Raw genomic sequence first — 70,824 nt, forward strand, 5'->3', positions numbered from 1 at the left:
TCTCCGATAGTATCCTGCCATTCCTAGGAATCCTCGGATTTCCTTGACAGTCTTGGGTGCTTCCCAATCTAAAACTGCTGCTACCTTGCTCGGGTTAACAGCTATTCCATCTTTGCTAATAACATGACCAAGAAATTCCACTTGATCTAGCCAAAATTCACACTTGCTGAACTTGGCATAGAGTTGATGTTCTCTTAGTGTTTGCAGCACTAACCTCAGATGTTCAGCATGTTCAGTTTTATCTTTGGAGTATATCAAGATATCATCGATGAATACGATGACAAACTTGTCTAGATATGGCATGAAGATCTTATTCATAAGATTCATGAAGATTGATGGGGCATTGGTTAATCCAAAAGGCACTACAAGGTATTCATGATGTCCATACCTTGAAACAAATGCTGTTTTCGGAACGTCTTCCTTCTTGATCTTTATCTGATGATAACCGGACCTTAGATCAATTTTGGAAAAGACTCCCGCGCCTCTAACTTGATCAAATAGATCTTGTATTCTAGGAAGTGGGTACTTGTTCTTGATAGTAACATTGTTCAGATTCCTGTAGTCTCCGCACATCCTTCTGCCTCCATCTCTTTTATCCACGAAGATCACAGGTGATCCCCATGGTGAAATACTCTCCTGTATGAATCCTTTCTGTTCCAAGTCATCCAATTGCTCCTTGAGCTCTTTCAACTCCTTAGGCCCCATCTTATATGGTGCTTTAGCAATTGGAGCTGTTCCTGGAATTAGGTCGATAGTAAATTCTATCTCCCTATCTGGTGGCATTCCAGGTAATTCTTTAGGAAACACATCTTGGAATTCATTTACTACAGGTATATCCTCCAACTTCACTTCCTTCATGCTATTCAGCTGTAGCTCGACTTCGATCTGTGCATGCTTATCTCGTTGGTAGATCATTCTACTTCCATCGGGGCTTTTCAAAGACACAGTCTTATTCACACAGTCGATCAATGCTTCGTTAGCTTCTAACCAGTTCATACCAAGAATGACATCAATGTCCTTCATCGGTAAAATGAACAGGTCTGCGTCAAACGCGCATTTATTGATCATAATGACTTGTTTTTGTTTGGTATGGGTTACTACTATCGTTCCCCCCCGCGGAAAGTATGGTTATGGGTGTATCTAACTTAGTGCAACTAATCCCATGTTTGATGATGAATTGTTGAGAAATGAATGATGTAGTTGCACCAGTATCAAAAAGTACTTTGCCAGGATGAGTAAGTATCTGGAGCGTACCTATCACTGCCTGATCGGAGTTAACCACCTCCTCCAGGCTGGTGCAGTTTAACTTGTCGAAGGGTTTCTTGTTCTTCCAGTTCCCTCCGACGTTTCCTCCTCGGCTTCCTCCTCCTCCTGACTGACCTCCTCCATTCTTATTCCTAGGGCAATCCTTCATCATATGCCCCTCCTCACGACAACCAAAACAGATGATCCTCGGCTTCCTGCAATCCCTGGAAAGGTGGCCTGATTTTCCACAGCTTCGGCATAATACCAGGTTTGCAGGCGGGGATCCTTGATTCCTCCTCTGGTTGTTGTTGTTGTTGTAGTTGTTGTTGTTGTTGTTGTACCTTGGTTTGAAACTCAAGCCAGTATTAGGCTTGTTGCTGACATACCTCTTAGGCTCAAATTTAGCCTTCTTCCTTTTCTCATCTTGCAGCTGCTTGAAGTCATCTTCAAGAGTGATGGCTGCATCCACCAACTCTTGGAACTCGGTCGCTCTCATCATTCTGAGCTGAACCTTGAACTGGGGATTTAATCCCCGCATGAACCTCTTCTTCTTTTTGTCCTCGGTGTTGACCTCCTCAACAGCATACCGGGACAGCTTTGAAAACTCCCTGACATAAGTCAGGATGGCCTTATCCTTCTGCTCGAGACTTTCAAATTCTCGGCGCTTCAACTCCACAATGCTTTCAGGGACATTGGATTCCCTGAATTTCCTCTTAAACTCCTCCCAGGTGAATACCTTCTCAGCCGGATAAACGGCTACTATATTGTCCCACCATGATGCGGCGGGTCCACACAACAAGTGTGTTGCATAACGGACCTTCTCCAGGTCGTTGCATCCAACGGTGTTGAGCTTTCGCTCCGTGTCCATCAGCCAATCCTCCGCGTCCATAGGCTCGGGCGCGTATGCGAAGGATATAGGCTTAGTATTCTGGAAGTCTGACAGAGTGACTCCCTGGTTGTCAGGTCTTTCCACCTTGTTTTGTTGAAGCAGCTCTTGGAAGAACTTGTCCTGCTGCTCCAACGTTATACGTTGCCTTTCCTCCAACATTTGCATGTATTGGAGGAAGTTCTGCTGCGTCATGGGTGGTGGTGGTGGTGGAAACTGATTTCTGGCTGCTTCATCAGCCTCTTCCTTCTGCTTAGCCTCGCGCTCCATGTGCTGCACTTCACTCTCCTCACCTACCGCTCCCGACATATCCCCCTAGTTCTGCAACACAAAGTGGTACTCATAGTTACTCCATGCGCAAGTTTTCTGAGCTCAACTATGCACAGAACTAGTCACGCAATGGAAATCAAGAAGCAAATCCAAATCATACAAAACATATACCGTGTATATATATACTTAAGTGGTCTTATTGCAATACTCAGGGATGATGTGAGTATGCAAACTCACTTATTGAAGTATATGTACAAATTTCTACAAATATTACACACTACAATACATGTGGTACTTATGTATTGTAGTCTCGCCTCCCTTGGTGGTCTCTAGTCGTGCTTCACTCCCGGTACATCCCAGGCTTCCATCCGGTCGAACGTGTCGTCCTCCTGACAGAATCTGGAACGTAGGGTCTTCCTGTTGGCTGGTAGTCGGAATCAGAGGATGATCCGAGGGAGAAATCTGTGTTCATGAATTGATAATTCAAAACATCATAATCCACCCATCGGGTATACTCCCCTGTGACTCCGCCATAGGTATTACCTCCATCAGTATCCGGCTCAATCAGTATAGGGTACTCTTCATAGTCACCCCTATTATACTGATCTCCCTGGAACTGGTTTGTGGCGTCCTCATTTATCTCCGCATTATTTCTGACGGAATTGCCAGAGTTTCCGGTGTCTGACTCCCAACTCCAACCTGTTGAGTTCTCTATAGGAGTCTCGGAACGCTGATGGTTTCCGGATTCCTCTCCACCCTCATATCCTCTATAGGAACTACTAGGATAGTACCTAGGTGTAATGCGTGTGGTTTGTAGTTCGGGATGGTCGATACTAATATAATCACCAGCTGAATAAACTGGTGTGCGCACTTCATTCTCCATGGTTTCTTTCCCCTTAATTAGTCTCCTCCTTGGGTTCAGTGAACTCCTCTAGCATTGTATCAATTGCCCCCGACAAATGTCGGTTCAACTGAAAGAACAATGATAGTAAGTTGCGGCTATTGTCCATGTACTTAGCGGCTTCTGCTGGTTTGCGTTTTGCAAATTTGAAGTGGTTAAGCATAGGATCATCTTCATCCTCCATATGAGGAATGTGTGAGAATTCGGAACCCATAAGCTCTTTCGTCTTATGCTCCCGGATATCAGTGATGGCTCTCATAATGGCGATGTGGTAGGCTGTTTGGATAGTTCTAGCCTCACCTGCTGGCATCACTATACTCATTCCTAGGGTTTCTGGAAGTCTTAGTCCTACCCTACACTTTGCCAATACAGTACCATCGTAGTACATGTATTTCTTTACTTGGATCTGGGGATCACACCCAAATTCAAGTAACATGGCACGAAGAATATCTGCGAGTCCTTCATATTCACTTAGTGTTGAATCCATCACTTTCACGTTTCGTCCTGGACGTGAACTTGCCATAGTTGGCTGTAGAATAGAAAGAATATAAGATTAGTAATAATGCATCATAATAGAGATAATAAAGAATTATCGCACTAAAAGATATGATTGTTGTATTCTCAAGTGAATATACACCATATTTTTAGAGAATTCTTTACTAATCCTATTTGACTCCTAATGTTCGGTCCCATTTACTAGGTTCCAACCTAAGGTCAAAGCTTTTGCTCTGATACCAACTGTGGTGACCCTGCATACCGCTGCATGTTGTAGTATGCCAGTCGTTGATATAACATTCACGAAGTACCATTCCGCAAATATTACATCCCTCAGAGTAGTACAACAGAACATAGCAGGTCCATAACTCATTCATTTATTATTACAAGCATAATGTACATATCATCTCGGAGCTCCTCTTGGGTCCTAAGAGGGATACTCCTGGCCGGTTCGAGGCGAACCCATCTTAACTTACAATATAGAAGTCTTACTAGGTGGTACATTTATTCCCTCGAGCGGTTAAGTACTAAGAGTTCGTACTGCTCGGATACTACTACTACTCGGTTAGTCTAAACTTGATCTCCTCCGGAACCCTCCCCGGTTCCGTAGACTATAAGGTAGTCTACGCCTTCAACACCTCCAGAGAGGTCTGGTTCTTCATAGCCGATGACGTCGGCTCCTTCAGGGTTGTCGTTGTCCTCCTCCAGATGGTTCAGACAATCTAAGCAGGGGATTTAAGAGTGGTATGAGTACGAGCGTACTCAACAAGTTCATTATAGAAAAGAGGTGTTTAATGTACTAGCTATGGTATTAGACCAGAAAGTCTAATACCATTGCAAGTTTTGATAAACATTTCTTCAAGAGGTTGCTTTTATTTCAAAGAACTATGTCCGTCAGCCTTCACCGGTTTACTAGAACTTCATGGAGCTCCTTTCCGGCCGCGTTCGCAGTTCTATATCCCGGAACAGGGAGTGACAGGTCACGGTTCTTTACACTCTGCAGAGGTGTGTTGCTTTACCCATAAGAGATCTTAACCTTGGTGCCAACCGGGCAGCTTTCCCGTCCACACTTCCTTCGGTGTGAGGCCCGGTATAAGGTCATATTTTATGTGAGAGGTTAATACTAAGAATAATTTAGGGATACTCTATTTAGGTCAAAATACAACCTTGAAATGTTGTCAAGGTGTTTTTAAAGTCCAAAAGAATTTATGGACTTATTTTCATTATTGAAAATAAAATGTGTGATTTAAATGATTATTTAAATCATCAAATTTGAACTTATTCTTGTTTATCTTCAAAAATTCTATTTCATATTTTATTATGATAGAGTATTTTATACTGAGTGGTTTTCATATTTTTAATTATTTTTTTAGAGCTAAGAAACATTTACTATTGATTTTTAAAGTTTCAGCATTTTTATTAATTTGTGAAATGGCACAAATGCCCCTGGGCCCACATGTCAGTGTGGCCCAGTGGTTAACCCTAACCCGAGCCACACTTGGGCTCGATCGGTCGCACCGACCCCTTCTCCTTCATTCGCTCGCGAACCCTAGCTCGCTCTCCCGCGACGCCCGCGTCGCCGCCACCTTCGCCCAATTGTTCCAGCCATCTCCGGTCGTTGCCGCCGGCGAGGTATGGCGCATCTGAACCGCCGTTCAACGGCGCTTCAGATCCACCGCGGCGATTTGTGATTCGCCGCCTGCTCGCCTCGCCCCCCCCCCCCCCTTCGTCTCTGGTTGCCTGGCGTGGAGTTTCGTGGCGATCTCGTCGCCGCCGATGCTCCAGATGTTGTGGCGCCGCCGTGCTCAGTCGTGGTGGTGATGGTGCTGTGGCGCCGCCGTGGCTTGGCCTGGCCTGGCGCCGCCGCGCCTAGGCATGTGCCGCCGTGGCCGCCATGGCTGTGTCTGCCCTCTGCTCGCCCCGGGTACGTGCTCCATTCTCCTCTCTCACTCTCCTGTGCTTGTTCTTCTTCCTCCTCCTGTTCTGGCCACGGCTGCTCCATCTCGTGGAGAAGCTTGCCGTGCCCATGCTCTGATGATGTGCCATGCTCGAAGTGCAAGCATATGCTGATGTGCTGTTGCTGTGCTATTCGCTGTGCTGCTGCTGCTATGTTGTTCATGCTACTGGGCCCTACTAGCCTTGGCCATTGTTGCCCTGGCCAAGCCAGTGCTTGCCATTCTTGCTAGATTCTTTCTTTGTGCCTCTGTTCATGTTATTATGCTTGCCAGACACTCAAGTGTGTTCATGATTATTGTCCTAGCTTGATTACAGTGTGTAGTTCTTGCAATTTTGCAAGTGCCAGAGCAATTGTGTGCTAATTCTTGTGCTCAATTCATGATTATGCTCAATTGAGCATTACTGTGGGCTTATCTGTGTTATTCTATGATGAATTGATATATGCCTTGCTTGTGTATTATGATCCAGTGGTTCATCAAGCATTTGATGTGCTACTGGATACATTCATAAGTCATTTATGTGATTATCTGTGAATTCAGTTATGACATAGTTGGATTTATTCAGTGGCTGGTTAATTTCTGTTGCTATACTTGGCTGTGGCAATCTGTAGCAAGAGCTAGTGGTGCTCTGATGATCAGTTGATCGCTTCTTGCTTGTGAGTAAGTGTGTGCTCCTCTCTGTGACTCACTGGTGCTCATCCAGTGCTGTTTGTGCTTCATACAGGCTTAGCCTGTGTGTGCTGATGCTTGCATAAGTATCAGTGGATGCTTGCAATGATCCTTTGGATCATCTGCAAGGCTCTGTGCAACAGTTGTTTGTCTGTTCCATTTATCTGTTTGCTTTGCCTAGGTAAATGGATGAATAATGTGAACTGTGACACAGTGATGATCATATCAATTAAATTAGCTAGGGCTAGCTGGATGACAACCTCTGGTTGGTACCCTAGCCCTCTACTGAATCCAAATGGATAGTGATGTGTGGGTTCTTGTGCTGGCTTAGGGTTGAGGTGGCCCTGGCAGCACTTGTGATGCTATCATGGTTGTTCCCCTCTCTGTGACTTGCTGTGCATGGACAATTGCTCTCTGGCTGATCATGTATGATTGCCAGAGGCTTTTTGATGTTGACAAAAATTGGCAGAAGATTATATTTCTACCATTCTGATGGTGTAGCTAGGCAATTAGGTGCTTGGTGTCTTGGAATGGCTATCTGGATTGAATCCATGTTGGATTTCTCTGGTTGTGTCACTGTGTTGACACAACCAGTGTTCCCTTGGTTAATTTTTCCTTCTAGCCTTTGTTTGATTTACTAGCACCAATTGGTCTTGCAACCAAATGATGATATATCCAGGGTTTCATACCCACTTTGCTTCTGTGATGCAGGTGTATGCTTATTTATGAGCAAATCAGTGTTTTGCTCAGGTTGATTTGGTTTATACCTCACTCCAGCTCCTAGATGATCTTGTTGTTGTAGAGGATTGCTTCTATGTTGACCTTATGCTTGCCCTGCTCCTCCTTGCAAGCCTGTGATGCTTGAGTTGGTTCTGTGGTGATTTTGGACAGGTTGAACAGCAAGGCTGTTCTTCCTGTTCTTGTGTTTTTGATCTCTGGTGACTTACCAGTGAAGCCATGTCGATGGTTTGCTGGTTCTGGCGGTGGAAAAGGTTTTATACCACCCTGGCTTTACTCTCCTGGTCGACAACAAGGCCTGGCCACACTTAGTGACTCACTGACCTGTGTGTGTGTGTTGTGCTGCATGCACACTACCTTGTGAGCAGTCTGGCTGTGTGTGTGGGCTAAGTGCTTGGTACCAGGCTTGGTTCTTGGCTGAGAGTGGATCAACTCGGCAGAGTTGATCATATCTTCTCTATTCACCATTTCTTTTCTAACCTGCCAAGTGGCAATGCCACTTGGCATAACTAGTGCTTTGTTGTGTTTGTGTGCAGGTTTCCAAGATGATGAGCAAATGGAGATGAAGATCATCAAGCTCAAGATTAAATGGTGATTAGCTTGTAGTTTTAGGATAGATCAATACATTGTACTTTTCTTTTCTTTTTCTATTTTTCCAATTCTTGTAATGTGTTGTATTATTCCTTTATTTCAATTGTGAATATTGTAAAGACAATGTATGTTGTGTGATAATCAATAAAGCTCAAGGTTTTCTCTAATGAGCTTTACTTATTGTTTGTATTGTTCATAATGTGTATTATTTATTATTTACTTAATGAATTTCCTCACAATTAAAATATAGGGTATTTATTTAATGTTTGAATTTGAAATTCAAATTCAACTTAGGGTTGAATTCAATCATGCAACTTCAATTTGAATTCAATCATGCAACTTAAGTTTGTGATGCAATATCCCTTCTCTCTTCTCCAAAAAAAACCTAGTTTAGTTGAATAAGAGCAAGTTTGTCGCACTCTCGAAACCCTAACCCTGTAAGGTGTCGAGAGAGAAACTTGTCCCCCTTCGATGCAGTTTTGTTTTAAAAGCGCGAAATTTCCCCAGAATTTACGATGCAATGCACATCCCTTTCTAAAATCTACCCCTCGATCGTCTCTAAACCTGGGATATTACAGCCTTCGACCTAAAAACGCACGGGGGTTAGACGAAATCGCCAGAAGACATCCAGAACACCGCCGCCATCGCGAAACTCCATCTCGGGACCAGAAACTCCGTTCTGGCACTCCGCCGGGACGGGGAATCGGAGGAGATCATCGCCATCATCACCACCGACGCCTCTCCATCGACCAACCATGTTTCCCCCATCCATGTGTGAGTAATTCCCCCGCTGTAGGCCGAAGGGGATGGTAGGGATTGGATGAGATTGGTCATGTAATAGCATAAGATTGTTAGGGCATAGTGCCTAGTGTCCGTAATTGGTACTTTTATGATATTGTTGCAACTTGTTATGCTTAATGCTTGTCACTAGGGCCCGAGTGCCATGATCTCAGATCTGAACATGTTATCAATTAATGATGATATTCATTGCTTTATGATCTTACCTGCAAGTTGTATACACATATTGCTGTCCGGAACCCGAGGCCCCAAAGTGACAGAAATTGGGACAACCGGAGGGGAAGGCGGTGATATGAGGATCACATGTGTTCACGGAGTGTTAATGCTTTGCTCAAAAGGAGTACCTTAATTTCCAGTAGATTCCCTAGAGGCCCGGCTCCCACCGGCTGGTAGGACAAAAGATGTTGTGCAAGTTTCTCATTGCGAGCACGTACGACTAAATATGGAACACATGCCTATGGATTGTTTAGTACTTGGATACTGTTTTATTACTATCTGCAAATGCCCTACCTTGATTGTTACATGATTTCTCTCATCCAGGCAGCGCCCGTTCATCCATCCCCGTGCCTACAGTATTTTAATCCTGCTGTTTACTATAATCACTACTGTTGTCTTTGTTACACTGCTGCTGATATTTCACTACTGCTACTGCTATACAACTGTTGCTACTGATAAACTCTTGCGAGCAAGTCTGTTTCCAGGTGCAGCTGAATTGACAACTCCGCTGTTAAGGCTTACAAATATTCTTTGGCTCCCCTTGTGTCAAATCAATAAATTGGGTTTTACTTCCCTCGAAGACTGTTGCGATCCCCTATACTTGTGGGTCATCAAGACTATTTTCTGGCGCCGTTGCCGGGGAGCATAGCTTTATTTGCAAGTTCACTTGGATTGATATTGTTCACTGCAAATTCTCCATCATGGGTAAACCTCGCGATACTAAAGTCGTCATATTACCATCCACTACAAGAAAAGGTACAACTCTGAGTACCTCTGCTGCTCTTGATTCACCATCTGTGATAAGTCAACTTGTTTCACCACCACAAGCTTCACATGCTGGTACTTCTGCTGAATCTGAAAATTCTTATAATTTTGATGATGCTTCTGCTGTGCTTAATGATAGTGGTTCGTTAGGATCTTTTCTAGATGCTACAATTGCTAGATCTAGACAAATTGAAAATACTGAAACTTCTAATGAAAATACTGTTACACCTGTTAATTCACCTGAGTCTGTTGAATACTCTAGTGATGACCTTGATGAAGATTATGTGGAACTTATGATGATTTCATTGATAAATGCAATGCTACTACTGGTACAAGTAATATTAAAAAGCTTGTTGCACAACATACTGTTAGATATAAACTGTCTCCTGATCCTAAATTTGCCACATCTCCTATAAACATTAAGGATAAGGATTATGATTTTTCTCTTGATTTATCTCATATATCTATTGTTGAGAAAACACCTTTTTGTGGTACTGAAAAAGAAAGTGTTGTAGAACACATGATTGAGCTGTCTACTCTGAGTAGCTTGTTTTCTGATGATATCAAGAAGCGTACTTATTTTGTTGCTAAATTTTTTCCTTTCTCATTAAAGGATGATGCTAAAACTTGGTATAATAGTTTGCCTCCTGATTCTATTGATAGTCCAAGTGGTTTGCTTGATGTTTTATTTCGGAAATATTTTCCTGCTAGTGCTCAACATATTGCTTTGCAGAAAATTTATAGTTTTGACCAGGAAGATGGAGAGAAATTGCCTGAAGCTTGGGCAAGGTTTTGTTCTCTTATCAGAGCTCGACCTGGACATGATTTGGAAAAGCATGATTTACTTGATATATTTTATAGTGGACTAACCATTGAGTCTAGGGCATATTTGGATAGTTGTGCTGGTTGTGTTTTTAGGAAAAGAACTCCAGACGAAGCTGAAGAATTATTGGCTAGAATAGGCCGAAATCATGATGATTGGACTACACCTGAACCAACCCCGACGCCAATATTGAAGAAGAGGGGTATGATTAAATTAAATGATGAAGATATGAGGGAAGCCAAGAAATCTCTTAAGGAGAAAGGTATTAAATCTGAAGATGTGAAGAACTTACCTCCCATAGAAGATTTATGCAAGATAACTCCCCCTTCATCCATGATTGAGGTACATTCTCTTCAACGCTTTACTAGGGAAGATATTCCTTATTCAAAACCTCCTGCTCAATGTTTAGATGAATTTGATAATTATATTGTTAAGCAAGATAATTTTAATATGAGAGTAGAGAATCATTTAATGGAAAATTCTCAAGCTATTAGTAAATTGCATGATATTGTGGAGAGAACCTCCAATGATGTTAAGATGCTTGTTAAACATTTTTATATGATTCAAACTCAAATTGATCAACTCACTAAAGTGCAAAATGACTTGTTAAAAAATAGTTCTAAAGAAAAACATGCTTATGAAGTAACAACTAGAGGCGGTGTTTCTACTCAGGATCCTCTATATCCTGAGGGGCATCCCAAAAGAGTTGAACAAGATTCTCAACGAATTGAAACTAGTGCTCCTTCTAAGAAAAAGAAGAAGAAACATAAAACTGTTGTAGAATCCTCTGAGCCTGTTAATGATCCTAATAGTATTTCTATTTCTGATGCTGAAACTGAAAGTGGTAATGAACATGATAAAGATAATGATAAGAATGATGCTTCTGATAAAGAATAGGTTGAAGATGAACCTGAAAAGCATGCTAAAAATAAAAAGTATACTAAAGAAGATTTTATTGCTAAGGAACATGGTAATGAAAGGGAACCTTGGGTTCAAAAGCAAATGCCTTTTCCTGCTAAGAAACTAAAATCAAAGGAAGAAAAACACTATAATAAATTTTGTGATTGGATGAAACCTTTGTTCTTGCAAATCCCTTTGACTGATGCTATTAAATTGCCTCCTTATTCAAAGTATATGAAAGATATTGTCTCTAACAAAAGGAAAAATCCTAATGAGGAGATTTCCACTATGCTTGCTAATTACTCTTTCAATGGCAAAGTTCCAAAGAAGCTGGGCGACCCAGGTATACCGACTATTCCTTGTTCCATCAAGAATAATTATGTTAAAACTGCTCTATGTGATTTGGGAGCAGGTGTTACTGTTATGCCTTTTTCTCTTTACAAGAGAATTTATTTAGATAAGTTGATACCAACTGATATATCTTTGCAAATGGCTGATAAATCTACTGCTATTCCTGCTGGTATATGTGAGGATGTTCCTGTTCAAGTTACTAATAATTGCTTAATATTAACTGATTTTGTTGTGTTGGAAATGCCTGAAGATGATAATATGTCTATTATTCTTGGGAGACCTTTTCTTAACACTGTAGGGGCTGTTATTGATTGCAATAAAGGAAAAGTTACTTTCAATGTTGATGACAAGGAGCATACTGTTTATTTTCCCAAGAGGATTGATAAAGTATATGGAGTTAATACAATTTCTAATGTGAGAACTATCAAAGCGGGAGTTATTGATTATCCTATATATGAGCCTAAAGAGGGATATCAAAATATTATGATTGGATCCATATCAATACAATACAAGGTAACATGATTGATTTGAGGTTTATTTCATCTTATGCCATGTAAAATTTATTTGGTGGCAAGACTTGATCAACCTTGTTAACAAGTACATTTTATATGCATAGAGGAGCTAAACAACATTTTTTTCTTCCTCCACTTGTTCTACTTGCTGTAGCACTAATTGTTTTGCAAGGTTCTTTAGTTGTTTAGAGGTTTGAAAATCTTTTTCTGCCCAGTAATAATAATTTTAACACCCGGAAATGTGCATTTTTCAAAGTTTTTAAAAATTCACAAAAATTATACCGTTGGTCTTATTTTTCGAAGAGCTACCTAGGAGCACCTGGGGCTGACCAGTGGGGCACCCCAGGGCTGCCCCCATGTGCCGGCGCGGCCAAGGAGGGGGGCGCGCCACCCTGTGGTGTGGGCCCCTCTGTCACACCCCAACTTTTGCAACCATGTTTTGTTGTCCTGAGTGCAAAAATTAGGGGGAACAAAAACTTTTTCTAAAGACTAATTAGACGAACTGCCTTGATATGTCTGTTAAACTGAATTGCTTTGATCTGTTGGTAAATGAATTGTCTTGATGTGCTTGTTTTTTTTGTCTTGAGCTACCTCAAGGTACAAGACCTCTAGTAATAAAACATCTTAGCAACTACAATAAAATACATGTGTGGCCCTGTGAAATTCTTTCCTTTCCCTACCAATACATTAAACCCTGCTATGCTTGTTGTTTTCCCCATAAGTACCTCAACACACAATTTCTAGTCTCCAGAAAAATAGTGAAGTTGTGTTCACTCTTGTATTACCTTAACCTCCTCTCTTTCAAATAATTGAACCTTTTGACCTAAACCCCAAAACCACTTTTTGTTTTGTCCTATTACTCAAAATCTTAATTCAAAGGATTTTTGTCAAAAACCCTTCTTTAAAATTTGACTATGATCACCTTTGATTATGGTATCACAAAAGAGTTTCTAAAAGACATTGTTTTATTTTAAAAGTATTTACAAAATAGCTTACCCTTACTTATGTGACTTTAAAAATCTTGTGAAATCCTCTCTATGTAGTTTTGGTTTCTTAAAAATTATAAAATGGAATGATCCATATTTTCTATTTCCTCTCTAGATTATTCTACTCTTGTAAAACCCTCCCTTTTAATTTTTTTTTCAAGTAAGCCTATTTGTTTAATCAAAGCCATGGACACCAAATTAAAGGGTATTTGAATCTGTGATCAAATACCCATGGCATTATCTTCGCCATTAATACATCCCACATATCCATCATTTAACCTCACTACCCCACGTGGGCTTGATCTTGGAAAAATGATTATTTGTCTAACAAATTATTAATCTCCATTTTGCATCCCTATCTATCCAAGATCATCCAACTCTATGCTAGAGGTATTCCTTGGCCTTGGACATAAAGAAATAATTAAATGACCCAAACAAATATCCAAGTGGTTCCAAATTTTTATATGTACCTTTTGGAGGCTTAGTGCACCACATCTTCTCCTCGTTTTTATTCTAAGACAAAAATACACCTCCTTTCAAAGTGCTAGAATCTTTGCCACATCACTTGGAGGCCAAATCCTTTCAAACTAATATAGTACCTTCTGGACCCTTTCACCACACCTTGAACATCACTTCTTTTCAAGTTTCACACCACACTTGTGTTAAAATTTTGGATTACAATACGAACCCAAGTTTTGGCAAAGTTGGACCAAACCCCTTTCTTTCTCTCAAGCATATTCTTTTGCCCTTTCCAACCTATCTTCCTCACATCCCTCTATTAATCTTGATCATGCATGCACCCTTTGGTCATGTTGTTTTGGCAAGAAAATTTTAGAGGAAGAGGAGATGGTCGGGGTGTTGTTTTGAACCCAAAACCTTGTGCCTGCCTCAACCCAAACCACACCAACGCACACCATCCACACTTGCATGGGCTCAACACAGCCACGATCACCACGACCACCACCTCGAGCTCTAGCGACTCTCCCTGGACGCAAGCATCCGCACAACACGCGCCACACTCCTCCTGGACCCTTTCCTCTCTCCCTAGCCGAGCCCACGCCAACCAGGCCGCAAGCCCAAAGGAGGCCAACGTCCTCAAACCCTAAGCAGAACGTGTGCACGCTCTGGAAACCCACCGCCCGATCCCTGCCCTCTCCCGCTCGTTTTTCTCTCGTCCCGCGCGTCTGCTGACGTCTCCCTGTGGACGTCACTTCCCCTACGTCAGCCCTCGCCCTCCATTAATTGGCCTCTGCCACCGCGAGCTCGCCCTCCCGTTGGCCAACTCCACCGCCCAAACCCCAGCGGTAGCACTGCCCCCGCCTATAAAGACCCGCCTCCGACTCCCTCCTAACCTCCACACACTCCACTCCATCCCAACCACCCTCCCTCCTCCAGCCCGAGAGCTTCGCGGTGCAGCTTTGGCCGCTGCTCGCCCGAAGAACGCCATAGCCATGGTCACCGCGAGGTGGCCCGTGTAGTCTGCAGTCGCCCCGACCCCTTTTTCCCTCCCTCTCTATTCCATTCTGACTACCATGATCTTCCCGTCCTAACGCGTGCCTCCGCGTCGTCCAGGTTCACCGGAAACTGCCACCATCAATGTCCGTCCGGGAGACTGCTGCGAGTTTGGAACCATCGGGAGCAGCCGCCGCAGGGAAAGGAGCCGCCGCCGAGCCCGCGTCTGGACGCCCTCGATCCGCCACCGCCCGCTGGGGGTCCGCCGGCGACCTCCGCTCGCCGCCGGTAAGCTCCAGCCGCCCCATCCTGTTTTTTCCGTCCGCCGCGCGTGCCAGAGCGAAGAAGAACGACGCCCAGGACGCCTCCCGAGCGCAGTGCATGGTTGGCCACGTCGGCACATGCACTGGGCCCGCCATGGGCCCCCTCTCCCTTTTCTTTTCCTTTTTTTTCCCTCAGCTCCACCTGGAGTTGCCTCCTGGGCCGGCCCAAAATTACACCCCGCGCGGCCCAATGTTTCCCGCCCTCTTTAATTCGTTTGAACTCTGAAATTGCTGTTTAAACATGATAAAAACCAGAGAGCTTCTTCTGTTAATAACTCGAGTTATACGGATCCAAATCGAATGAAACTAATTGTGTTGAATTAGAAATTTCATTTCCTTTCAAATGCCTCTGACCTCATATTTTTAGAATTTTTCTACAAGTTTTGGCATATGTATCTTGCCCTATGTATGATTTAGATTCAAGTTATTTTCTAAATTTGAAAGATTAACCTTTTTAAGTAAAACCAATTTTGTTAGCCTTGTTTTGGTACTGGCCATCTAGAATAATTAGTGGCATACCCTGTTCATACTATTTGGTTACTATTTGTGCTAAGTATGTGTCACATGAAATGTTGTACCAAAACTTTTGCTTATTTAAAATCTTTGACCACCTCTTTTATTTAAAAATGGTCAACCTATGTTTCCTTCTTGCAAAACAAAACCCTCTGAGACTTAAACCAAGTTTTTACTGCTTTGATTTAGATTTAAAATGTTTTGGTATATGGTTTACTTCCTATTTTTTTGGTGTAGGGTTTTGTTTACAAAATAAAAGAGAGAAATGATTTCTACCTCTTCAAAAATGTTTGGAAATAAAAGATGGATGCTTTTTATGTAAAACCAATGCACTTGTCTCCTTGGTGGTGTTATCTACCAAGGGATATTGACTTATGCCTTGGTAATAACCAAGAGAGGCAATTGCTAATTTGTGAGGCTCTCATGCCCTTAGTACGTGAATAAATCTTTTCTAAATTAAAACTCTTAAAGTTGTTTCATGGTATCTATAAGTCCTTAGTATGTTAGCCCTTGGTTGAGTGGTTAGCCTATGATTGTTGCATGATAGTTTTGTTGGTGCAATGTGTTGATTGTGTTCCTTTTTATATTTTCCGACGATAGATGCGAACAACTCTGGAGAAGAAGAAGAAGTGGAATCGGACGAGGAATTTATTTATATTGTTGGAATTCTTAATCGATGGAGTTGAAGAAGTCCAGGGACAAATGCGCCAACCAAGGCAAGCCATCTTTTGATCTCTTGCTATTTATTCTTTTTGTTGTGCTCATTGCTCCATTATATACTTGGTTCCTTATATCATGTGTGATTTTTGGTCCTCTACTCTATGCATACTTATTCCCAAAGTATGTTGAACCCCTTGTTGATGCTTTGCATACTTGCTCCCAAGTATGTGAACCCCCTTGTTGATGTTATGCATGCTTACCCTAAGCATGTATGCCCCCTTGACCATATTCATGTTGTCATCTTCTTAGTGGTATGATGATTAACATCATGAACCCCTGTTTGAATCATCTTAATTATGTTGTCCCTATACATGCTTATCCTAAGTATGTATGATCCCCTTAACACCTCGATTATCATCCCCTTAGTGGTATGATGGCTAGCATCATGTCATTGTGACTCTTAGTTCCTTCATAAAACTATAGGTTGGGAACCCCCTTGGAAAAATACCTTGTTGAAAAGAATTTTTGAAAAACCTTGGGTGAGTTGGACTTACCCAAGTGTGTGTTTATGAAAGGAAAGGATCTTGGCAAAGATGGTTGGAAAGAAAATCTTGTTTTCGAAAACTTTGGCATCTAAGTATTCACCCGTGACAATTAACCCGCGCAACCACATTACCCTGGAGTGGGACGGGGCTTGGCTCGTAGTTTGTTCTTCTTAACATGGGACACCGCACAACTATATAAGGGTAAGGTTACCCCTGAATCCAGATTGTCGTTGGTGGAGACAATAGTATAACGGGAGGCCTTCGGGGCTGACCCGTCCGGAAGACACTATGGGTCTCCTGGCTTGGCGGTGGAGCCACGCTCAAAGTGAGGTGAGCTGCCATGGTGCCGGGGAGGTACATACTCCATAGGGTAGGATCCCGTGCTAAGACGAATAGGCGAAAGGCTATGTCCGAGTTTTTGTCATGGCATAGTTGATATGCGGGGATGATGCCCACATGATGAACTCGCGGATCTTGTGGGGAAAGTGTGCAAACTCTGCAGAGTCAAATCTATTCGAATAGCCGTGTCCGCGGTCATGGACGGTTGGAATGGCTGTTGCTTAGCCTAAAGAGTTTTTGGTTTACAAAAATTGTTTGGAAAATGAAAGAAAGGAACTTGTTTTCGGAGTACCGGGAAGGTACTGGAAAGTTGTGATGACCATTGGGAGATGGTCGGAAAGAAAATAAACTGGGTTACTCCCATCCTAGTGTTTTATGTTGTAGAACTCTTTTGAAGTATCTTCTTCAACAAAGATATAGAGATGTCATAGGATCTTCTTAGTGTTCCCTTCAACTGTGATGTTGGGATGCTACATCCACAAGAGAAACTATTTCTCATGCTACATCCACAAGAGAAACTATTTCTCTTTCTCATGCTATATCCACAAGAGAAACTAATTCTCTTCTACATGCTATTTCCACAAGAGAAATTAGCTCTTCCCTCTTGTCATCTAGATTAGCACTTGTTATCTTGCACTCTTGCAAAGTACCTTCTTGATGGTTTGCGAGTACAATTCCAAATGTACTCACGGCTTTGTCCCTGGCTATTTACTTGGCCAGACTTGGAGGAATTCGACAAATGAAGAAGGATTGGACGACGTCTATGCGAGCTAGGAACGTTCTCCCAGTCAGTTGCCTGTAGGGTTAAGGCAGATGACTCGGGCTTTACGCTGCTGATATGATTCCGCTACTCTGATGATTAAGTTAGGCCCTTCGAGGCTATTATGTAAAGATTGGTCATGTAACCTTGTTGTAATTTTATTATTCCGTTTTGTAATGGATGATGTAACTATGATATCAGTTCGGTTATGTGTTCACGACGCACTGATCATGGGATCGTGAACTGTATACATAACGGGAATTTCGGACAGCTAGTCCGGGTCCCCACAGAGCTTGTATCAGAGCTATCCTGACTGTAGGAGACCTTAGTTAGCATGGACGTTAGTTAGGGAACAAGTACTTTGGGAAAAACTATTTACGAAATAAATTATTTCTTTAGTCGGAAGCATAGCTTCTACTCCTCTTATTTCTTCAAAACTTCTAAAATTCTTATCTCTCCGCTTTATGAAAATATTTGAAAATTTGTACTCTATTGTCTCATCCATTTCAAAGCTACATATTGAACGATATCCCCGACTCAGACCGGAGACTCGAAATCAAAGATGGATCAATCCCTCTAAAAGACTCATGTATCTCCAACAACAGCTATTGAAGATTGGATTCCAACTTATCCGTACGCCTATAAGGATGATGATGTCATGTCTTTGGTTTTCACCAAACTCTGTCAAGGAGCTGACCTTGTTCCTCCGTGGACTTGCACTTTTCGCAGTCGTCAGAGATCAAGTCCCCAGTTTCTTGACTAGTAATTTTTAGGGCAGCTACCAGAAGTTGTCGACTTTGGGAGTATCTCGATAGCTACTCCTCTGAAGACCTCACATCCCTGGGATGTTGAGACCAGAAGTTCTACGCAGTTTTCGCCTCCACTTCAACATCGATGACTCAACACCAGGCTTCTTCACCACCAACTGCTTCGAGAATCCTTGTTAAAGACGATGTCAGCCGGTTAAAAACATCAACATATATGACCACCCCCAAACATATATGATGGATAGGACAAACTCAATCGCTTTGATTGAGCTACCCCCACGTATTAGGTATTCCTAGATACTTAGAGTGCCTTGTTTGGTTTGATGATTGCTTGTAGTTTCCTCGTGTGCTGCTTGAGTGATTTTATCTGTTTGTTGTGTATGTTTGTCTTGGTCCTTCGGTCTGAAAACCCCTCTTAGTGTGATAAACCAACTTAGGAAGCCTCCCAAAGATGTTTTCACCCTCATCTACCTCGCCGATGGATTGCTAACATCTGGTTAGTTGGATAGGTTAACAAAAGGCTATCTGCACTAACCCCGTTAGTAGTTGTTTTTCAACCTTCGGAAAAACTAACCAAGACCCCTATCTGCACTAACTACTTTCAAGATCAGCTGGAGCATCTCTACTACGCCAAGAAAGCAGAAGCCCCTACATTCAAGAGTAACTGCACCTCTGTGAGAAGACATACTAACTTTGTCTAACCTTGGAGTATAATCGCGCTAACCTCCAAGGATAACTTTTTGAAAACTACCCTCTAACACACCGTCTAACAAGCTGAGAGAGCAATAGTGTCAAAGCCAACCTGCATCACCTGGTTCATTCGCTCCCCATCAAGTGAAGCTCCTGAAGATACCTCAAGACTTAAGATTAAGTGTACTTTACCCGCTTATCTCTTAGCTGGTATAAGTCAGCACTGACACCCAAGTTGAGGATTGTCTCCGACAACCTTTGATACTCCTTCATTTGGACAACAACCAGGCGCTTCATTGACTTACTAACTTACCGCGCATTTTAGGGTCTAATAAACACCGTGAGAGCCTCTTAAAGTCGTGGACTACACATCGCCTCCTGAAGATTCTTCAACTGAATACGGAAGATCGACGACTTCTTCAGAAGCCCAGACAGGACCACAAGGCAGAAGCTCTTAGTTTTTCCGAATACCCGATGAAAAATCTTAAGGGTGGAAGACTTCATCTCCCACTAAAATTTAAAGTTAACTCTAAAAAGTTTTTAACCATACTAAAGCACCGCTGGAGTGCACTAACTCTCCCAGAATCTTAAACACCCACTAGGATCGCTTAGAAGCTATAGATCTAACACCTACATGGAGTAGTCACCCTCTTCATGAAGATCGCCATCAGCGGGAATCTACCGTGTCTCCCAGAAGATGAAGCAACAACCTTCTCAACATTGGCACCTCTACAGAAGAATGGAGTCTAACTTTCGTTAAACTTTACAACCCCTCTACACCTACGCTTAGTAATCTCGGGACGAGATTATTTTAAGGGTGGAAGAGATGTCACACCCCAACTTTTGCAACCATGTTTTGTTGTCCTGAGTGCAAAAATTAGGGGGAACAAAAACTTTTTCTAAAGACTAATAAGATGAACTGCCTTGATATGTCTGTTAAACTGAATTGCTTTGATCTGTTGGTAAATGAATTGTCTTGATGTGCTTGTTTTTTTTTGTCTTGAGCTACCTCAAGGTACAAGACCTCTAGTAATAAAACATCTTAGCAACTACAATAAAATACATGTGTGGCCCTGTGAAATTCTTTCCTTTCCCTACCAATACATTAAACCCTGCTATGCTTGTTGTTTTCCCCATAAGTACCTCAACACACAATTTCTAGTCTCCAGAAAAATAGTGAAGCTGTGGTCACTCTTGTATTACCTTAACCTCCTCTCTTTCAAATAATTGAACCTTTTGACCTAAACCCCAAAACCACTTTTTGTTTTGTCCTATTACTCAAAATCTTAATTCAAAGGATTTTTGTCAAAAACCCTTCTTTAAAATTTGACTATGATCACCTTTGATTATGGTATCACAAAAGAGTTTCTAAAAGACATTGTTTTATTTTAAAAGTATTTACAAAATAGCTTACCCTTACTTATGTGACTTTAAAAATCTTGTGAAATCCTCTCTATGTAGTTTTGGTTTCTTAAAAATTATAAAATGGAATGATCCATATTTTCTATTTCCTCTCTAGATTATTCTACTCTTGTAAAACCCTCCCTTTTAATTTTTTTTTCAAGTAAGCCTATTTGTTTAATCAAAGCCATGGACACCAAATTAAAGGGTATTTGAATCTGTGATCAAATACCCATGGCATTATCTTCGCCATTAATACATCCCACATATCCATCATTTAACCTCACTACCCCACGTGGGCTTGATCTTGGAAAAATGATTATTTGTCTAACAAATTATTAATCTCCATTTTGCATCCCTATCTATCCAAGATCATCCAACTCTATGCTAGAGGTATTCCTTGGCCTTGGACATAAAGAAATAATTAAATGACCCAAACAAATATCCAAGTGGTTCCAAATTTTTATATGTACCTTTTGGAGGCTTAGTGCACCACATCTTCTCCTCGTTTTTATTCTAAGACAAAAATACACCTCCTTTCAAAGTGCTAGAATCTTTGCCACATCACTTGGAGGCCAAATCCTTTCAAACTAATATAGTACCTTCTGGACCCTTTCACCACACCTTGAACATCACTTCTTTTCAAGTTTCACACCACACTTGTGTTAAAATTTTGGATTACAATACGAACCCAAGTTTTGGCAAAGTTGGACCAAACCCCTTTCTTTCTCTCAAGCATATTCTTTTGCCCTTTCCAACCTATCTTCCTCACATCCCTCTATTAATCTTGATCATGCATGCACCCTTTGGTCATGTTGTTTTGGCAAGAAAATTTTAGAGGAAGAGGAGATGGTCGGGGTGTTGTTTTGAACCCAAAACCTTGTGCCTGCCTCAACCCAAACCACACCAACGCACACCATCCACACTTGCATGGGCTCAACACAGCCACGATCACCACGACCACCACCTCGAGCTCTAGCGACTCTCCCTGGACGCAAGCATCCGCACAACACGCGCCACACTCCTCCTGGACCCTTTCCTCTCTCCCTAGCCGAGCCCACGCCAACCAGGCCGCAAGCCCAAAGGAGGCCAACGTCCTCAAACCCTAAGCGAGAACGTGTGCACGCTCACGGAAACCCACCGCCCGATCCCTGCCCTCTCCCGCTCGTTTTTCTCTCGTCCCGCGCGTCTGCTGACGTCTCCCTGTGGACGTCACTTCCCCTACGTCAGCCCTCGCCCTCCATTAATTGGCCTCTGCCACCGCGAGCTCGCCCTCCCGTTGGCCAACTCCACCGCCCAAACCCCAGCGGTAGCACTGCCCCCGCCTATAAAGACCCGCCTCCGACTCCCTCCTAACCTCCACACACTCCACTCCATCCCAACCACCCTCCCTCCTCCAGCCCGAGAGCTTCGCGGTGCAGCTTTGGCCGCTGCTCGCCCGAAGAACGCCATAGCCATGGTCACCGCGAGGTGGCCCGTGTAGTCTGGGCGATCGCCCCGACCCCTTTTTCCCTCCCTCTATATTCCATTCTGACTACCATGATCTTCCCGTCCTAACGCGTGCCTCCGCGTCGTCCAGGTTCACCGGAAACTGCCACCATCAATGTCCGTCCGGGAGACTGCTGCGAGTTTGGAACCATCGGGAGCAGCCGCCGCAGGGAAAGGAGCCGCCGCCGAGCCCGCGTCTGGACGCCCTCGATCCGCCACCGCCCGCTGGGGGTCCGCCGGCGACCTCCGCTCGCCGCCGGTAAGCGCCAGCCGCCCCATCCTTTTTTTCCGTCCGCCGCGCGTGCCAGAGCGAAGAAGAACGACGCCCAGGACGCCTCCCGAGCGCAGTGCATGGTTGGCCACGTCGGCCCATGCACTGGGCCCCGCCACGGGCCCCCTCTCCCTTTTCTTTTCCTTTTTTTCCCTCAGCTCCACCTGGAGTTGCCTCCTGGGCCGGCCCAAAACTACACCCCGCGCGGCCCAATGTTTCCCGTCCTCTTTAATTCGTTTGAACTCTGAAATTGCTGTTTAAACATGATAAAAACCAGAGAGCTTCTTCTGTTAATAACTCGAGTTATACGGATCCAAATCGAATGAAACTAATTGCGTTGAATCAGAAATTTCATTTCCTTTCAAATGCCTCTGACCTCATATTTTTAGAATTTTTCTACAAGTTTTGGCATATGTATCTTGCCCTATGTATGATTTAGATTCAAGTTATTTTCTAAATTTGAAAGATTAACCTTTTTAAGTAAAACCAATTTTGTTAGCCTTGTTTTGGTACTGGCCATCTAGAATAATTAGTGGCATACCCTGTTCATACTATTTGGTTACTATTTGTGCTAAGTATGTGTCACATGAAATGTTGTACCAAAACTTTTGCTTATTTAAAATCTTTGACCACCTCTTTTATTTAAAAATGGTCAACCTATGTTTCCTTCTTGCAAAACAAAACCCTCTGAGACTTAAACCAAGTTTTTATTGCTTTGATTTAGATTTAAAATGTTTTGGTATATGGTTTACTTCCTATTTTTTTGGTGTAGGGTTTTGTTTACAAAATAAAAGAGAGAAATGATTTCTACCTCTTCAAAAATGTTTGGAAATAAAAGATGGATGCTTTTTATGTAAAACCAATGCACTTGTCTCCTTGGTGGTGTTATCTACCAATGGATATTGACTTATGCCTTGGTAATAACCAAGAGAGGCAATTGCTAATTTGTGAGGCTCTCATGCCCTTAGTACGTGAATAAATCTTTTCTAAATTAAAACTCTTAAAGTTGTTTCATGGTATCTATAAGTCCTTAGTATGTTAGCCCTTGGTTGAGTGGTTAGCCTATGATTGTTGCATGATAGTTTTGTTGGTGCAATGTGTTGATTGTGTTCCTTTTTATATTTTCCTATTGATAGATGCGAACAACTCTGGAGAAGAAGAAGAAGTGGAATCGGACGAGGAATTTATTTATATTGTTGGAATTCTTAATCGATGGAGTTGAAGAAGTCCAGGGACAAATGCGCCAACCAAGGCAAGCCATCTTTTGATCTCTTGCTATTTATTCTTTTTGTTGTGCTCATTGCTCCATTATATACTTGGTTCCTTATATCATGTGTGATTTTTGGTCCTCTACTCTATGCATACTTATTCCCAAAGTATGTTGAACCCCTTGTTGATGCTTTGCATACTTGCTCCCAAGTATGTGAACCCCCTTGTTGATGTTATGCATGCTTACCCTAAGCATGTATGCCCCCTTGACCATATCCATGTTGTCATCTTCTTAGTGGTATGATGATTAACATCATGACCCCTGTTTGAATCATCTTAATTATGTTGTCCCTATACATGCTTATCCTAAGTATGTATGATCCCCTTAACACCTCGATTATCATCCCCTTAGTGGTATGATGGCTAGCATCATGTCATTGTGACTCTTAGTTCCTTCATAAAACTATAGGTTGGGAACCCCCTTGGAAAAATACCTTGTTGAAAAGAATTTTTGAAAAACCTTGGGTGAATTGGACTTACCCAAGTGTGTGTTTATGAAAGGAAAGGATCTTGGCAAAGATGGTTGGAAAGAAAATCTTGTTTTCGAAAACTTTGGCGTCTAAGTATTCACCCGTGACAATTAACCCGCGCAACCACATTACCCTGGAGTGGGACGGGGCTTGGCTCGTAGTTTGTTCTTCTTAACATGGGACACCGCACAACTATATAAGGGTAAGGTTACCCCTGAATCCGGATTGTCGTTGGTGGAGACAATAGTATAACGGGAGGCCTTCGGGGCTGACCCGTCCGGAAGACACTATGGGTCTCCTGGCTTGGCGGTGGAGCCACGCTCAAAGTGAGGTGAGCTGCCATGGTGCCGGGGAGGTACATACTCCATAGGGTAGGATCCCGTGCTAAGACGAATAGGCGAAAGGCTATGTCCGAGTTTTTGTCATGGCATAGTTGATATGCGGGGATGATGCCCACATGATGAACTCGCGGATCTTGTGGGGTAAGTGTGCAAACTCTGCAGAGTCAAATCTATTCGAATAGCCGTGTCCGCGGTCATGGACGGTTGGAATGGCTGTTGCTTAGCCTAAAGAGTTTTTGGTTTACAAAAATTGTTTGGAAAATGAAAGAAAGGAACTTGTTTTCGGAGTACCGGGAAGGTACTGGAAAGTTGTGATGACCATTGGGAGATGGTCGGAAAGAAAATAAACTGGGTTACTCCCATCCTAGTGTTTTATGTTGTAGAACTCTTTTGAAGTATCTTCTTCAACAAAGATATAGAGATGTCATAGGATCTTCTTAGTGTTCCCTTCAACTGTGATGTTGGGATGCTACATCCACAAGAGAAACTATTTCTCATGCTACATCCACAAGAGAAACTATTTCTCTTTCTCATGCTATATCCACAAGAGAAACTAATTCTCTTCTACATGCTATTTCCACAAGAGAAATTAGCTCTTCCCTCTTGTCATCTAGATTAGCACTTGTTATCTTGCACTCTTGCAAAGTACCTTCTTGATGGTTTGCGAGTACAATTCCAAATGTACTCACGGCTTTGTCACTGGCTATTTACTTGGCCAGACTTGGAGGAATTCGACAAATGAAGAAGGATTGGACGACGTCTATGCGAGCTAGGAACGTTCTCCCAGTCAGTTGCATGTAGGGTTAAGGCAGATGACTCGGACTTTACGCTGCTGATGTGATTCCGCTGCTCTGATGATTAAGTTAGGCTCTTCGAGGCTATTATGTAAAGATTGGTCATGTAACTTTGTTGTAATTTTCTTATTCCGTTTTGTAATGGATGATGTAACTATGATATCAGTTCGGTTATGTGTTCACGACGCACTGATCATGGGATCGTGAACTGTATACATAACGGGAATTTCGGACAGCTAGTCCGGGTCCCCACACCCTCCTTGCCCCACTAAGTCATCTCTTCCTCCCATTCTACTCTCTCCCGAAAAACTCGTACCAACTTTCTCTCACTCGCGTTTTTGCTCAAGAGCTCAGGATTTCTCGATCTCTTTGCTCAGCCCAGATTTCTGTCTGAAATTTGGCACATCTGCTCTCCGTATGTGACTCCTCCGATTATCCAAATAGAATTTTGTTTGGTTGAGTATATCTTGAATATTTTGCTGTTGTAGTTAACATGTTAAGTGAGCTTGCATGCTTGTTCTAAGTTGTAAAAATTAGTTTTGATGCATGTTTAGTACTCTACCAAGTTCCTATAGTAGTTTCCTTCAATTATATGTCTCCAAGTCAACTTTTATAATGTTTGTTGAAAAATTTCAGAAAAGGAAGATGGATAACCATACCTTTGGAGAAATGTTCGAAAGAGAGACGACAAGCACGGGGAGGCCCTCAAGGGCAGCCACTCGAATTAGACGATCCTATAATGAGGATGTCATCGCACCGAGCTTCGAAGTTGAAGAGGATAATGGAGTCCCTAATGCTTCATCCTTTCCATGTTATGACTTTTTGAGTAATGCAGGGCTGCTTGATGACTTCTTGTTCCTCATCAATAATGTGGGCTTATCTACCTATATGTAAGATGAGAGGAGTCAATACTACATGCTAACTAAAATCTTTGTTGAAAGCTTTCAGTTCAACAACACACACTTCCAACCATCAGTTACATTCAGGATTTATGATAGGCCTATTACTATGAAGTTGAAAGATTTTTGTACTGCATTGAATATTGCTCCTGTAGGTATAACGAAGAAGATCGAGAAGAGTCCCAAGGCTTTGACGGAGCTCTATTGAGAAGTTACCAATGATGATAGCCGCACCATTCAGGGCGGCAAGATAAGAAACATTCAACTCCCTACCATTAGATATTTCGCTTACTATCTTACTGCAAGCATTCTTGGTAGGGAGAACACTAGCAACATTTCTAGTTATCATCTTGCTTTCCTAGTACTACTGTACTTCCGAAGGCAGGCTCCCTCCTCCTCGGTCCCATTTGATTTCAGCCCGATTCCATCTCACGGTCCTAGGGTTTAGAGGATTCCAGACAACCAATCAAAACCGGATAATAGGAGAAGGGTTGCTTTCGAATCGAGGGACCTTACCTCGCCCCATGTGATGCGAAGTTCGCCTGATTTTGTTGCCGCCGGCGGCCGGACTCGGGTCGCTCCTTGGCGCGCCACAGACAGGGAGAGAGAAAGAGGAGTGGGGTATCCACGTGGGTTTCCGTGATCCTCCGTGGCCGCGGCAAGAAAGGCGAATAATCGAAAGCATCCCAGCCGTCCGATCTGGCGCGCATCGCTCGCTCGCTTCGCCGGCACGCCCACTGCCAAACCGGCTCCGCAGTTTCACGTGGCCCCACATGTCAGCCGCACGAACCTCTCCCCGCCTCGGCCATCTCCGGCCATCTCCTCTCCTCCACCAATCCTCCTCCTCCGATCCAATCCCCAACCCCAGCCCTCCCCGCCGCCGCATGCCGCCGTCGTCGCCGCCGCCCTTTGCCTAGGCCCCCGCCGCCCCCATCGCCGCCGCGATGGGGAACACCTGCGCCGGCCCCAGCGCCACCGCGGACCGCCACGGCTTCTTCAACACCGTCTCCGTCGCCATGCTCTGGCGCCCCGGCGCCGCCCGCGCCGAGCCCGCCGTCCCGCCACCCGACTCCTGCCCCTCCATGTCCTCCACCACCTCCTCCTCGCCCCCCTCGCCCGTCACCATCGCCGACGCCGACCTATCCCCCACCTCCCGCGCCAACAAGCACAAGGTCAAGCGCGTCCAGAGCGCCGGCCTCCTCGCCGAGTCCGTCCTCAAGCGCGACTCCGCGCGAATCAAGGACCTCTACACGCTCGGCAAGAAGCTGGGGCAGGGGCAGTTCGGCACCACGTACCAGTGCGTCGACAAGGCCACGGGCAAGGACTTCGCCTGCAAGTCCATCGCCAAGCGGAAGCTCGTCACCGAGGAGGACGTCGAGGACGTGCGACGCGAGATCCAGATCATGCACCACCTCGCCGGACACCCAAACGTCATATCCATCGTCGGGGCGTACGAGGACGCAGTCGCTGTGCACCTCGTCATGGAGCTCTGCGCGGGAGGGGAATTGTTCGACAGGATTATACAGCGGGGGCACTACTCGGAGAAGGCTGCCGCGCAGCTGGCTAGGGTCATCATTGGGGTCGTGGAGGCGTGCCATTCGCTTGGGGTCATGCACAGAGACCTCAAGCCGGAGAATTTCTTGTTTGTAAATCAGAAGGAGGACTCGCTGCTGAAGGCCATTGATTTTGGCCTCTCCATCTTCTTCAAGCCAGGTCTGGCCTCCATCTTTGCCTTGGCCTTGAGGGCTCTACTGTGGCACGTGCACGATATGTCATGGACAATGCTAGCTTAAGCTGCTACTTTGCTTGACTAGTCTGGTCTAGGAAGTACATAGCTTTGGATATTCTATACATGATCCAGGTGTGGAGTATATGGTTATGGAAAGTGATGGTGCATCTTTGCAGGAATTTTCCTATGAATATTTGACCCGTGTTTGAAGCTTCAGATGAGCAAACCCAACACAAGGTTCTGAATTCTTCAGCAAGGGAAAAGGATGGCATTCTGCCTTTTCATTCCCGTTTTTGGTTATGGAATGGGCATTACTTGCCATAACACTTGGAAATAAAAGAACATGTATGTTCATGGATATTGACATTTGCAGATTTAGGAAAGTTAGACCGTACAACCCTGTGCATGTTCTAACATGGAAATTACTATGGGAGTCGATTATATCTGTTTTTAGTCACAGATCGATAGTTCTGGCCTGTATCAAAACAAGCTGATTAATAATCCACTGTTGTCCTTTTATTTTCAGAGCACCCATCTTCAAATATTTAAATGTCACTACTCATATACTTCTTCCCATGCAGTATGCATTAACATGATTACTTTTACAGGTGAAATTTATTCGGATGTCGTCGGAAGTCCTTATTATGTCGCCCCTGAGGTTCTGATGAAGAACTATGGTTGCGAAGTGGATGTTTGGAGTGCCGGAGTAATAATTTATATTTTATTGAGTGGGGTTCCTCCATTTTGGGATGGTAAGCATGAATATTCTTGCTACATTATTAATCCTCGTCCTTATACACAATATTGGCAGTTCCCCACTTTTTTTTTTTGTCGTGGATGCTTGTCCATTTTGCAGAATCCGAGCAAGGGATATTTGAGCAAGTTTTGAAAGGTGATCTTGATTTTTCATCCGAGCCCTGGCCCAGTATCTCAAAGAGCGCAAAGGATTTGGTTAGGAAAATGCTGAACCGTGATCCCGGAAAGAGATTGACTGCACATGAAGCTCTATGTGAGTACATGGAAGCATAAAAATCACTTTACATTGAAATTTCTATTGGCCGTCCAGCTTCATTTCACGTAAGCCTTTATTGTAGTGAGCCATCTTTATATTGGCAGGTCATCCTTGGGTTTGTGTTGATGGAGTTGCTCCTGACAAGCCGCTTGATTCTGCTGTCTTAACTAGATTAAAACAATTTTCAGCAATGAACAAACTAAAGAAAATGGCTCTTAGGGTGAGTGTCGCAGTAAACTTTATCTTGGTTTTCTACGAGCGATATTAATTAAGCTGTACTCAGTATTTAAGCCAACGTTAAACTGCGTATTTTATATAGGTAATTGCAGAGAATTTGTCTGAAGATGAAATTGCGGGATTGAAAGAAATGTTCAAAATGCTGGACACTGACAATAGTGGCCAGATTACGTTGGAGGAACTAAAAAATGGATTGCGCAGAGTTGGTGCCAACTTAAAAGAGTCAGAAATTACAACTCTAATGGAAGCGGTAACTTTTCTAACAAAATCTCTTGAATTAGGTTGCTGAGACATCTAACTTGACAATTTATTTGACATCCTTCTTTAGTTTGCTGCACAATTTCTTGACACTGATATTAGTATTCATAAAAAGACAATGATCTACTCCATGAAAATTATCATATTTCATTTGCATGACTCTTGTGTCTTCTGTAGTTCTGAAAATTTCCATTCGCATGACTCTTTCTTGTTCTGACGAAGGACTGTGCTGTGAGGAAACTTGGCTGTACTACTAGACATGAGACATTTTCTTATAAGAGACATGAGAAATATATTAGACCTTGCTTGAATGAAGATATAAGTTATGCAATTTTCAGGCGGATATTGATAATAGTGGGTCAATTGATTACGGGGAGTTTCTTGCGGCAACTTTGCATCTGAACAAGGTCGATAGAGAAGATAATCTCTTTGCCGCATTCTCATACTTTGATAAAGATGGCAGTGGTTACATTACCCAAGATGAACTGCAAAAAGCCTGTGAAGAGTTTGGTATAGCAGATGCACGTCTTGAAGAAATTATCCAAGACATTGATCAAGACAATGTGAGTAGATTTGTTCTCGTCATGATATCTATTAGATCTTAAAATCAAGAAGTTTATTCCTTTTTCTCTCTCCAGGATGGCCGGATCGACTACAACGAATTTGTAACAATGATGCAGAAGGGAAATAACCCACTAGGGAAAAAGGGACAAGGGCAGATGAGCTTTGGTCTTAGGGAAGCATTGAAGATACGCTAGTGGTAACTGATCTGTGCTCTTCCGACTTCTCTCCATGTCTGTTGGATGGTTTATGGTAGCGCCTTACTCCTCATCAGATTACCTTTCTTATCTTTCCACAGTCATTTGTTTGCTCCATGTGACCCAGTCATTTGCTATGCTAATGATAGCGTGGCCTGAAGAACCTGCCCCCATGAGCCGGACAATTCTTGTTCCAGCTAACCAACGCAGGGTAGGATTACTATACTCTGAATTCAACCAAAGGAGTGCTCTGATGGAGTGAGCAAAGAGATATGCTAGATGGTTGTGCCTTTTTTTCTTCGATCAGAATGGACCACCCTGCTTGTAGAATGCATGTATCTTGTTTGGGCATTCTTAGCGATGGAGTGAGCAGCCTGGATTTGGGGGAACTACATGTGAGCATGAATTAGAGTACACCCAGTGTTTTGTTTGGTGACAGTGTGACTAAATATACATATGTATAGAAAAAATAAAGATAATTAGTGAAGCTCTTTGTATGTCCATCGATCACACTAAGATGACGGATGCAAATGTGTAGTAACTGAATCCGAATGGAAGATAGAAGCTGTTGTTTTTGTCTTGCGCTTGCTCTGGATTACCATATATGTATCCCCATATTTCCTTTGTGATTGCGCTGGTCTATCTGCCGTGCATGTGCAGCAAAAGGTTTAAGGCACCGGGAGAACATTACAGCATGTCCAACAGCTTAGCCATGTTTTGGTACCCAAAAACAGTTATCGGAGAGAGGTGATTAAACATGTTGGGTTGCTGTCGGGCAGCTTGCTGAAAATTAGATACCGTGAACTCATTTCGCTTCTACTTTTCTACAAACTAATAATCTGAATTAACTGAAACTTTCATGCCATGCATGGTAACTGAAACTTCCATCTTCATGCCAATTTCAAGTCCAAATTAAGCCTAAAACCGCAAGCACAATGCGTCATAAACACAATGAAAGTGCATGACAAGTAATATAAATCCGAAGAACTAGAACTCCCAAAAGCAAACATTCTCGCATTCACTCTCATTGCCACCATTGTCACACATGTCACTAGTGCTACCATTGACACCCAACCCACTGAAAACTCCAGAGTCTCCATAGCCACCCCTGAATCCGCATATTGATCATGTTCCCATACATGATCATGCATAAGCTCAAAGTAGGCTTTTTCGTCAAGACCATTTGGGTCCATGAACATGAGCTTCTGCTCTTGTTCAACCCACTTAAGTATATCCTCAGGTGTCACCTCAACCACGACCCTCCTATGCTCTGTCACAGCCTTCCTCTCCGCTACTTTTTCTTTTGATGTTCAAGTCTTTCCAGGTAGCAATCTCCTTCCTTATAGATCATGGTGTCCAATGGTTCCTTGTAAGCATTGTCTTCTCCCTTCTTCAGCATCTCCTTGTTCTTGCAATTGGGATATGAGTGGGGCTCCTTCTCTCATCATCACCTTAGTGTCATCATCAGAGTCAACTTGCACAACCTCTGCAACAACTTAGTTGGGTGACTTCTACCTCTTTGTTTGGGATTTCATTGTTGTTTATATTTTTCCTTTTCTCATCATATTGGAGCAAGGCCCAACAATGGTGCAAGCTAAATGACTTTCCAACCCTTACACCTTTCTTCTTCAGTTTGCCCTTGCACAATTCTCAATTAAGCAATGTTGAGCTTCAAATAACAAGTTGTTAAGCAACTTAGCCACCAAGGCAATCAGTAAGTGTTAAGTCGAGTGATCGAGGCAAAGAATTAAAATTGTGTATGTGTCTGATACATTTGGGTTTAACCATTAGGTACTACCGGTTTGGTTACTTTATCATGTAAATTTCATATTTCTTCTTTTGCCTATAAATAGCCACCGACCCCCAAGGCATAATTAAGTAAAAATTCTTGGAGCATTTTCGTGAGAGAAGCGAGCGCTATTCTTGACATATCCTTTGCTCTATCCCCCGCACACCTAGATCTACACCTCAAATCCACACTTTGTGAGATCTAGAGTGATCTGAAGACAATTTCCTTGTGAGATATTTGTGAGGGCTTCAAGATCTAAGTTTGTTACTTTTGGAGGGTGCCTCCTAGCCGGTGAGAGAATCACTTGAAATCCTTTGTGGTGCTTTGTGAACCAACAAGAGTTTGTGAAGGCCGATAATCGCCTACTTCGTGTGAAGATGCATTCTTAATGATTGGGCATGGATGAAGTGTCCTAGCTCAAGGAGAAGTAGGTTGGTTTTTGTGACCAAGAAGTTTTTGTCATAGGCTTCTCCAACAAAGGATGTAGTATAACGCTAACTATCCGAACATCTTCATGTTTGTGATTACAGCTTCTATGTGAGTATTGCACTAGCCTTTTCCATCGGTTTGAACTTTTGGTAGCGTTGGCTAATGCATGAAGCTTGACATGGTATCAAAGTTGCGAGATCTTGGGTTCAAGTATTGACTTTCGAAATTTTAAAAAAAATTGTCACGTAATTCTGCTTTGCCCCCCTCTCTATCCACATATATGTATCTTGAGTCATTAGCGTGATTCCGCCTTTTCTCTATGCATGTGTTGGCCTCCCCGAGTCACACGTGCGAGGGAAGGGAATGTTTGTATAGTATGTGTGAATTTCCTAGCCCTGGAGTTTAAACTTTTGGATCCGTTGGCTAGTGCATGAAGCTTGACGTGGTTTCATAGTCGTCTTGTGTTCAATTCTCGATTTCGGAACTTATTGAAAATTGTTGCGTAACGTACTTGCATTAGCGGTTTCCACCAGATTGGACTTTTGCTTGTGTTGGCTAGTGCTAACCATTGCACTTGTCCACCAACGTTCTCTACCCACAGGTTAGGCATCACCCCATATGCATATCACATTTCGTGTCGTTCTTCTTTCTCTTGTTTAATCGTGACTCCTTCTCTTTCAGATCCTACATGATGTATGCACACCTTCAAACCCGCCGAATGAAGAGACGCTACGCCGGTGGAGGACGAAGCCTTTCCACCTTCAAACCTAGCCAAGATCCCAAATAATTGTAATTAGTGTAGGCCATCAAAACGAAGAGGGGCTCAATGGGATGAAAGAAAATAGCTTTGTATCAGTTTGTATGAAGGTGGTTCAACTATGGACAATGGAGGAAAATCTCGTTGACCCGCGTCTTCCATTTATACGAGCCTGGCTAATGATTTGGTGAAGGCAACCATCCTTTTCTATTGTAGACACGCGTATCCATGGCAGATGATAAGCTAGCTACAAAATGTGCATGCTAATCGGCTTTGATCACCTAAATGGGAGTGAAGGTGTACCTTTTCTACTACTCTTCATATTATTTAGACAAGGCAATACATTTAAGTGAGAATTGATTTACTTTTAGTAAGAAATTGATTTGCTAACAGAACGCATACGAGAAATATTCTTCTTTTATCTTTAGGAGATCATCATTTAGCTAGGGGAAAAAAAACCTTATTTTCTTCTTTCTTTCTCCTTCAATTAAGTAATAAAGATCTAAAGTAACAACTTTAAGAGAGGGCAGATATCACTCTATTGTACATGTACCCTAATAAAATTAGTATTCCTGTTCTTGTGCATGATTTAACTTTTTTAAAGAATTCTCTTGAATTAATTATCAGTAGGTTGTTGTTTAGTTAGTGTAAAAAAAAAGAAACGAACCCGGACAGAGAGAAGAGCCCAAATGCAACGCGTGGGAAGCCGGTGGCACGGCTGAGCGGCTCAACTCCCAGCCGTCTTTGGAAGACGGACGGTGGACCGGCGTGACGCCACCGGCGACCTGCTCTTTTCGTTCGAGTGGTTCTCCTACCCGCGAGCCGGTCTCCTACGGCCGTTTGGTCTCCATCCGATTCCGAGCCCAAATCCATCCAAAATAACGGCCCACCTTACGAAGCATCCTGCTCTGTCGGACTTTTGCACTATCGCCGCAGACACGTCAATAAATACCACAAGTCCACACAACGCGAGGTTTATTATATATTCGAATCATCAAGCACCGAACTAAAAGCGACGGTAACAAAAAAAAAAAAAAGCGAGACCCCTACACACACACGAGAGCCCTGATTCCCAAATCCGCGAGCTCCCGGTCGCTGCTGCGTTTTCGCCTCGATCCCCCGTCGGAGGTCTTCGCTTCGCCTCGCCTCGCCTCGACCCACCGTCGTGGTCGGGATCGGGATCGCTCGCGCGGCGTCGCCATGATGGATCCGGAGATGATGCGGATGGCGCAGGAGCAGATGCGCCGCATGTCCCCCGACGACCTCGCCAGGATGCAGCAGCAGGTCTCCCCGCCCCCGATCCGCGCTACGGCCCTTGTGTGCTTCGTCCGGCCATATATCCTTCTGATCTGAATCGACTCTAGGGAGCATTCCGCACGGTTCTCGTGTCCCTGGCGGTAGATCGAGAGGAGACCGTTTTTTTTTAGAGCGAATCGTGGCTGACCTACTCTTGGCTTTTCATACGAGTAGAATTGGTACTACTAGGATCACTCCTTAAGTCAATTGGTACTAGGATTTCTCCTTAAGTCAATTGGTAGCACTCCTTGAGTCACTTTGGGAAATAAAATTCTAGTGTGGACTCCTGGCCGGGCAGGGTTTGAATCGGCAACGTTTGCTTGATTGACTGGTGACGCCAATGGGATGCTGGTTTTCCCTGTATAAACAACAAACCTATGCTTGTGCTTAAACTATGTGCAATAGGAATGTTGTTGCTGCTTCTGTTGCTCTATAGTTTATGCTTATATGCAACATGATTCGTTTTCGTTTATTTTCTTCCTCTGCTCTATATCTCCACGTCTGGTTATGCTAAGTCAGCACTGTTTCATGTGCTTGTTATTTGTGGTGTCCGGCAGAATTAGTTTTTCGTTGCTTAATATTATGCATTATTATCTCCTGAGAAAGCATGAGTGACATGGTATTGACGATGTCCTTGTCGCAACGTTGCTAATTGCAGATGATGTCCAATCCTGACCTTATAAAGCTAGCATCCGAGAGTATGAAAAATATGAGACCCGAGGACTTCAAACGAGCCGCTCAGCAGCTCAATCAGACAAGGCCAGAGGAGATGCTAAATATGACCGAAAAAATTGCCAACGCTAAGCCTGAGGAATTTGCTGCTATGAAGGCCCAAGCTGATGCTCAAATGTCATATGCCATATCTGGTGCCAAGATGTTGAAGCAGCAGGTCTGTACAAAGTCCACTACCACCTTTTCTTTTACCAGATAATGACATTGTCCTACTCCTTTTGGTTGGAAGAGTTGGACAAACAAGCTTGATCACATTTTTTTTAAGCTTGGAAACTACTATTTGTATAAGACATGCTAATAATATGCTCACACTAGCACATTCTTTTTTTTTGGATCACTCTGAATGAATCATAAAAAATGCTCTGGTTTTGGTAATTTGGATACATAATTTTGTTCTTACATCTGCATACTTATCAATCTGTTGACTATGAAATTATCATATCACCACATTTATTAAATACATTAGGTACTAAGCTTTCCACGGTTCTGTCCATGTTTTGACTTCCCATAATATCACCCTTATTTGTTCTTATTTCTTTTTTTTTTCCAGGGAAATGAACTTCACAGCCGTGGGCAGTATACTGATGCTGCTGCCAAGTACAAGCTGGTGGGTTTTAAACCCCACTCACTTCATTTTGAAAGTGACATGGTTACCAGTCTGCCAGTTTAATTTATTTGTTGTGTTGTTGACCAGGCCAAGGATAACCTGAAGAACATACCATCAGCAGCTGGCCAAACTTTGCAGTTGCAGTGTGCCCTTAATTTAATGTCTTGTTACCTGAAATCAGCAAAGTTTGAGGAATGTGTAAATGAAGGTTCAGAGGTATGTTTGACTATGCGGGTGTGGCTGCACTACACTTGCTCATCAAAGTGCTACAGTTATCTTAAATGCAATCTACTTTCCCTGTTCTGTTTTGCTATTTAGTATATCTATCACATGCTATTTAATGAAAGCATGTAACTCTTTTCAAGTTTAATTTTACATTAACTCTGTTGTTAGTTGACTATTGTTAGTTGAGCAACCCAGTGCTAACCCAACAAACAATTGTGCCACAGGTTCTAACTTACGACTCGAACAATGTTAAAGCATACTACCGAAGGGGTCAGGCATACAAAGAACTAGGAAACCTGGAAGTAAGCTTTTCTATGGTTTTTAAAGTGTTTATCTCTTGGTTTATTGCAAATACGTTTTCTCCTTTTCCCTAACTATAGTTGACTCTAAAATGCATTCAGGCTGCTGTTGCTGACTTGAGTAAAGCCCATGCAATCTCTCCGGAGGATGAAACTATTGCTGAGGTTCTGAGGTATGGTTACCTTTTCCTGCAATAAAAATATAAATTCTACTGATTTTGCTGCTGACTATGATAAAAGTGGCTAGTAATTTTAGTTCTTTGTTTCTTCACTGCCCTACTGATAGACTATATTCATGATGCAGAGACACGGAAGAAAAACTTGCAACTGAGGGGGGAGGAGCAAACCTGCCAAAAGGTATCTTCACTGATATTTCTCTTTGTAGAAGTAAATTATGCTGATAGTTTTTATTCCCTGATAGTTTTTTACATCAAGCCCACAATACTGTAGCTCAAGTGCCTTTCAATGAAATCCTCGTGGTTAAAGAACTCCATTCTGAGCGCATCTATGATGTTATTTACTGTGCATGTATTTGTCTTGATGATCTAAGTCGAAGGCTCATCTAGTACTTAAAAAATATATTTCGACATTGGTTGGATGATATATATTTCGGTAGTGTTTGGTATTATTTCAGTTTGGCTGATCAAACTCATGTTGATTTTTTTCTTTATTCAAGGAGTTGTTATTGAAGAAATTGTAGAAGATAGTTCAGAGCCGTCAAGCACTCAAAGGAGTTCATCTACTGGGTATACTGTTTCAGAACCACATGAAAGAGCAGGAAACTCAAAACAACCTGACTCCTTAGAAAGCTTAAGAAATGACCCTGCTACTATCAGGTAACATAGCCCTTTTGCTTCTGGTATACAACAACAACATCAAAGCCTATTTCCCTTTTGCTTCTGGTATATGTTTTATTTTTCTTTGACTGCATGTATTATCCATAGTTGCAGCTCTTATGGTTTTATAGGTTTCAGTTTTTGCTACTTTGACATTTTACCCTTTCAGTAGTCAGACAGTATTTTGCAAGTATTAACAATTTATCATGCACTGGTTTTACGCACTGGATCAAATATCATGTCTAGACAATGGCCAATAGCAATAAATTATTGTTCTTAGCTGCAATAGTTTTTAATTCCCTTTACACTGTGCCAATATTAAAAATTGAAAATCATTAATCTTTTTTATATCTGGTTGCACATGTGTGCTATCTGGATCATCATGTCGGTGCACACTACACAGAACATATCCGGTTGCCAAAGCTTCTAGGCTTTATAGACGTTTACCTCGATCTGGTGTTTGCTTTGTTCATTACCATTACTAGAATGTCTTTTAGTCATAGTGCACCCTTTTCATTATGCTTTTACAAATGACGCATAACTTTCTTGTCCTTGTCAATAATGTATCAGGTCATTTCAAAATTATGTGTCAAATAGTGATGTCGGGGGGTTATCGAATTTGGGCATCGGAGGAATGTCACCTGAGCTAGTTCAAACTGCCAGCAATATGATCGGCACAATGAAACCAGAAGAACTACAAAAGATGTTTCAGGCTGCTTCTTCATTAAATGGAACAAACCCCGTTGCTCCAAATTTCGGATCTAATATGCCAGAAATATCACCTGACATGATGAATATAGCATCTGACATGATGAGCAAGATGTCTCCTGATGAACTGCAAAATATGCTGAAGTTGGCTTCTGAAATTGGTGGACCCAGTAGTGCCCCTCTGAGACCAGGGAGTAATTTGCATCCTTCATCAAGAGCCACAACGAGTGCGAATAACTTCCAGCCCCCATCTCCGCAAGAGGTTACAGAGAACCCTGATGAAATAGTAAACCGAAGGATGGACCAGCCATCACCCAGCTCTCCACCTGATATGCAAGACATCATGAAAAATTCCATGAAAGACCCTGCAATGCGGCAGGTACAAAATCTTTAACCCAAGGAAATTAGTTTTCGAGAAGTTTTTGTCTCGTTGCCAGGAAAAAATGGAAAGGTTTGGGTTTTAACATCTCTAAATTTTCTCCAAATTAACAGATGTTTGCATCCATGATGAAGAACATGAGTCCTGATATGATGGCAAACATGAGTGCGCAGTTTGGTATGAACCTGTCGAAGGAGGATGCTGCCAAAGCCCAAAAAGCTATGTCTTCATTATCTCCTGAAGATTTAGACAGAATGGTGAGGAACTAACTCTAAAAGACCCCTCAGTCAATTTTCCCGTATCACCTCTGAGCTTTGTGCAGACCAATTTATTTTTGGCATATATTGTGCTCTAAGATTAGCTGTCAGAATTTACTTAATAGCAACACTTCTTTGTTTTGCTTCTACCAAGACCAGGCGACATTATTTTCGGATATTAAGCTGAAATTATTGACCTCTGCTTATTTTGCATTCAGATGAAATGGATGGACAGAGCACAGCGAGGAGTAGAAGTAGCAAAGAAGACAAAGAACTGGCTCATAGGCAGGAAAGGCTTGATCATCGCTATTATCATGCTGATCTTGGCCTTCATCCTCCAGCGGCTTGGCTTCATCGGTAGGTGATGGCCTAAACATCCATGATGGACGATCACGCCATGTATCAGAAGATCAGATACAAATAATTGTTCAGCAGCGAAATAGTGCTCTTTCTTCCAAGTGAGAAACAATAGTGCGTAAATGAGCATCTCCTTGGGAAGGGCTGAGAAATAGTTATATCTGCGCTTGTATCATTGTTTATTCTTTCATCATATGTATTTATAGATTGTAACAAGATGGAGGTAAAATTCCCTAGTATTGTCATTTGGGCAAGAGGCTGACCTGTAATGTTATAGACGTCTTGTGTTATTTTGCACCATAGAATATGCAAACTTTTGTTGGAGCTTGTCTCGCCATGTTGATCTGAGTCGGGCTACTCTTATCATGTTGCTGGTATCAACTAGCTCGAATATGTACCCTAAATAACGAACAACTTGACCTTCCGTAGGACACTAGTTTGAGAATAGTCATCTACGTTTGACGACCTCACATTCTCAGCAGAGATTGTATACACTTGGCAATGGAGAGTATACTTTATGTCAAGCAGAAGAAAAAAAAAAGTGGAGGCGTACGTATTAAAAATACTTATTAAGTAGGGCCCAACCGGGTTCGAACCGGTGACCTATTGATCTGCAGTCAATTGCTCTACCACTGAGCTATGGACCCATTGATGCAATTGTACACCACTTATGTTATAAGTACTAAACTTTTTATTTTTGGAGGTCTTCCAAACTTCAGAAGAACTTGGAATGTTGAGGGAAGGAGCACCAAATCACCAGGTGCAGTGTACGAGCAAAGGGTTAGAGGAAGACTTGGACTAAAGACAGTAAAAGCATATAACACTTCGTAAAAAAAAAACACCACATGGACGGAAGACAAAAATAGTTAAGGCTCACTTGCACACAATTTTGGAAGTTTGTACTAAATTCTTGATGGTCAGCAAACTAGATAAAACTTAGCAAAGTCAGCATACCATTGTACATGTATACAAAATTGTCGTATTTTTGTTACTTGTTTCGGTTTCCAGAGTTGTTTGATTTAGTAGTGATCTAGTGATGAATAAAAATGTAAAATATTGTCTTCTAATTTTCGATTCTAGATTCTGCTATGAACTCGTTCACCGGTAAGCCAAGTGGACACCATGAATGGCATTTCTAGTAACGTTTTCCTATATTTTCTAGATAAGTGAGGAGTGGGCGATGGATTTGAGTGTGCTTGTATCTTATATCCTATTAGAGCAGCAATAGTAAACTACTTTGCAGTTTCCTTGTTCAAGCATAAAGTAGGCGACATACGGTGGTGCATCCAAAGTTCCAAACCCAAACACAACAGATTATCTTAAGTAAACGCTACTATTTATTTTTAGGCCAAAGACAGGCCCATAAGCACCAATAAACACACAAAATTTGCAGGATAGTACCAAAACCAAATATAGTCAGAAATGGCACATGAACACGAAAAGTCAAATAGATTATCTTGCTAATAATAATGCAACTCCTATCCATTGCGTAGCAACACGAAACATAAGGACTCGATATATCTCAAAAAAGATGCCACACCGCCTAATATATATTGAGTTTCAAAAAAAAAAGATGTTGCACCTCCAACGATGACCAAACCATAAGTTTTCACCCGTACGAGCAAATATAGTGCTCAATAACGACATCTTCAAAAAGAAACACCGCAGAACACGTTTGGTGGACAAGTGAGGATCGTACCTTAGTATTTCACTATAGAGAGTTTGTACATAAGCCCGTGAGATGCTTGATGACCAATCTATGCTACTGTTCACCCCACACTGCCTTCGCCTGCATTTGACACCGCTCCAAAGGAAGGACTTGACTCAAGTAAACGACCATTGTTTCGGTAGCAATAAGTATATAGTACAACCTCTTGCAAAAGAATAATCTGGCATACCAATAGGAAGTACCGATTAGATAGAAATAGCGAAAGCAACAGCAAAAAGGTCTCTAAACAAGTGAAACCTCTAAATTGCTACCTGCTACTATAAAGAACGGTGGGAAATAATATGTACAAAAATTCAACTAATGAGGGCCCAACCGGGTTCGAACCGGTGACCTATTGATCTGCAGTCAATTGCTCTACCACTGAGCTATGGACCCTGAGTTGGTATTTTAATTGACAAATCCTTATTACAAGTATTGAAAGTCAAGCAAAGTGCTACAACGGAGAGCAGCGATGTGCAGGACCCAACGCACCAGTGGCACCACCACTCGTATAGCTCGCGCTAGTCTGCTCATCATGTCATGAGTGTCGCGTTTGATGAAATTTGGTGCATGCATATGTATCTTCTGTATTCTTTTTAGCTAGATGTATCTTCTGTCTTGTGCATGAGCAATGGATGCGTGTGAACATGGCCTGTGTCGTACAAAGGCCCCGCAGTGTTCATCTCGAACATGTGCCATAAGCCGGGCCCTACTAGGCCGGTAGAAAATAATCACAATGCATGTTGCGTCAAAAAGGTCTGAGATGCCCTTGCAAAAAAAAAATATTCTAAGATGGACCCTACAACCAGAAAGTCTACAAAAGCGTATCATTTTCTTGGTTGAAACTCGTGCCTCCTAGAAGAGAGAGACAAAGAGAGTTAAACAATTTCTATTTTGAGTAAAACACATAAGCGATGACTAAATTAGAGACAGGTATTTACTTTGGTTTAACAGGTTTTAATGTACTACTTCCAATCCATGATAAATGTTGGGGTTTAATTCAAATTTAGAATTTTTTTTGAAGGAACACATGAGTTTTATTCATCAGGCAAAAGCATTATTACAATCGTTCGCGATTACCTCCAACACACATGTAGGGGATGATCCAAAGAGAGTACCACTCGAGCCACTCTTGCCTAATAGCGCTAAATTATGCGCAACATTATTACTCACACGATCCACTTTATCTTAGCTTATATGACGATAGACATTAAGCAAATCTTGACCTTCCTTCAGCAGGGACCAGTATTGGGATTTTTCAGCAACTTCACCAGCTAATGCTTGCACCACACGTGAGTTCTGATAATCTGAGGGAGTACTTGAAATATGGTCACCAAGAGGCTTTGGTTAAACTGAAATCCATTGAAACCCATTAACCTTTTGAGGCACTCTTTTTTGGTGACCTCAACACCGTAGCAAATGGAGCATTTGGTATCCGCCTGGCGAGCAAGGGTTGCATTGATCACCATCACAACATGCGATGAGGTCTCATGTAGTGCAGAGCAAATGGAACCAAATGCTACATTGATGGCTAGAGCTCAGGGAGTTGAGCCAGCCCACCCAGGTTCGAGTCATAGCTAACGTCTGTTTGGACAAAACGGGTGCTATCAGTGTGAAAAACCACTGAAGAGGTCTCATCTATCTAATAATATAAAGTCAATGAAGAGATCATCCCCATTGGTCAATGTTTTTTTTGTAGTGCGGAGAGTAACAATGATAGGGATAGATAGCGCAATGAGCGGTTACACTCTGCGCCACCTAGAACATTACGGTTTTCACTACGCAAAGGTACAGGATCATCCGCTCCCTTCTACGCCGTGCACCCCAACAAGGCAACAAATGGACAATATGCTTAGTACGAAGCATGCTATTCAAAATGAGGGAGATCGAACACGAAAGGACATCCATAAACTTAGAACTTGTTTGGCCCCTCATTTCATTATTTGTAAATGTAATGGAACAACACTCACGCCAGCATTTTATTTGTGAAATTTTGAAATTCCAAGTTGAAATATCAATTTTGGCCGCCACGAGAATTTATGATCAGAAATGATTTCTAAAAGAATGACCGGGTTAGTGACATGAATTGGCTTAACATAGTACACCCATTCCCTGGAATTTCGAACTGAAATGATAATTCGAATTTCATGATAGCCAAACACGTTTGGTATGAAATCGTTGGTCGTGATTGCCGTTTGTCATCAGTAATAACTTTTAAAGAGGTAGGATATCAGTACATCACTAAGTTGTGATGACTATCTTTGGTGGTGGATGCCGTTTGTCAAAATATTCCACATTTACGGCCTCCAATCAAACGGAGGGAGCTGGAGACAAATACACCAGACCGTAGCCCACCAACCACTGCTCCGTGTAGCGGTCCACGCATGTCAGTGACTGGAACCGCACAACCAAACGCGGGCCCACCCCATTTTAGCGGTGCCGCGCCACCTGGGTCCCACCCGTCATTGTCGCGAGAGGCAGACGGAGGCCACGCGGAGAGAGAGAGGAGTTAAAGCGGCCATTTCTTCGTCGACCTCGTCGTCCCTCGCAGACGTGCTCCGTCCTTGTCGTCGTCGTCGTCCCAGAGAGAACGATTCCACGCGGGGTTGCTCGTTTATCTCCGAGAGACCCGGGTTCTCGGTCAGAAGCGCTCCTTCTCTCTCGCTCTCTTCTCTCTTGGGTCGAGCCTGTCGGATAAGGTGCGAATTTGGGGAGGATTCTTTTTTCTCGAATTAGCAGTGCCATCTTGATTCGTTTTGGGCGAACTGTGTTCTTGCGGCCGCTGGAATTAGCTCGATTGGTTGGATTTCCGCGCGAATATTGTGCTGTCTTAATCTTGTCGTTTGCGTTGATGCAGGGATTGTGCGGGCGGCGACTCCTCTGGTCGACTCGGTTCTTGGTCGGATTAGGGAACAGAGAGGGATGGAGGGCGGGATGGACGAGAAGGCGGCGAAGATGGAGAAGCTCTCCTCCGCGGCGGCGTTCGTGGAGGGCGGCGTGCAGGACGCCTGCGACGACGCCTGCAGCATCTGCCTCGAGGCCTTCTGCGACAGCGACCCCTCCACGGTAGCCCACCCCTCTCTCTCTCTCTCTCGCGGCCATCATGGTGATTGGCGAGCGAAATCTTGGTTGTCTGATGCTCTTATTGTTTCTTGTTTTGGACTGTCCCAGGTTACAAGCTGCAAGCATGATTTCCATCTCCAGTGCATCCTTGAGTGGTGAGGACCATAGTTTCTCTGTCTTTTCAATTTCCCCTGAAGGTCTTTAACCATTCGATTAGAAATTTACAATGATATTGCCTGAATCTATCATATGACGATCTCTTTTGACGTTAATTCGCCCACGGTAAGATGGGAAACATTGATGAATTGATTTGAGGGCCACACTGGATTGGTTAAAGGTTGCTGGAAATTTGTCTGGAGGATTTGTCGTTCTGCACCATTCATCTGTATTTCTTCTGCCATTGATTCAGAACTACCAGATGAAACACCATCATATCTATCCAGTAGCTTGATCACTATGATGACTCGTGGGCCGCTACTTGTAATTTGGAAGAGTTGCGGTTTTTTTCTTTGTAATTGCTAGCCGATTGGTATGCCAAACGTCTGCGTGCTGCGATTGCGATTTGTTATCACATACCTTCTGATGCGCTAAATGCAATTGGTGCTGCAGGTGCCAGAGAAGCTCCCAGTGTCCCATGTGTTGGCAGGCAATCAGCATGAAGGACCCTCTGAGGTTGAAATTCTGCTTCATGTAAACTAGTAGTGAAATCCGTTTTACAACTGCAGCTGAGTCTCACTTACAATCTTGAATTTCAGTCAGGAGCTCCTAGAGGCTGTTGAACAAGAGAGGAATGTGCAAGCAGATCGCTCACGCAGCACGACCGTTTTTCGCCATCCAATGCTCGGACATTTTGAGGTGTCATTTCGTATTTCTGTGTGCTCTCCCAATGATAGATTTCTTGCTGCCGTGTCTCGATCTACACCCATTGGTTTGTACTGCTACTGATGCTAGTATTTCTTCCAGGTACCAGTAGGTACTGATGACGGTGAGCTTGAAGAACGTATCATGCAACACCTGGCCGCCGCTGCCGCGACACGTAGGTCGCACCGCCACGCTAGAAGGGAAGGCCACCGTGGAAGATCAGGAGCACATGGTCGCACCCAAATTGTAGTATTTTCGACAACCGACACTACCTCTAGTGACCCCATTTCTTCAGATTCACGACACATAGGGGACAGTGAGCATTCTCCTGATACAGTATCTGCTCCTGTGGATTCGACGGTAGAAGCATCTGCCGGCACATCTGTGCGCAACAATACTTCTGCTAACTGTCCCGACAGGTGATTCCTAATGTCATCTGACATAGCTATACACAAGGTCCTGAATCTATGTTTTTTCTTCCCATTTATATTGGTTTAAAACTTGATCATGATGGCCTTGACAGCATGTCTTACGATGAATCATCTTCTATCAACCAAGATGGAGCTGGACCATCTGATCCACAATCGTTCTCAGAGACGCTCAAGACCCGCCTGCAATCGGTTTCGACAAAGTTGTACTCTCTGACTCCTTCAGGCCTACAGAAACATTTGAAATACCAACGTTGTTAGCTAACTTATTTGCGTCATCCACTGGCATTGCCAGGTATAAGGACTCGATAACAAAGAACACGCGCGGGTGGAAGGAACGGTGGCTCGCACGGAGTGACACAATATCTACTCTTAGTTCTGACGTGAGGAGAGAGGTCAATGCCGGAATGGCCGCTGTGTCTCGTCTGATGGAACGGCTAGAAACAAGGGAAGGGAGTGGCTCTGGAACCTCATCGGCTTCTTCGGACAATGATCCCCCTGCTACAGATGATCAGAGGGACGCATTGTCCAACTTTTGTTCTCCCGTAAATGGCGCCACGTCTTCGGCAACTTGTGCGTCAAGATCTGCTTCACAATGAACCATCTTATACCATGAATGATGAACTTAATTTTAGGTGCAAGATGAACCTGTCATCTGTTACCATTAGAACAGTCACATGTAACATGTTTGATATGTGCTGCAAAAGATGCAGCTGTAAAGAACTGGTTGGAAGAATGTACATGACTCATGGGGCCTGGGTGGTGCAACACCCCTCACACAGCAGCTCTTGCTTGTTTCTATGTATCAACCTGCAAAACCCACCACAGTAAGTTTTGTCTCCTCTGAGGCCATCCTACGAGTGGAAGGAATATCACAGACCCCTCACAACTGAGATGAGATTCATGTCTGCATAAACTTTTAATAATGGAGATGAAGAAGGAACAACGCCTTTCGTTGTTGGGAATATTAATTTGCATCGGCCTCACAGTTGATTCAGTCTATGAAGCTAATATTATCCTGTGCCATTTAGGTTAACCCAAACTGATGCGTTATTTTCTAGGATCTCAGCTGTACAGCGCAAGCAGCTGACCCCAGTCATGTGTTATGCATGAACTCGTAGCTGCCCATGCCACTAGGTGACGTCATCTTCGAAAAATGTTCCTGCTTGACATCATCTTCAAGCCTTCTCATCCATTTTCCTTGGATCCATAATTACAATTATGTTTCCTCGAGTTGAGCTCAAGCCTAATGCTCCTCGAAGGCAATCTTGCACGGGTCTCATATTCTCTTGCTTCTTCAACCTCTCCTCTCCAAAGCCTCCAAGACTATCGTGTCCTTCTCTTGTTACTTCTTGGCAAGTTAGTATGCTATTTTGGAGTCTGTTGTTAGCAAGCTCTTATTTCATCTTCATGATCTCATAAATTTTCACCCTCATAGCAGCAATTTCAACTTCTTTCTTCAACCTCTGCTTGGCCCTCTTCCTCCACTCTGCCCCACCATAGCTTGAGCCTGGAGTACTACTCCAGGCTCTCGCTTCTCTCACTTCTCTCCCTTCATCATCATTATCTCCATCTCTCCCTTCTCTCACATCACCACCACTTCAGGTTCTAGAGAAGATGGAGTAGTCCCAACAATGGAAGAAGTTGAAACTCTTCCCTTTGGCTCTTGGCATTTTCCAAAACCTCTCCCGAGTGTAGGCAAGTTGTACCATGAAGGATTTGCATTGGCACAACTACTGGAAAATTTCACAACAAAGAAATGTATCATCAGATAACTCACATATTATGTTTCTAACTCTCCACTCTGTTGTAGATACTCCACATGCGTACAACCTGCTGACCATAGGTGCAAATGTCCAAGAATACCCCTCACCGGTTTGATACCTAGACACTTGGGAGCGGAACATGATTTTTCTCGACAACGCGGCTGAAATTCACGACATTCTGCACCCAATACTTGTTGACGGTTCGGTTGTTCCCAACCACTGAGATGTTCTCCCGTGCCAACACCAAAGCTTTATCTTGGTCGCTATTGTACTTATCTTGCCTTGCATTCGTTGATGGAACTTTCCCATTGGTAGAGGGTGGAGTGGTGCGATCATCATATTTGGTGCCGTCATGAACTTTGAAACCATCGTGAGGTATTGAGAAGTTTTATGCCCTCAACCGGAGCCGTTTCATATAAAAAAATAGAATACTCACGCTGCAAAATGCACTATGCCTTTGACTATCAAATTTCCCAATATGGCCATTAAAATCTTGAATCCAAAAGAGACACGGTATCTTTTACCTTCACCGACATCGACGACGATGGACAACTTCGGCGATGGCACATGGCGGGAACAAGCACGACAAATGGCCAGTGGCGAGGTGCTTCTTCCTCGGCGGTATGGCTCCTTTGCCCGCGGTCGGGATACAACTAAAGGAGTGTGCAGCGGCACCCCCCGGGTCACGAATGGCATGACATGAGGCAGACGGGGCCTCAGCAGCCCAACCCACTCCTTCCTGCCCTCACTAGATCCAGGTAGGATATGGACGGGAGCCGTTGTCAAGCCATCATTGATGTTGTTGTGGTGGGTGGCACAAACTTTAGATTGGGAGAATGGAACCATGGGCCCTCCAGGTTCTCCATGATGAGGATGCATGGAATTCCACATCGACGAGTGGAGGCGGTGTCGATGAAAAGGGTGGGGTAAATGTGGGCAAAAAAATTCCTCACAAGGTAGGAGAGATTATGGAGGCATCTCTATAATTTGGAGGTCGAGCCCTAAATTTGAAGGCCCAAAATGCCACTTTAGAATCCCCATAAATTATTGCATGATCTGATAGTTCATCTACTAGACCCGGTTTTTTATTTGCGTTGGTCCTCTTTATTCTCCAAGCTATGCATACCTATCCCCGATCGGGCGTCTTCTAGAGATGTGCAACTCGCAATCGAATGTGTCGATGGTCACTTCCAACAACCTACAACGATGCCAGAACTGCCACCACCACTACTCGCCGGAATCATCTCCTTCTTCATTGCACATGTGACACGCCAACCAACAACGGCTTAACCTCCGCCATTCCTAAATGCGGCTGACATTGCTATTGTGATATCTCACCGCTCCAGTCAACCCAACTCCCTTCTCCACCTCTTCACCTCATGACCATCCCACTAAGATTGGGGATGGCTGGTCCTTATCCGTCTCCGTCTTTTACCCTGACCACCCTAATTTTCTTCCTCACTCATGCCTACGTCGCTACAGAAAGTTACATCATTGTCTGCTCGACTTCAGCCTTGCCCTTTCCCAGGCCTTCCCCGCGGTGGATGGCCACAACGTCAGTGTCTTCGATGAAGGAGTTGTGCTCTATTGATAATAATATAATTTGATTATTTATTTATAATCATGTTAATTACTAATGTTTACCATTTATGCTACAACAACTATGGTTCTCGAATATGAGATTTGAAGGAAAGCCCATAAGCATGTGTAGAGAGGTCATAACCCCCAAGTGCAGGGGATCACTGCAGTACAATTCAATAAGTATTTGAGTGTCGAACCCACAAGGAGCTGAAGGTAAACTATCTAATCTCTAGATCCATATAACCCACTTATATGGCATTCTATGCTAATCTAGGAGATATGGTGTGTGTGTAGAGGTTTCTACTATAAACTACATGTGCTTAAATTAAAATGCAAGATAAATAAAGTGCAATAAAGTAAAATGCAATGAGATGAAGGGAGGTGAAGTGGAGTAACTCAATATAGTAAGTGTTCAGGAAAATTGCTATTTTATTTTTGTGGTTGTCACGATTAGTGAAGCTCATTATAGTCTTTTTTGTGTTTCTTCTAGAGAGGAGTCACACATAGGTGTAGCCATGGATATGAACAAGTACACCCTTAGTGATTGATCCCAAGGCCAGTTAAGAGCAAACAAGGGAATTATTAAAACGTAAAGTCAAACCACCGCTGTAAGGTTAAAGGTCCCCATAGTTGTAACCCATGTTTCATTAATCATGATTAATACAACATGCATCTAATAATTAGTAAAAGGTTTCTGCCATCTCCCGTTGTCCCTCTCCCTATCAACATGCAACAGTGAAAACCTTATGCATCCCCCGGCATATATGTGCACTCATATATCAGTACAAAAGATTATCATAGAAGATAACAAATACTTGTATGCAACCAACAACAAACTATCTCACAATTTCCATGAACCATTAACTACTCAAACATCAACATAGAGATACAATAGATCATGGGAAAACAATATATTGCATCATACATCATGTTTGCTAAAAGATTACAGAGGGGGATGATGAAGAGTTGCTGTAGATGTTGATGAAGATGATGAAGATGGTGTTGATGCCTTCACCGGAGGGGGGTGGAGTCCACCGGAGGCGATTCCGGCAGCGTTTCCCCCCTTCGATCTCCACCGACGACAGCCTGCTAACTCTCTATTTATGTGTTTTTGATCTCCGCCACTGTAGCCTCGACGAAACCCCTAGGTTCATATATATATACTGGTTTTTTAAGTCAAAAGAAGTCGGTTCGCGAAAAGATGAGGTGAAACGGACGCTCGAGATGGAAAAGAGTGTCGGTGGCGCGCCCAAAGGGGGAGGGCGCGCCACCAGGCCTCTTTCCCAGCCTATTGACCTCCTAGTGTCTCTCTTCAGCCCATATTGTTCGTCTCAAAAATTCTGAAGTGTGGCCCCTGACCTTGCCCTTTTTGGAGTCACGTAGCTCCTGTAATGTCAAAAAACACTAAAAAGAGAATTTTTCTGCCAAACATAATTAGAACCAGAGGAGGGGGTTGTTTAGAAAATCACCTAAAACATCATAAAGCATGGTAATAACATTATAAGATGAAAATACGTGGTAATATGTTGCAATAAAGTGCAAAGTTCATGTATGCATTTTACATGCATTAAGAGGTACACTACAAGTTGTTCCTAGTCCCTCCTCTAGAACGAGTAGCTCATATGTTTTTTTATGGTCACGCTTTTCTGTTCATGGGCATAGTAATTGTAACAAGGATGCCAACAAAAAAACATAGTATATTGTTAGAAGTACTAGTGCAGTGAACCCACCCAGTTTTATGATATAGTATGAGATGTTTTTTCGCACATTATTAGTTTTATCATCAAGTTTTTATCTTATGTATAATTCCTTTGACTATGATAATATCATTATGCCTCATACTAGAAAGTATGCTTTGAATTCATCAAACATTACACGGTAACTGGAGTAATCATAAGATTATTCATCATATATACCAGAAAGTGTGTCAGAGAATTGGATAGTTCAAGAATGAGATATTTGCCCGCCTGACAAAGGAGAGGTACCTCTGGGCCCTCTCGGTATTATGATATTGACTCATCAAATGGCCAGTCACATCATGATTTGATCAGGAGGACATCGGAATATGGAAAAAGTGTAAGGGTACATTGCCCCTCTGTGTGCTTTTGGTAATTAATGACAATCCATATGTACTAATGTTTTCATTGAGTTTATATGATGGAATATTCCATAGGTAATTCATGTAGTCCATGTGTTTGATTCAAGTATGGATACCATGAAGATCAAAATATGCCTTGAGAATTGGCATCAAGATCATTAATTTGAAGTGAATAATATGATATGATCAACAAGAAGAAATGAAAATGGAGTTCTTATGTGAAAATCATTTTAGCCATGCTCTAGCTTATGTGTTAAGCAACGGATGATCAAGATCTCGGGAGTTTGATTTCAAGAGAAGAACTCAAGATATTTCTCCAAGTCGGTGTCATGTAGCCTCATGAGTTGAGCGATGGTTGACTAACATTTAAAACATGCAATCAAATGAGGAGTTCTCTATTTACCATGATAGAGCATGAGGGGATACAAGGTTTACCAAGACTAAAAGTGAAGATTGAATTCAAGTTGGTCAACACATGAAGCACAAAGAATGTATCACATGAGATCATGTGATCTTGTGGTATGGTAAGCCTTGTCAATTATATTTGATGAACTTACCCATCATATATGTGTCTTTGTGTTATCTATGTAGGTTAGTTATATTTCCAGGGGCATGCATTTCAAAAGTAAGATATCATATAGCTCATGAGAGGATGACATCAAGTGGTGGCCTTCATCAAGGTTGAGAAAGGGAAAGTTCAAGATGGGAATCTTGAGAAGATCATATGCTTGAAGCTTTCTGTCAATTTGGTGATAATGGACATATGAAGATGTGCCTTAATGATGCTATCCCATGTGGTGTATGGGGAGCAAATTGCGAGTCTTCACAAAGCAACAATGATCAAGTGAAGCATTCCCTCTTTAATTAAGCATGAATCGTAATCATCAAGGTCTAGCGGGATCTGCAAGGCAAAGGTAAGGCCTTCTAGGTTTTCCTTTAACTGGTTTCAAGGTGGTTGTTGGGAGACCTGGTTAGACTCAACCGTATTTGGGAAGGGTTCGGGTAAGGTTTCTAAGGGCCACTGCCAGCTCCTTCCTTTGGGGGGAGGGGGGAGGAGTAGGGTTTCCTTTTGAGGTAAACTAGGTTGCCTCCTCTTCAAAGCCCTCCCCCTTTGCCTTCTATATAGACCCATGACCCCCTCTCTCGTAGACATAAAATCCCCTCAAGGATCTCCTTTCCCCCCTGCTCTCTCTCCATCTCTTTTCCTCTCTCTATCTCTCTCATGTGTTTGGGGTTCTTCTCCACAATACCTACGCAGAAAGGCTAAGTTACTTTCACTCAGATATATCAAATTGCTTGACCAAACACATGGATACCAGTGGAGACATAGTCTGTTTGATCTAAGGAGCGAGGAGGAGATATCCTCACGGTGAGAGGATTTTCCCAGCAACGGGAATCACCCAGATCAGAGTCTTCATCGAGCCTTCCGCGATCTCTCGGTAACTTATATCTATTCTAGTTGATGCATCTCCATGGATAGATCTTGGTGGTTCATGTAGGACCTTTTTCGCATGTAACCTAACATTTGGCTCGGTGCAGTCAAGCGGCCTCGTTCCTGAATTTTTATGACCATCATGTGTTACTTGTTGCAGGTCACATGACAACATTATGCTTCTTCATGGCTTGAGGTACGTATGAATGGAGACAAAGGGTACATTACATGCGGGTAGGGAGAGACTGGAATAGATAATGAGGGGTGAACCCCACATCCCAAGTTTGTTTTTTGGTCACAAGTGTGTGCTATATGTGTCAACGGTCAGTCGTGAAGAAGCATTATCGGAGACAAAGACACTCAAATGGAACTCAGACCAACACTTACCATGGTCTTGGTAATGCACAAATGCTTGAGTAGGACACCTAGAATCAGGCAAATAGAGTTGATGTGGAGTAGTAGAGCTATCATGGGGGAGAGGTTCAAAAATGCTGAACCTCTATATCCTACATTGCCACTTATGTAGGATAATGCAGGCCCATCGACGGTTGGGTTGTAGCAAGAAGGGAGAAGAGGGCTCCATGGTTGTGTATTAATGAGAGGAGGAGAGACGGTGTGAACTTTGGTGCAGGGGGCATTGTACGGTTGTTTGCGGCTAGTGGAGAAGAAGGGTGATGCCTGGATGCATGAGACTCATAATATATCCTTAGGGACAACCGCTCCATGTAGCTAGGAGAAGAGGGGGAGGGTGTGCTAGATATGGTTTATATATTTAAGGAGGCAGACCAAACTACGGGTTGGGAGCGACAATGTGGGTCAAGGTGGATATGGATCGGTGATGTTGGTGTGGGATGTGAAGGCTGTGGGTGGAGGTATAGATATTGGGAGGAGGCAATGTGTGTGGATAAAAACAAAGAAGGGCTAGGGTTTTATTGTGTCAGTGCCTCATAAATCCCTTCCAGTGAAATCGGTTCCCTTAGTGGCCTCACCTATGGTGGTAAGAAAAGGATACTGGCGGGTGTAGCGCCTACCAATGGCAATACAACAAGCAAAAAAAATCAATGAACCGTAGATCTGGAAGCTAGCTTTCCCATCCTTGATACACCATTCTCAATTTTGATATGCCATTTCATCCATCGCGTCTCGGCCATCGCCTCGTCCATATCACTTCTGGTGTGGTAGGGTAGAGAAAGAAGCATCGAAACGTAGAGGATAAGGATAGAAGTTTATAGAGATAGAGTGCCGGGGGTGGAAATATCTATGATGTAGGTTATTCCTGGAGCAAAGATGCCCGACGAAGGACGGGGTGTGGGTATCGCACATGATGAGGTGGTGGATCCAGCTGTTGCATCTCCTCCCATGGCTGGCGGTAGCAGGCTGTGAAGGTGACATGAGGGATTGGAAGGAGAGGTAGACATAAGCTTGGTTGGCGGGAGGGGAAGGGAATGTTGGCGACTTCAAGAGGGATAAATGATGAGAGCATGGGAGGGTGTGTGGGCGTGAAGGAGGAGCACGTGGAGCTGTGTGTGTGCCTCTAGGAGGGATATGGGTGGAAAGAGGGGAGAGGAATTTGCTAATGTTAGGTCTTATAAGGGAATTGATACCGGTGGATTTGGCTTGGGCTATTGGGGCAATGAGAAGGGTAGCTACACGATATTGATGTGCCACATTTTGGGCTTGTTAGTGGTGTAACACAAAACAATGTTAGGTGAATATTTTGGCCCGTCAATGAAATGATCCCATCATCATAGTGATAGCACCTCTGTTGGGCCTCACTTTGGGCCCATCAAAGGTAACTTTTAGCCAAAATTTGGCTATTGGCTGCAGTGGTGTCGCCTCAAGTATTCCCATGCAAGTGGTGATGGTACTAGTCACATGCCTTTTTGGGACCATCTCTAATGTGTGATCACCAAATAGTTTGGGGGTAGTGTGATGGTTTGATCCCTCGGATAAACTTGCAACCTTTCACCATTCAGGACAAAGATCCCATAGTTCTAGGTGGTCCATGTTGGATGAACAACCGATAGAATTCAAGGATCCCGAGTATTATAATTTCCTATATAAATCAATATTATTGCCTTCATTCCAAATTAAGTGCAGCAGCTTTGGTTAGATTTGGTGTATCTAGGCACGTTTTAGTGTGTAGTTTCGCTCATTTTAGAAAAAAGCCACGACACTTAATTTGAGGTGGAGGGAATATAATTTTAGAGAGATATTTATAAAGATACGCTAGTATTAGAATTAATGTTTCAATATCATGGGGTCCCGAGATCTCAACTATTCAAATATGTTAGCATATTAATTTCGTATAAAGGATTTGGCCCGTTTGTATTATCTTGATGCGAAAAATTACCATCAAAGGAACCATTAATTATGTTTACCTAGCGGCAACCGAATAACGGGGTGTAACCGGTGCCAATCTAGCGTACAAGCTGGAAAGGAAGCTGTCAAAGCAGGCCATGCAGGATGGCCGGACCAAGTTTATCAACCGCATGGTGAGCCTTTCTAGGATCTAGCAAGGCCGCCTTAGAACCGAGAACGCATGTGGGCAGGAACGTGCCACATAGGCAGTTGGAGATAGTGTGGATGAGCTAAAAGGCCATGAATTTGTAAATCTTTAATACATGCGAAAAATGATTATGAGTAAATGTATTACAATTGCTAGCGAGATATTTAAAAAGATATGGTACTATTAATAGTATTAATGTTTCAATATCATGGGAACCGTTCAAATATATTAGCATATTTCTATCATTAATGTTTTTGCTCTTTTATGGTATTCTTATAGACGAAAAATAAAATCACTATCAAGCATTAATTCTTATTGAAATCTCGGAGAGTATATCACAACTAACATGTGCATTGCATGGTGCTCGCGCCAGCTCACTGTGCAAGTAACTGAAGTTGAAAATCTATACGTGTACAAAAGTATGGATGACATGAACATTGTCATGTTGTATATCATACACCTCAAAACGTTATGGCATGCACGTTAAGACACGCTAAATGCGGCCGACGGGACACACACCTGGAAACGTGGTGGCAGTGCATGAATATCCTCGTTGGCTCGTTTTGCAGTGGCACGTCCAATTCATGGACAATCGAGAAAAAATAAAGTGGACCCAACAGATACATGTATGAGAAATGAGTTTTGAAATGCCGGCAATTATGTAATCTTTTATTAGATTCGGACTTATCTAGATTTGTACCTGTACAAAAATACGTCTAAATACATGAGAATCTAGATAAATCTAAGTGACTTATTTTCGGACCAAGGGAGTACTCCAAGTTCTATTTTACTTTCCTTTTTAAAATTAATGTTTTTTTTCTAAAATTAATGTTTAATTTATTGTAGTAGGAAATGGTATGACCAACCCATGGACAACACACATGCCAGGCACACACCGCGCGTGAGCGAGGCTGAGCGAGCCATGGTATGCCGTTATAAATGTGCTCGTAGTCGTAGTCGTAGGGCGGAGACACTTGCACTTGCACAATGGAGCTCACAGCAACAATGCCCACGGCCATGTCGTTGGTCACCGTCCTCATCGTCCTCGTTCTCGGCTCCCTCCTCTCCTGGCGCAGCCGCCGCAAGGCCCTGAACCTCCCGCCAGGCCCGAGAGGTTGGCCGCTGGTCGGCAGCCTCGGCGCTCTGGCTGGCACAGTCCCGCCCCACCACGCGCTGGCCGCGCTCGCCGCGCGCCACGGCCCGCTCATGCACCTCCGCCTCGGCTCCTACCACACCATCGTCGCTTCCTCTGCCGAGGCTGCCACTCTCGTGCTCAAGACCCACGACCTCGCCTTCGCCGACCGGCCGCGCTTCGCCGCCGGCGAGGTGGCCTCGTACGGGTACCGTGGCATCGTGCACGCTCCCTACGGCGACTTATGGCGCATGGCGCGCAGGCTATGCGCCACCGAGCTCTTCTCTCCGCGCCGCGTCGCCTCCTACGAGCACATCCGGGCGCAGGAGCGGCGCACGCTTCTGCGTGGCATGTTCGAGCGCGCTGGCCGCGCCGTCCCGATAAGGGAGCGCCTGGCGGACGCCACGATGCGGAACATGCTGCGCATGGCGCTCGGGGATAAGTGGTCGGGCTACTACGACAGCAAGGAAGGCGAGGCCTTCCGGCGCACGCTGGACGAGGCGTTCGCGGTGGCCGGCTCGGTGAGCAACGTCGGCGAGTGGGTGCCCTTGCTCGGATGGCTCGACGCGCAGGGATTCGTCCGGAAGATGAAGCAGCTGAGCAAGATGTACAACCGGTTCCTCGAGCAGATCCTCGACGACCACGAAGAGGAGCGGCGGCAGCGAAAAGCTACCGGAGCCGACGATACTACCGCGACGAGGGGCCTTGTGGACGTGCTGCTGGAGCTCGCCGAGGTAGAGGGAGAAGATAGGCTCACGCGCGACGGCGTCAAGGCCTTCGTCCAGGACATCTTAGCCGGTGGCACGGACACGTCGGCCCTTACCATGGAGTGGGCCATGGCGGAGCTCATCCGCCGGCCGGACACCATAGCCGCCGCCCACGACGAGCTCGACCGCGTCGTGGGCCACGGCCGGTGGGTCGAGGAGCGCGACCTGGAAAACCTCCCCTACATCGGCGGCGTTGTCAAGGAGACATTGCGCATGCACCCGGTGGCCCCGCTCCTCATCCCACACTTGGTGCGGGAGCACACGGTGGTCGCCGGCTACGACGTCCCCGCGGGCGCTCGCGTGCTGGTGAACGCGTGGGCCATCATGCGCGACCCGACGTCCTGGCCCGATCGGCCCAACGAATTCCTTCCGGAGCGGTTCGCTGCCGGGAGCGGCGCCATGGTAGACGTGCGTGGGCAGCACTTTGAGCTGCTGCCGTTCGGCGCTGGGCGGCGCATGTGCCCGGCGTACAATCTGGCGATGAAGGTCGTGGCGGGAGGCGTGGCGAACCTTCTGCACGGGTTCAAGTGGCGTCTGCCGGATGGGGTCTCGCCGGAGGACGTGAACATGGACGAGCTCGTTGGGCAGACGACGCGCATGAAGGATCCGCTCGTCGCCGTCCCAGAGCCCAGGCTGCCTGCGCATCTCTACGCCACCGCTGGCTGATCGGAATCGTGCAAGCAATAGTTAAGTTCCAGAGTCGGATCTAAAATATCGTCAAAAAAAAGAGTCGGATCTAAATCAAATCATTTGGCTATATAATAAATTCAGTTTCCAGAATTGGCTGTAAAGTTATTCAGTTTCCAGATTTTGCTCTAAAAAGAGTTCAGTTTCCAGACCGAAAATGCAAACGCATGCCTCAAGATATGTGCACTTGCCAGCATTTGAGTTTCAGCATTGGCAAAGAAAGCTAAGCATTGTCCAAGACTCCAAGTTACACGCATATAACCGCTGCTAAATTATACTTACTCCGACTAAATTTACACTAGGGAAAAACAGGCGCTGTCGTGCAGCCTATCTTTGCCACGTGTCCCTGCACGGGTAAAGACTTTTTTGCCGTGCGCACGAAGAAAAACGCACAGCAAAGATCTTAGCCACGATAAAGACAAACACGAGCGCACCGCAAAGATACGATTCACGGCAACGATGAAAGAGGCCGCACGGCAAAGAAAGGTGCACGTCAATGGACCAACAGAGCGCACAGCAAAGATTTGGTGCAAGGAAAAAGACGGTAGGCATTGCCGTGCCTCACCCTTTGTCGTGCACCCATCTGGGATGCACGGCAACGCCGCCTTTGCCGTGTGTTTTGCTTTGTCGTGTGCCATATGACATTTTCTTTTATTTTTCCTTTCTATTCTATTTCATCTAATAATTATATTTATTTTTTTAATTAGTTTTACTTTTTGATAACTATTTATTAGTGTTACTTAAGATAATGTGTATATACCCATACTATTTGCAATACAAAAGTACTCTCCATCTTCATCCCCCACATATATCAGGGTTTCAGAGCAATTCGCGCTTCGGAAAATCTGCTAAGTGTTATCACCCAAATGTGAGAAAGGTCACACCGAGGAGCTATTTTTACACCGTTACACCTTCCAGCACACTTTCGCACATAGCATAGGTTCACATGCAAGATTTTTTTTCTTTTGAGGGTTGAACAGTTGAGAAAAAACCCACTGTAATTTTTATTAATATTGTAAAAAGGTGTCTTTGCAGTTGTCCAAGGTGTACATGGGAAGAAAGGAAGGAAGAAAAAAAAGAGAAGAAGAAGGACTAAGCTAGTCTAAGACTTAGGAAAAAAGTTGTAGCCATGCTTTGAAAGGAGCATCCCATTTCTTCTTCATTCTGTGAAATAGCATTTGAAGCTCTTGTTTATAAACAACTTTCAAAGCATTTAAAGTAGGAGTTTGATCTTCAACGATTTTCCTGTTTCTGATGATCCAAATGGCCCAGGCTCCAAGCATGATAATCTCTACTGCAAATAGCAGATTTGGTGGGATTCCGGTGCTCTGGCGGTCATTCTCCCCCTCCCCCCAAAAAATAGCGATATGTGTGCTTCGGCGGGTCTACCCTCTAGATTTCTCCGTGCGAGGTTCCACGTGCCGCGCAGCTGTGCTCCTGCGAAGCCACTGTGGGTGTGCTGGAGGTTCCTTTGCCGTGCGCTTTGGGGCGAGGGCGCTCGGCAAAGAGCGCGTCACGGAAGAGGCAAGGCGCACGGCAACGCTCCCTTGCATGGCAACGTTTCCTGGAGCACGGCAACACTCGCTTGCTCGGCAGTGATCTAGGTGCACGGCAGAGATCGAGGCGCACGGGAAAGCCTTTGCCGTGCAACATAGGCGACCCGCACGGCAAATAACTCGTTGTCGTCGGAAACTTTGCCGTTGAAAGAACATCTCTCACATTATGTTTTGGAGTGTTTGATGTCAATATATGTGATACACTAATGTTTGATGAAGTGGTGCAGAGATTATATATATACATGTATATGGGTGTCTTGTGTGGAAAAACAAGACAAAAGGAAGCAGAAAAACTTTCACCAGGCCGGATAATCCGGGCCGGATATTTGCAAAATATCTGGCCCCCCAAAGTCGGCTAAGGACTTTTGGCGATGTGGGCTCAGTACCCCCTGGACATGGGCCGGATTTTTGGCCGGACTTTTGCTCGGAACCTCCCAGGGCCGGACTTTTCAGGGGGGGCGGATTATCCGGCCCCAACTTAGGCCGGATTTTCCGGCCCTCGAAAGTATCCAACGGCTAGATTTTGAGAGGGGGTATTTATACCCCCTTCTTCTTCCTTCCAACTTGCTCAATCATTGCACAAAAATCTGCCAAGCTTCACCACCATTAGAGCCACCTCAAGAACACAAGATTTGCAAGATCTTCTCCTCCACCCAACCAAAGCTCTTGATCTTTGGAGATTCGAAGGAGAAGACCCCGATCTACATCCTCAACGAAGCGATTCTCATTCCCCCCCATATGCTTGAGGGCCCCCTTGCTAGTGTTACTTTTTGGATCCCTAGTTGTTTGTTGTTGATGTATTCTTGTTGATTGTTGTGTTGTTACAAATTTGGTAGCCTCCAATTTGGTTGTGGATGTGTGCCAAGAACCTTGTAAGTGCCCGGTTTCCGCCTCGAGGAAATCCCTTAGTGGAAGTGGGTTAGGCCTTCGTGGCGTTGCTCACAGGAGACATGAGTGAAGCCTTCGTGGCGTTGGTTTGGCTTTCGTAGCAACCACACTCCTCCAAACGTAGACGTACCTTCTTGCAAAGGAAGGGAACTACGGGAATCAACTTCGTGTCTCCGCGTGCTCCACTCTCGGTTACCTCTATCCTATTATATCTCCTATATATTGAGTAGTTATATCTTGCTTAGTTGTTAACCTTGTCATATAGGTAAATTCACATAGTTGCATATCTAGAGAATTTACCTTTGTGTCAAGCCTAAATTGAAAAAGAAATAAAAATTGTTTAGCGCCTATTCACCCCCCCCCCCCTCTAGGTGCGGCATACGATCCTTTCAATTGGTATCAGAGCCTCGGCTCTTATTTCGGGCTTAACCGCCTAAGAGTATGCCGGACGATAATGTTACGGAAGGAGCCGCAAAGCCGGTTTCTATGGAATATCTCAAGTCGTTGGAAACATCCTTGAGGTCCTCCGTGGAAGCTCAAATGGAAAGCATGAAAAAGATGATTTCTGAGCTTTTTCCGCGGGCTCCTGCCGTCATCCTCGTCATAGAGGAAAGGGACAAGAGTGGGTTAGAAAAGGGAGGTGCTTCGGGCTCACCCTCCTCTACCTCACCCTTGGAGAGTGATCACATAGAAAATAATAAAAAACCCACTACTTCTCCTAGAGCAACTAGTGAGCGTGGAAGCTACCATAATGTGCCTCCATCTTTCCTCTCCCCCGACATTCCGTTCCCCATCCTCATATAAACAGTCGGGACGACCCACCTAAGTTTAATGATAAAGATTTCGATACATGGCAATTTGAGTTTCGCTCTCATGTTTGTAGTGCCTCCAATGAACTTTGGAGAATCATCAGGTTTGAACCCGTTGATGTCAAGACTCTTGTTGGGAGAGAATGATTTTCCTCTCTCACTTCTCAACAAGCGGTGCATGAGTTGCAAGCTCTCAAGGTGCTCGAGAAAAACTCTCATGATTCTCGCAATCGAGCTATTGGGATGTCAAGAGGGACTAACCTTGCCTTGGTGGTCAATTCCGTGGAAGAAGTGAACCCTCAAGAACCATATAGGACATCTTGGAGTATGTCCTATCCGGATGATTTGGAATACCACTACAATGATCACATGGCATTCCATGCAAAAACCTTTTGGGTTGATCCGTCCAAGGCCAAGGAAGACAAAATCAAGAGAAACAACTCAAGTGGGTTCAAGGGTTTGGGCCCAAAAACAAGAACTTGCTATAATTGTGGTGACAAGAACCATTTCATCGCCCAATGCCCCTATGAGCATAGGGAAACTCGTGGTGGAAGGCTCATTCCCAAGGACAAGGGCAAAGTCTCAAAGGCACCCAACAAGAAATTCTACAACAAGGGTAAGAAGGACAAGAGGCCTTCAAGGATTGTGCTAATGACCAAGGAAGAGTATTCTTCCGATGAAGTTGAGAGTAGTAGTGATGAAGAAGAAACCTCAAAGGAAGTGGCCGCCATTTCCACCACCAATATTCCCTCTTCATCTCTCTTTGAATCCCCCAATGAGAACCCTCACATCAAGAATGCACATTGCTTCATGGCTAGGTCCTCCTTGGACACATCTATTGTGCTATCAACTCAAGAAGAATATACCTCCGGTGATGATGATGATGAAGAAGATGAAACTTCGAATGGATTGGTGCTCTTGCTTCTCTCTCCACCAACTCTTCATCACCAAATGAATTCCCCAATGAAGACATTCACTTGAAGGAAGAAAGTTGCCTCATGGCTAAATCTTCCGAGGTATCATCCCCTAACCCCTCTATGCCTATCATATCAAATGACCTAGGGGTTGATCATGCCAGTTTAAAAGTGAAACAAGAAATGCTTGATTTTGATGAGTTCATTCTTAACTTGAAAGGTGACACTAAAAAGCATGTTTCAAATCTCATGGTTCGACTAGCACAACTAAATGATACCCTTGAGAACAAATGTCAAATAGAGAGAGAGGACTCTCTTGAAATTTATGCTCTTAAAAATGCCCTTGAGGAAGGACAAGAAACTATAGCTTCTCTTGAAGAGAAGCTAGAAATTCTTGAAGAGCCTCAAGATGAAATTAATAAGCTTACTAAAGAAATAGATCTTTCTAGGGATAAAGCAAAATTGCTTAAAAAGGAAAAAGCCAAATTTGGTGTTGATCATAAGAAACTTGTGAAGGATCTAGATGATCTAGACAAGGCTCACAAAGCCTTGAAGAGTGAATACTCACTCCTCTCCAAGTCTAATGAGCAACTTCAAATTAGGCTTGCTAAATATGATGTGCATAGCTCCTCCACCCCTACTTGTGATCATGCAAACATTATTGAGGAAAATGCTAGGTTAAAGGATGAACTTGCTAAGGCCTCCTCTCCCCAAAGTAAATTTTCTTGGATGATCTTTTGAGTAAACAAAGATCAAACAATGGGAAGGAGGGCATTGGTTATATTGCCAAGGCAAACAAGGCAAACATGAACAAAACCAAGCCCGCACAAAAGAAGGTTATCACTAATGATGAAGCCCCTAAGGCCAACATCATTAATGATGATGATGCGGGAATTGCTAATCCTCACTATGTTTTATTTAAAGATTATTATGGTGATGTTTATGCAAAATATGTTGGTCCATATGACGGTTATGTTGCTTGGTCTATTTGGGTCCCAAAGACCCTTGTTGCTAACAAAAGAGGACCCATTTAAAAATGGGTACCTAAATCCAAGAATTGATCTCATGTAGGACTATGCCGTCGGAGGGTCAAAATGGGTACTTGATAGTGGATGTACAATTCATATGACCGGCGGCAAGAACCTCGTCAAGGAGTTGAGGCCCAACATAAATCATATCACCGTCTCCTTTGGCGATAATTTTAGATCCGAGGTATTGGGTTTGGGCAAGGTTGTGGTTGCACACAACATTACTCTTGTGGATGTCATGCTTGTCAAAACCCTTGGTTACAATTTGCTTTCCGTTTCCGCCCTTGGCAAGATGGGTTTCGCCGTCTTTATTGATAAAAATATTGTGGTCCTCTTGTGAAGCAAGACTCTAAAAGTCGTTTTCGTTGGGTATTGCAAACATAACTTGTATGTTGTGGACTTTTCGGGGACCACCACGACAAGTGCGATGTGCCTATTCGGAAAGGCGGATGTGGGTTGGTTGTGGCATTGCCTCTTGGCTCATGTCAACATGAGAACTTTGCAAAGTCTTCACAAGGGGAACCATATTGTGGGACTAATGGAAAATGTGTCTTTTGCCAAAGATCGTGTTTGTGTTGAAGGAAAAATGCATGACTCTCCGCACCCAAGCAAGACTATTATCTCTTCCAAGAGGATCTTGGAGCTCCTTCATGTGGATCTCTTTGGTCCCACCACTCATGCAAGTCTTGGTGCGAAGAAACATTGCTTGGTGATTGTTGATGACTACTCAAGATACACTTGGGTCTACTTTCTCAAAAGGAAAGATGAGACTCAACAAATCTTCATTGTCTTTGCCACCGAGGTGCAACGCCAACACAACCTCCTTATAATGGCAATAAGAAGTGACAACGGCTCCGAGTTCAAGAACTATACACTCAATGATTTTCTTAGTGATGAGGGGATTCGACATCAATATTCCGCTGCATACACCCCTCAACAAAGTGGTGTTGCAGAGAGGAAGAACCGGACTCTTATGGATATGGCAAGATCTATGATGGCGGAGTATAAATCCCGCTATAATTTTTGGGCCGAAGCCATCTCCGCCGCTTGCCACTCTTCTAACTGGCTCTATCTCCGCAAGGGCTTGAACAAGACTCCATATGAAATACTCACCGGGAACAAGCCTAATATCTCATACTTCAAGGTGTTCGGGTGTAAGTGTTTCTATAAAATCAAAGGAGTTCGTTTATCTAAATTTGCTCCTAAAGCTTTGGAGGGTATATTTGTTGGTTACGGTGCCGAATCTCACACTTATAGAGTCTTTGATGTATCCTCCGGGATTATCATCGAATCTTGTAGTGTGAAGTTTGAATAAAATGATGGCTACCAAGTGGGGCAAGTTGATGTATGTGCAGGTGATGAAATACCTCAAGATGCCATAGTAAGAATGGGTGTGGGATTTTTCCGCCCCATTGAGGGACACGGTGTGGCGTCTCGGGAAGAACTATGCTCTACCACGATGGAGCCCTCATCTTCTCAACATCAACAAACTCCATCTCTTGAAGCTAATGATGCACCAACCCAAGAACAAGAACAAGACCCTCCCTCTAGTGTGCAAGATCAAGGACAAGATCAACCAAGGATTCATGATGGCTCCGATGAGTATCCATTTGATATTTGCTCCTCACCGAATGATGTCCAAGATCAAGCACATGATGTTGAGCACTCTCAAGAAATTGAGGAAGCTCAAGTGGAAGGTCAAGACGGGGACCTAAATGATCAAGTTGATCAAGTGATACCTCCAAGGCCAAGAAGAACCAAGGAGGAGATCGAGACCCGTCGTCTAGCAAGAAGAGAGAGGCAACTTGAGCGTCTTGAACACACACATGACAAGGTCCTTGGTGATGTAAGTGACAAGGGATTAACTTATCAATGCCTACAGATTGTAGACTAGGGTTTTAGTCGGAAGTAGAGGGCAAGTAGATCTCGAAGGTTTCAGCCGAAAAGTGCTCGACGATATGAAAACTAGGGTTGCGTGAAACAATGAATCGATCCTCTCTTTGTCCCTCGACTCCCCCTTATATAGGGGGCGGAGCCGAGGGATTCGTAATACACAAGTTTACAGAGTCCGGGAGGGTTTCTACCTCATCCCGTAAGATTACAAGTATGTATTTCCTAATACAACTCTAGCTTTCCTTAGTACTAACTTGGGCTTCCGAACTTCATATTCATCGAGTCGTGGGCCTTCAGTAAACCCCGGGTACCATCTTTGGTAGGCCCATTGGGGATATCTATGTCAGTAGCCCCCGAGATTTTGCTTGAATCGAAGAATCAAGGAAAATCTCCAACTTAAATCATTCAATAACTCTGTCGAATTATCACATATCTTTAGATACGCAATTATATATTGTACAGGGATAATGGTAATTGGGGCTAGTTCATCTGACGGATCATGTACTAGTTAACTGCTCTAGTGGCAATCCGCAAAAACCTACTTCAAGATCACGTCCCTGGACATGATCTCGGGATACTGGTGTTAACTTCGACAGGTGCCGCTTAAGGTCTTACCATTTGTCGAGTCCCAGTCATGTTTTATCGGGTACCTAACGCGTCCGTTAGGATTTTTCTTCGTATCTGTTGATACGGAAAAAAGTAGCAAACCGACGTCAGAGACGGTGCCACGCCGCTCAGAACGGATCTGGGGTCTTACCTTCGCAGAATTTTGCGGCATTCAGAGATTATTCGCGACTTTGGCGCTCTGAGAATATATTGTCGAGTGCTTTTTCGGTTGCTGGAATAGCACATTTTATTGAGTCAACGGATGACTTATCTTGCCTTCCCGATGGGAGTATATGTAGAGTTATTTGTATAACTCGAAATATGCTCACTTCTTTTTATAATTTCATCGGGCACGCGAACAGCGTTCCTGATGGTAGTAGCCCCCGAGGCTACAGCCAAGGACTTGTGCTTGGTTGTAGGCTCAACGCCTTATGTTGCTATATTTTCCTTTTTTCTAGAGGTTTTCATATCTATCGGGTGCGCGACCAGCGCTCCCGATGGGAGTAGCCCCCGAGGCTATGAATAAATGCTTGTATTTGATCATAGGCTCTCGCCATTTCTATTTTGTCATACTCGAGTTTTTCATTTTTCCAGAGTAGCCCCCGAGCATTTGATCAAAAACTTGTATTTGATCAAAGGCTCTCGAGACAATCAATAGTCTTCTACTGCCGCCAATTTTATTAATCTTCGCAGGCAATATTTTCTCTTGGCAAGGTGACATCATCACTGACGACAGCCCTGATCACTGTATCGGGAAGACGCGAGTACTGCTCTCTCTGTCTTGCGGGCCCAAAATCCTCATCAAGTTGACACATCATCCAAGTGGGGGACACACGTCCTCCACTTTTCCTGGCGCACACACTGTAGCGCCTGTTCCTTTCCTTCACAGTGAAAATACGCTTTTACCCCTTATCCACGTGTACAACATCCATCTCACAATTTTTCCATCCAACGGTGCGTCGATTCGCCGAACCCCTATTTAAGGTCTTCTTCTTCCTCCGTTCATCCCTTCGCTCGCGCCACACCTCTGCTCTCCTCTGCAAAAAATCCCCCATTGCGCCCAACACTTCTGGAGCTCAACCACACTCGCACTTTTCGCCTACGCCATTGTTGATGCCACTGCGCGCACGGCTCACTAGGCACAACACCCCCGAGTCAAAGATGGCGGCGGAAGATCTGGAGTGGGAGAGATCCAAGATCTCCAACCAAGACCTGAACCTGCTGAAGAAGCTCGGGTTCACGAAGAAGAAAGACGCGCTGCGCTTCCCCAAGAAAGAAAGCTATCCATTGCCTCCTATCGAGTATCGGGTCAGTTTCGTTGACCACCTTATTCGTGGCCTCTTTACCCCCATTCACGATTTCCTTCGCGGTCTCCTCTTTGTTTACGGGTTGCAGCTGCACCAGCTGACTCCCAATTCTATCCTCCACGTCTCGATTCATTACCCTCTGTGAGTGCTTCCTCGGAGTCCATCCTAATTGGGCTATGTGGAAGCGCATCTTCTGTCTCCGCCGCAATGGCTCCCACAATGTCGCCTACAACATAGGTGGCGTTGTCATTTGCGTTCGCTCTGACGTCGAGTATTTTTACGTCAAATTCCCCGACTCCGTCCAAGGGTGGCGCAAACGGTGGCTCTATGTGCACGAAGAAAGCTCCGACTCGGTGGAGTACAACATAGCTCCTTTCGATGGAGGTGCCAAGATTCTTCGCCGCCGATCCTGGGACGCTGAAGCCACCGAAGAAGAAAAAACGGCGACAGAGGCACTGATGTCCCGTATCCATGAGCTTCAGAACACCCGTGGCAAGGAACTGTCGGGTATCCAGATCACAGCCTACTTCCTTAGGATTAGAGTGCAGCCTTTACAAGCTCGCAAAAATCCTCTTTGGATGTATGCTGGTGAAGAACATGTCGACAGGCTCACCAAAGACCTTCCTGTGAAGGACTTGGAGAAACTGATCCGAAGAATTTCATCGCTCAGCAAGAAGGATGCTATTCCATCCTCTTGCCGCGTGGAGCCATATAGTGACACCAACGCCCTCCCCGAGGTAATTTTTCCCTCGACTACTATTTTGCCCTCTCGATTTTTTAATATTTGTTGACTACTATTTTGCTGGCATCCCTTGCGTAACTTCTTGTCGACACTCCTTGTCTTTGTAGAACCACCCAGTTCCAGCTTCTCTTCCTCCTCTTCCTGAAGGTGGAGAAGTCGAAGAACGGACTGTTGTCACCGACGACAACCAGGGTACTTCTCGCCCTGAGAGTGAAGTCGCGGGTTCTCAGAAATCCGCGGCTTCCTCTGAAAAAGAAGTCGAATCTGAGGCTACCACATCGACACACTCCCTCCCCTCCGCTGTTTCTCCAAGGAACAAGAGAAAAAGGGACGAAGTTGCCAATTCTGGCACCCCCAAAGCCGGCGCATCTCCTGCCAAAGAAGTTGTTCCCACTGAAGAAAGGACAACTTTCAACCCTTACGAAGATGCCCTTGTCAGCTCGTAAGTTCTTGCTGCTCTTTGTTGTTTGCTCTCGACATTTTGTCTATGTTGTTTCTTATATTGCCGCCTTTTTATTGTAGTGGTGACGAGGATGAAAATCCACCTATTGACGCGACTGCTCGAACGAGTATGTCGCGTACTTTAGTTGTCTCTGAAGCTCAGCCTGATGGGGATGAAACCTCGCCTCCTCAGCAAGACATCGAGCATCCAACTCCAGTTGCAAGCCCCCGTGCCTCTTCGCCAAAGAGAGCTAGGGTCGAGCCAGCCAAGGAGCCTACCTTGCTAATTGGTAGTTCCACGACTCCTTCAATGGATGATGTAAGTTTTTCACTTCTTCTTTTATGTTCCGAATATTTCAATGCTTTCGACTCTCCTTTGTTCTTTGCTTCTTCTTTACTTGTTGCTGTCAAACTTTTCGCTTCCTATATTGATTTTTCTTTCTCTATTTTTCTTTGCAGCCTTTGATGAAGGAGTTTATCTGTCTCGGTACCCAATTCGTCGGGTACCGTGACCATGCTAAAAAACTTGAAGGTACTATTTTTGCTGCTTCTTCTGGTTAATGACCTCCCCATCATTTTTTTTTGTCATGCCATTTGTTATTGTCGATTGCTTTACCAGCCAATCTTGCGGAAGCCAACAAACACGCTGATGCTCTTGCTCTTAAATTGGACCAAAGCGAAAGAGCTCGCAAGAAAGCTGAGTCAAATGCCGCCGTTATTGAAGATCTTCGAAAAAGACTTCACGACGCGGAAACTTCTCTAAGTGACATCATAGCTCAGCAGTCTGCTCGTGAAGATGAAATCTTCACTCGATTGGAGTCGCAGAGTCGACATTTTGTTAGTGAGTAATTCAAACCATTGCTATTTTTCGGGTTATCATATTCTTCCTGGCGCACTTTTTTGACAAGCTTTCGTTTGCTTATTTAGGGAGGACACACCAAGATTATGATCTAGAAAATCCTGAAGGTGATCGCCTCCTCGACGCGCTCTCACTCCTTGAGATTCATGGAGATGACGCACGCCAAGGCCTTGCTGACGCCAGGGCAGGTCTGTCACGGCTTTTTCCGTACTTCTTCGTGAAGAAAGAAGAACCCGAGACTTTTACTGCTCTCGCCAAGTGCTTTAATTCTAAAGAAGAACTTGGGCTCAATCTTCGACAAGAAGGCCTGAAGATTGGTGTTGAAGGCACCATTGCCTTGGTTGCCGACAGCCAACAAGATGTCGACTGGGCTAAAGTTGGTGATGTCAAGGAGATGGAGACAAAGAAGTGGCAGTCTTTGATTAAGGCTGCCAAGCCACAGTCGAAGAAAATCCTTGCCTTCCTTGGATGCAAGCCAACTCCAGCTCTTAGTTCATCGAAGCCGGAGGTCAAGTATACCACCTTGCCTCTTCTTTTGTTTTGTTTTTCTTTTGATGCTGTCGCCATAATAGCTTTGGCGACAACTATCCCACTAGTTCAGTAGGAACCCTCTTTTGTAATAGCCATGTAAATATCTGACCTTTATTAATGAAAAGCTATGTTGCCGAGTTATTGATATCGAAGTATTTCTCTCCATTTGATTTTTGACAACTATACCATGGTGCCTCCCTCGGCTGCTATGCCTACTACATCTTACTCGAAAAGGTCCTCTGCTGACGAGTTTATTGGAGGTTCGTCGAGTGCTGCACAGAATGAAGACTTGGACGAACTTCGTCAACAACTGTAGTCGTTAAAAAAACAAGCTCTCGTGATAATGGAACAATCTCGGAGATCATCTGAAAATGAAAAACTAGCTGTTCAACAAGCTCGGGAAGCTATAGCATTGAAGGAGACTGCTGTTGCTGAGGCTGCTGAAGCTACTTCCCGAGAAATTTTTATGCTTCAACTGATGAACGATGCTAGCTTGGATATGACGGGTACGCTCTGCAAACGTGGTCATGCTGTATTTTGTTCTTACTGTCTTTATTCCTTACTGATTCTCTCGCTGAGACAGGTTCTTTGTTGGATACTGCTGCCGAAGATCAACGTGTTGAAGCCCGAACCAATGCGCTTCTCAGGCTTGCTCGTCAACATGGTTCCAATTTCTAGGTTACTCCTGAGCGTACTCGCCAAATAATCAGATTTCAAGATCGCGCGAGTCAGGTCCGCGATTTTCTCGACTTCTGCACAAGAACATTGTCTCTAGTTTATAGTACCATGTTTCCTCGTAATAAAATACCAGAAACTCTTCCTGCTCTGATGGAGAAATTCCGATAGGCCCCTCGTATTCATAAATTTGTGCGGGCTCAACTATCTGTTGGGGCAAGATCCGCCATGATTATGATACAGATCTGCAACCCGAAGTTAGATCTGACTCAAATTGTTACCAAGTGTCTGGCCAAGCAAACGAAGCGGAAGAGGAATATCGACAAAATCAACGATACTGTAACCCCTGTAGCCGAAGAGATGATGGACGAACTTCTTCGGATGGACTCATAATTCTTTGTGAAAGGTAGCTATGCTGAACATAAAACTGGTGCTGCAAACAACGAAGGTGTAAACATAGATGATATACTAGGTAGCAACTGAGTTTTACTATATTGCGGGAGTTCATATATATTTTTCCTTGCCGAATTTTTCTTGATGATGAGGTTTTCTGTATTGTAAAATATAATCTATATTGCAAAGCCCCCGAGCCTTTGGCCGGTGCTCAAGCTATTTTTACGCCATGATGAATTTACTATTTTGCGAGAGTGTATATATATTTTGTTGCCACGGGTTACGAGCCCCCGAGCCTGTCGACGAAAAAAGATGTATATCACCAATATCTTTTATTATATTGCAGCACCGCGAGCCCGCCTCATTAAAAACCTTTCATCCCCACTCGGTGCCCTGAAAGGAAAAGAGTGCGTCTGGAAACTCGCAGGCATTTCAGTACATTGTATGTTTACAAGGAGGACTATATTTCGTCTTCAAGCGTAAAAATGCCTTAGCTGCGCCACGTTCCAGGGATTTTGCTAGGCAATCCCTGTCTTCTTGTTCTTTATCCTGTACGCTCCTCCTTCGATTACTTCTGTAACGATGTAAGGGCCAAGCCACGGCGACTCAAATTTTTCATGGCTTTTTTGCGTGAGCCGAAGGACTAAGTCGCCTACCTGAAAGGATCTTGGTCGCAAACGTCGACTGTGGTAGTTTTTCAAGTCTTGCTGGTACTTAGTGACCCGTGATAGCACTTCATCTCGAGCTTCATCTAGTGCATCGACATCATCCTCTAATGCTTTTCTTGAAGTTTCTTTGTCATATTCTGTGACTCTTGGAGAATCATGCTCGATTTCTATTGGCAGTACTGCCTCAGCTCCATGGACCAGGAAAAATGGAGTTTCCTGTGTCGCTGTATTTGGTGTTGTTCGAATACTCCATAACACACTGGGCAACTCCTCTGGCCAAGTATGTCGCGCTTTTTCCAATGGTGCTAACAGGCGCTTCTTGATACCATTGCAGATGATACCATTGGCTTTCTCGACTTGACCATTGGTTTGCGGGTGCGCAACTGATGCAAAGTGTAGTTTGATGCCTACCTCTGCACAATATGCCTTGAATTCTTTGGATGTGAAATTACTGCCATTATCCGTGACAATGCTATGAGGTACTCCAAACCGAAATACGATACTTTTCACGAACTTGATTGCAGACGCTCCATCTGGTGAATTTATCGGCTTTGCTTCTATCCACTTGGTGAATTTGTCGACAGCGATGAGCATATACTCGTATCCTCCTGGCGAGGCCTTTTGTAATTTTCCCACCATATCGAGACCCCACTAAGCAAAGGGCCAAGACAACGGTATTGGCATCAATTTTGCTGCCGGAGAATGAGGTTTTGCGGCAAATCTCTGGCACGCGT

At 43.9% G+C, this 70,824-nt stretch overlaps 4 protein-coding genes and 2 non-coding genes across 9 annotated transcripts; 4 read left to right on the forward strand and 2 right to left on the reverse strand.

Annotated features, from left to right (window-relative positions):
- Positions 1 to 26,911: 26,911 nt before the first annotated feature.
- On the forward strand, positions 26,912 to 30,657 carry LOC127333843 (calcium-dependent protein kinase 17). 4 transcript variants are annotated; one of them, XR_007871604.2, is made up of 9 exons: positions 26,912 to 27,796; positions 28,421 to 28,564; positions 28,669 to 28,821; positions 28,929 to 29,044; positions 29,144 to 29,311; positions 29,658 to 29,882; positions 29,958 to 30,079; positions 30,155 to 30,209; positions 30,248 to 30,657. XR_007871604.2 is itself a non-coding variant. In XM_051360281.2 (9 exons), the coding sequence occupies exons 1-7, from the start codon at positions 27,028 to 27,030 to the stop codon at positions 30,075 to 30,077; spliced, it is 1,695 nt and encodes a 564-aa protein (XP_051216241.1). In that variant the 5' UTR covers positions 26,912 to 27,027; the 3' UTR covers positions 30,078 to 30,079; positions 30,179 to 30,209; positions 30,248 to 30,657. The 4 variants fall into 4 exon arrangements, 3 of the variants coding, with proteins under 3 accessions (XP_051216241.1, XP_051216240.1, XP_051216239.1); XM_051360281.2 differs by having other exon boundaries at positions 30,179 to 30,209; XM_051360280.2 differs by having other exon boundaries at positions 30,155 to 30,657.
- Positions 30,658 to 34,051: 3,394 nt separating this feature from the next.
- Positions 34,052 to 39,072, forward strand: LOC127333844 (outer envelope protein 61). Its single transcript, XM_051360282.2, has 11 exons — positions 34,052 to 34,336; positions 35,007 to 35,237; positions 35,631 to 35,687; positions 35,775 to 35,903; positions 36,137 to 36,214; positions 36,314 to 36,384; positions 36,516 to 36,568; positions 36,888 to 37,047; positions 37,618 to 38,134; positions 38,248 to 38,391; positions 38,610 to 39,072. Exons 1-11 carry the CDS (start codon positions 34,253 to 34,255, stop codon positions 38,754 to 38,756), a joined length of 1,671 nt encoding a protein of 556 aa, XP_051216242.1. The 5' UTR covers positions 34,052 to 34,252; the 3' UTR covers positions 38,757 to 39,072.
- A 251-nt stretch (positions 39,073 to 39,323) lies between these two features.
- TRNAC-GCA (transfer RNA cysteine (anticodon GCA)) lies at positions 39,324 to 39,395 on the reverse strand. Its single transcript has one exon. It is a non-coding gene; the product is annotated as a tRNA-Cys (tRNA).
- Positions 39,396 to 40,780: 1,385 nt separating this feature from the next.
- TRNAC-GCA (transfer RNA cysteine (anticodon GCA)) lies at positions 40,781 to 40,852 on the reverse strand. Its single transcript has one exon. It is a non-coding gene; the product is annotated as a tRNA-Cys (tRNA).
- A 2,143-nt stretch (positions 40,853 to 42,995) lies between these two features.
- LOC127333842 (E3 ubiquitin-protein ligase RHF2A) lies at positions 42,996 to 45,592 on the forward strand. The gene is made up of 8 exons (XM_051360278.2): positions 42,996 to 43,155; positions 43,314 to 43,522; positions 43,628 to 43,674; positions 44,129 to 44,191; positions 44,275 to 44,374; positions 44,483 to 44,799; positions 44,904 to 45,011; positions 45,104 to 45,592. The coding sequence occupies exons 2-8, from the start codon at positions 43,379 to 43,381 to the stop codon at positions 45,405 to 45,407; spliced, it is 1,083 nt and encodes a 360-aa protein (XP_051216238.1). The 5' UTR covers positions 42,996 to 43,155; positions 43,314 to 43,378; the 3' UTR covers positions 45,408 to 45,592.
- Positions 45,593 to 55,167: 9,575 nt separating this feature from the next.
- Positions 55,168 to 56,955, forward strand: LOC127333841 (trimethyltridecatetraene synthase-like). The gene has a single exon (XM_051360277.2). The coding sequence runs from the start codon at positions 55,182 to 55,184 to the stop codon at positions 56,757 to 56,759; it is 1,578 nt and encodes a 525-aa protein (XP_051216237.1). The 5' UTR covers positions 55,168 to 55,181; the 3' UTR covers positions 56,760 to 56,955.
- The last annotated feature ends 13,869 nt before the right edge of the window (positions 56,956 to 70,824 follow it).

Source organism: Lolium perenne, chromosome 2, assembly GCF_019359855.2.
Source record: "Lolium perenne isolate Kyuss_39 chromosome 2, Kyuss_2.0, whole genome shotgun sequence".
NCBI classification, from domain to species: Eukaryota; Viridiplantae; Streptophyta; class Magnoliopsida; order Poales; family Poaceae; genus Lolium; species Lolium perenne.

What these genes read in the sequence shown, in the direction of transcription:
- LOC127333843 (XM_051360280.2), top strand. Translation starts at nt 27,028, where the DNA reads ATGGGGAACACCTGCGCCGGCCCCAGCGCCACCGCGGACCGCCACGGC. An exon ending in GGTTCCTCCATTTTGGGATG is followed by an intron (nt 28,565 to 28,668) that starts GTAAGCATGAAT and finishes TCCATTTTGCAG; the next exon opens with AATCCGAGCAAGGGATATTT. An exon ending in TAAAGAAAATGGCTCTTAGG is followed by an intron (nt 29,045 to 29,143) that starts GTGAGTGTCGCA and finishes TATTTTATATAG; the next exon opens with GTAATTGCAGAGAATTTGTC.
- LOC127333844 (XM_051360282.2), top strand. Translation starts at nt 34,253, where the DNA reads ATGATGGATCCGGAGATGATGCGGATGGCGCAGGAGCAGATGCGCCGC. An exon ending in CTGCTGCCAAGTACAAGCTG is followed by an intron (nt 35,688 to 35,774) that starts GTGGGTTTTAAA and finishes GTTGTTGACCAG; the next exon opens with GCCAAGGATAACCTGAAGAA. An exon ending in AGGAGCAAACCTGCCAAAAG is followed by an intron (nt 36,569 to 36,887) that starts GTATCTTCACTG and finishes TCTTTATTCAAG; the next exon opens with GAGTTGTTATTGAAGAAATT.
- LOC127333842 (XM_051360278.2), top strand. Translation starts at nt 43,379, where the DNA reads ATGGAGGGCGGGATGGACGAGAAGGCGGCGAAGATGGAGAAGCTCTCC. An exon ending in CTCCAGTGCATCCTTGAGTG is followed by an intron (nt 43,675 to 44,128) that starts GTGAGGACCATA and finishes TTGGTGCTGCAG; the next exon opens with GTGCCAGAGAAGCTCCCAGT. An exon ending in AGCATGAAGGACCCTCTGAG is followed by an intron (nt 44,192 to 44,274) that starts GTTGAAATTCTG and finishes CTTGAATTTCAG; the next exon opens with TCAGGAGCTCCTAGAGGCTG.
- LOC127333841 (XM_051360277.2), top strand. Translation starts at nt 55,182, where the DNA reads ATGGAGCTCACAGCAACAATGCCCACGGCCATGTCGTTGGTCACCGTC.